Source organism: Martes martes (genome assembly GCF_963455335.1).
Source record: "Martes martes genome assembly, chromosome: 15".
Classification (NCBI taxonomy): domain Eukaryota; kingdom Metazoa; phylum Chordata; class Mammalia; order Carnivora; family Mustelidae; genus Martes; species Martes martes.
This window is the reverse complement of record NC_137903.1, coordinates 4,148,967-4,220,825: the sequence shown is the minus strand read 5'-3', so window position 1 is coordinate 4,220,825 and position 71,859 is coordinate 4,148,967. Positions and strand designations below refer to the sequence as shown.

At 44.3% G+C, this 71,859-nt stretch overlaps 4 protein-coding genes across 4 annotated transcripts; 2 read left to right on the top strand and 2 right to left on the bottom strand.

Moving 5' to 3' along the window:
• Positions 1 to 3,782: 3,782 nt before the first annotated feature.
• On the bottom strand, positions 3,783 to 4,709 carry LOC308355594 (olfactory receptor 10J1-like; the record flags this gene model as incomplete). The annotated part of the gene is made up of 1 exon (XM_080823912.1): positions 3,783 to 4,709. One exon carries the CDS (start codon positions 4,707 to 4,709, stop codon positions 3,783 to 3,785), a length of 927 nt encoding a protein of 308 aa, XP_080680038.1.
• A 21,849-nt stretch (positions 4,710 to 26,558) lies between these two features.
• LOC308355726 (olfactory receptor 10J3-like) lies at positions 26,559 to 27,500 on the top strand (the record flags this gene model as incomplete). The annotated part of the gene is made up of 1 exon (XM_080824167.1): positions 26,559 to 27,500. One exon carries the CDS (start codon positions 26,559 to 26,561, stop codon positions 27,498 to 27,500), a length of 942 nt encoding a protein of 313 aa, XP_080680293.1.
• A 5,196-nt stretch (positions 27,501 to 32,696) lies between these two features.
• FCER1A (Fc epsilon receptor Ia) lies at positions 32,697 to 38,335 on the bottom strand (the record flags this gene model as incomplete). Its single annotated transcript, XM_080824173.1, has 5 exons — positions 32,697 to 33,079; positions 34,467 to 34,724; positions 36,428 to 36,682; positions 37,722 to 37,742; positions 38,185 to 38,335. The coding sequence occupies 5 exons, from the start codon at positions 38,333 to 38,335 to the stop codon at positions 32,895 to 32,897; spliced, it is 870 nt and encodes a 289-aa protein (XP_080680299.1). The 3' UTR covers positions 32,697 to 32,894.
• Positions 38,336 to 58,930: 20,595 nt separating this feature from the next.
• LOC308355729 (olfactory receptor 10J1-like) lies at positions 58,931 to 59,863 on the top strand (the record flags this gene model as incomplete). Its single annotated transcript, XM_080824170.1, has 1 exon — positions 58,931 to 59,863. One exon carries the CDS (start codon positions 58,931 to 58,933, stop codon positions 59,861 to 59,863), a length of 933 nt encoding a protein of 310 aa, XP_080680296.1.
• Positions 59,864 to 71,859: the final 11,996 nt, after the last annotated feature.

The following is a 71,859-nucleotide window of genomic DNA, read 5'->3' as shown; positions in this document are numbered from 1 at the left end:
CAAAGAAAAATGAAATGTTTAGGTATAGAGTGTAAGATTTGCATGCTGGAAATTACAAAATGCTGATAAAAGAAATCAAAGAAGACTTAAATGGCTAGAGACCTATTATGTTCATGGATTAGAAGACGCCACATCGTAAAGATGTCAGTTCTCCTTAAATTGATCTATAAATTTGATGCAATTCCTATGAAATCCCAGCAAGTTTTCTATAAACATAGATAAGCTTATTCTAAAATTGGTATGGAAATATACAGGACTTAGAATAACTAAAACAATCTTGACAAAGAATAAAGTAGGAAGACTCACGTGACTCAATATTGAGGCTTGCTGTATGGCTGCATTAATCAGGGTGGTGCAGGACTGGAGCAGTAGACGTCGATCACAGGACCAGAAAGACACCCAGAAATTGATCCCCAGAAATCGGCTCAGTGGGCTTTTGATGAATGTGCAAATTCAATTCAGTGGAGGATGATCGCCTTTAAAGAAGACAGGGCTGGAGTAATTGGCTATCTGAAAGCAAAAATTAAAACTTTGACCTCAACATCACACTTTAAAAACTTTAAAACTTTGACCGTAACATCACACAGCAAACTGACTCAAAATAGATCACTTAAATGTAAAACATAAAACTATGTAACTTTTAGAAATGGTTATAGGAAAATGTAAAGTTTCCTGATTCAAAAGCTGACTTGAGACAATAGAAAATAACACTCTGTTTTTGAATACGGAGATTCAAGATCATTAAGACATCAATTTTCTATAAATAAAAAAGGCAGTAGGAGTCTAGTAAAATGGTACCAGAGTGTAGTCTGCTTATATGTGTTTAACTGTGTTGAGAATGCTGTGTGTGTGTTTTTTGGGGGGGGGTGGAGGAGGGGGAGGTTGTAATTTGAACAAGCTGCTTCTAAAACTTATGTGAAACATTGAAACAAGCAACCCCCCCAAATTCTAAAGAATAATGGCAGATAACTAGCTCTAGCAAATAAAACATTAAAAAAATTCATGATAATTAATGTTTTGATACATAGAATAAATATACAAATGCAACAGAATAAAAATTCTACATTGTTTTCACAATCCACATTCCTCATTCTTTCACAGGACTTTCCTTTGCCCCAGGGTAAACCTAAAAGAACCCAGAAAAAAAGTCCATTGAATTTCAAAAAGATTTTTTAAAACTCATAACTAAAACATTTGTCTTAAAAGCGGGAATGGTTCTTAACGTTAGCAAACTTTTCCAGAGAGGAAAGTCTCTTTTAGCTTACCAATAATTTTGAATATCAGAAGGGCTGAAGTACTTTATATGTGGAATGTATGATGCAAATCGTAGAGTTAGGAATTATTCAGGTTTTTCTGTCAAAACAAAAGGAAGGCATCCAGCTTGGTGGAGCCCACAACATTAGTGTTAGCTGGCTATTAGGTAAGGGCAAGTCTTGCAACCACCAGCCAAGCCCTGCTGTGGGGGTAGAAGGTGACGTATCCGATAAAAGCAGAAAGGGTGTGCTCTCACTTCACCGAGAAGCAGACTCTTAGAAAAAGCTGGAATCCTGGTGGAGGAGACGTGAATGAGTGATGAATCCAGGTGGGTGGCATGGTGACACCCCACGGAGTCCTATTCATCACACCATCAGGGGCACAACTAAATGTCTAGACGCCTTCAAGAAGTGGCTGAGGGTGGGTCAGTGGCCCTAGGAAAGTCACGAGGAAGAAGAGGTGCCACGACCACATTGGTTAAAGAACATTATGACACCAGCGTCCTCCTGATAGATGCCACACAAGATGGCCTCTGGGGGTCATATTTCTCCATAGAATCCATCATGGGGCAGTTGGAACCTACTGTAGACCAGGGAGGTTCCTTCTCCTCTATGCCAATAAGACTAGAAGACTTTTTTTTTTTTAAATGATTTTATTCATCTGTTTGTCAGAGAGAGAGAGCGAGAGAGCACAGACAGAGCAGAGGAAGCAGCAGCAGAGGGAGAAGCAGGCCCCCCCCCGAGGAAGGAGCCCGATGTGGGACTTGATCCCAGGACTCTGGGATCGTGATCTGAGCTGAAGGCAGATGCTTAACCCACTGAGGCCCCCAGGCTTCCCTAGAAGACTTGACCAGAACTTAATTGATTCACCCCAAGTAGAATGGGGAATATGGGGAAGGAGCAGGACCTTGAATTTAATGATTTCTCATCAAGTGACTTATTCACTGAATTGCCCAAGTTTGCATGGAAAGGACCAGGTAACTTCCACCATCCATCAGGTTGGGAGCTCAGAATGACAACATGAATTAAACTGCAGAACCTTCTAAAAGTTTGGTTTTTATGTATCTGCATACTTAGGCTATACAATGCGTAATCACTTTACACATTTTGATATTTCTGCATTTCGGAAGTGTTCCGCAGTGAGAACGCAGTGTGTGCACTCACACACTGACTGTGTATCTTTTTACAAACAGTTCAGTACATGAACTTTGATTTGCTCAGCCAGTACACCTGCTAATCGTCATTGTGCTATTCAACACCTATTTTGTCTCACAAATTGAGTCCAAAGTTCACCCTGATTCATTCTTATATTTTTGAGGCGAAGAACAGGAAACAGTCTTTTATTATTCTATTTCTTACTCAGTTGCTTTAACCTCATGAAAGCTTTCATGTCAAAAATCCTCTCCTGTTGACTTTTTTATCTTTTTGTCATTCATTCATCAGAAAGGAATGTCTTCTAATTCATCAGAAAGGAATTTTGTTGGTGCTTTTTCATATTTTCACTGAACTCTCTTTCCTTGCCTTTGTGACTTCACTTAGGAAGGGCAGGAGAAGAGCCCATCCAAAGGACGCGATCTGAATTCTCGCCCCACCAACTGTCCCCTTGTCCTTCTGCCTTCTCCTGCTCTCCTCTCACTGGAAGCTCCCATTTGGATCTGCCTCTAATTTTTCTTTTTTTGTTAGTCAATTTCACAGGTTCCTTTTCGGCAATCTGTTCCCCGAGCCATCTGTCTGCTCCTCTTCTGAGCCCACTGGTCATCCTGTCCAGGGAGAGCCACTGCTTTCAGCCCCGCTAGGACTCCGTCGTGTGGCTTATGCTCAGCTTGAAGAAGCAAAGGATCAGACCAGGTCTGTGCGCTCTGTTCACGTGGCCAGAGCTGCGTGGCGGTCACGTGTGGCTCGGGGTCCTCTGTACTACTTTTCTCCTCCACCCCAGTTCCTCTTCCTTTGTCACCCCACATGTGAAACTTGCATGAACAGGAAACTCGCGAGGGGTCCCTAGAAAATCTTCTCTCTAGAAAGTTCTTAGCTCATCCCAAACCCATTTCCTAAAAGATATCTCTATTTTTGCTCTGCTTACCTTATTGAAACCAATGTGATTAGTTTTTGGCATAAATTGTTTCTAGTAACCACTTGTTCAAACATCCAACTTACGTTAAAAGAAGATTCAGTCACCTATGACTTTAATGTGGTTTGTACTTCAGCAAAGTGGACCGGTCACTTTAAATTTAAGCTTGAGATGAGCACTAGATCACACTCTGACCCTGTAATTACCTCCTGGAATAGAGCCAGTAGGTGTCTGTTTACAAGTCTGCAGGGTAATTTATGTTTTTATTATGTTAACAAAGAGGTTGGGGAAGTGAGAATCAGTGATTAGAAGCCGGCCCTCAGCCTCACGTCACTTCTGCTCTGGCCCTGGCTGTGATGTAGGAGATTTCACCAGTCACTGGAAACCCTGACTCTATAGCTTTACCTGTAAGCTTCCATTGGGAAAACATGCATGCCTATGTATAGAGTAGAGATTTCATCTTAGGGAAGGGATTTCCTACCCACCAACCTCCTCAGAGCATCCTGGACTTCTTTGTTTCTCAGACTGTACACCACAGGGTTCAGTAGAGGTGTTATGACCGTGTAGGTCACTGAGATTAACAGATCCTGATCCCTGTTGTCCTCAGACTTGGGCTTGAAGTGGGCAATGGAGGCACAGCCATAGTGGACAATGACCACTGTGAGGTGGGAGGCGCAGGTGGCGAAGGCCTTCTTCCTGCCCTCAGCTGAGGCGATCTTGAGGATGGTGGCGATGATGAGGATGTAGGAGATGAAGATGAAGGTGGAAGGGGCTGTGAGGGCCAACAGGGTGATAATTAAGGTCAGGATATCATTAAGGATTGGAGCAGCACAGGCGAGGTCCAATACAGGTGGAACATCGCAGAAGAAATGCTCAATCAGTGAGTGGCAAAAAGACAGTCTGAAGATGGCCACTGCCTGAGTCAGAGAGAGCAAGAACCCCGAGGCACAGACCGAGGAGGCCAGGATGGTACAGACCCTCCAATTCATGATGACTGAGTAGCGAAGCGGGTTGCAGATGGCCACGTAGCGATCAAACCCCATGACTGCTAGCAAGAAGCAGTTGGTGATGGCAAAACCAAGGAAGAAAAAGAGCTGAGTCCCACAGCCCACCAGGGAGATGGATTGGCTCAGACCTACAAGGCCAGAAAGCATGCGTGGGATAATGACCAGGGAATAGAAAGTCTCCGACGTAGAAAGAACACTTAGAAAGAAGTACATGGGGGTGTGGAGGTGGTGGTCGATACGGATCACAGTCACAATGATGCCATTGCCAGCCAGAGTTAGGATGTACACGATCAGAAACACAATGAAGAGTGTGAGTTGATGTTCATGGAAGTTGGAGAAACCTTGGAAAACAAATTCTCTCACCTCTGTGTGGTTGGCCATCTTTACTGAGGATCTCAAATCAGAAAGGTAAAGAGAAGGTCAACACCATCCCTTCATAAGAGAGACCACCCGTCCCTTTGTGAGCACACTGTCAAGAGCAAACTTTCAGTATCGCAAAGACCCGGTTCAGAACTTCTCACATCAACTGTCTTTTCCAGGGACACGGCAGACTCTGTCCCAGAACTGATGTATATAAGACAGCGAAAATCCGAGCAACGTTATTTGAAAGTTTGAGGTAAGGCATTCTTTTCAAGGACAACTGACCCTACGTGTGGCCCATGAAGTTGATCTCAAAAATTTCTTAAAACTAGATTTTCCTAAAATATTACCCACATTCTCAGACCACAATGTGATTAAGTTAGAAACTATCACAAAAAAACTTGAAAAATTGGAAATGTTTGAAAATCTAACCTATGGTTCGAAGAGGAACTTATAATGGAAATTAGAAATCTTTGGAACAGAGCGGTGACAGGAGAATCACGTACCACGACACGTACCTTGCATTCAGAACATTACTGAAAGGAAATTTATCACTGAAAGTGGCTTGTTTGTTTTTTAAAACTGAAAATGAATGAGAATCCATTCTAAGAACTTATAAAAAAACATAAAGTAGAAGGAAAAAAACAGCAACAATGAAACAGATGTGAATGATAAAATACAGAAAATCCATAAAGGTTCAAGTTTATAAACTATAGGTAAACTCATGAAAATCTGACCAAGAAAAACAAGTGAAGACATAAACTCGATTATGGATTAATAAAGGGACAGAAGCTTCAGACTCAGAAAGATGGGAAGTAACATTATGAACAACTCCACCTCCACATGTTTTTAAACTTCAATGAAATGGATATATTTCTAGAAAAAAAATATCAATATTGAATCAAGAAGTAGAAAACCTAAAAAAAAAAATTAAGATATAAAGACAGTAGTGAAGAATCTACAAATAAATCTCTCGGCCAAGAGAAATTTACCACTACATGCTATGAAACATTCAAGGATAAGTCGATTTCAATGTAATACAAATTACTATTTTAAGTAATAAAGAGGAAATCCTCTCACCTCATTTTATGAAGCTGGAATTATCTTGACAACAAATTAAACTGGCCAATCTCATAGATCTAGAGGTAAAATTCTTGATGAAATACCATCAAACCACATCCAACAATGTATAAAATGGGTACATGACCAAGTTGGTTTTATTTCAGGATGTGAAATTTGTTTAACATTTAAACAATTCAATTGTATATTTCCTCCAGTAAACTGTTCAAAGGGAAAAAGTGACATGATTATTTCAATAGCTGCCTCCCAAAAAAGCATTTTTAAAATTCAGTGTCTACTTATAAGAACCCTTAAAAAACTAAGGCTCAAAGATTTTCTTTAAGCTGATAAAGCATGTGTACAGTTCTGCAGTCAATATATACTTAGTGGTGAGATACTGAAGGGTTCTCTTCAATATTAGGAACAAGATAAGGGTGACCGCTTCACCCACTTCTCTTCGACATTGCACTGAACATTCTGGCCAATCCAATAAGCCAAGAGAAAGAAATTAAAAATATAAGGATTGAGAAGGAAGGAATTCTCTGCAGATGATGCGATTGTGTACATAGAAAATCCAAAAGAAACTGCTGATAAATTATTAACATTATTAATAAAGTTAGCAGGCTTTCTGGTACAAAATTTAGGTATAAAAATCTATCAAATTTCTATACTTCAACAAACTGATAGCAAATTAAATTTAAAAGGACTGTCATTTATAATAGCTTGAAAGTATAAAGTACCTGGGAATACAGATGTTTATGAAGAAAATCACAAAACCTTAGTGAAAGACACCAAAGACTGAAGTAAGGGAGTAACAGACCCTGCTTATGAATTGAAAGATCTGAGATGGTGAAGATTCCAATTAATCAAAAATCTATGAATTCCTAGATCTATGATTTATGAATTCTCTGCAGTTCAATCAGAATCTCGAATGGATTGTTTTTGGTTGGTTAGTTGCTAGATTGGTAACTGATACTAAAATTTATATGAAAGTACAGAGATCTGAGAAAAGCTAGAACGCAAACACAGGAAGAGAAGATTTGCCCTTCAAACATCGTTACTTATTATTAGGCTGTAGTAATTAAGAAGGTGCGGTGTTGGCACAGAGATAGAGTCACACCAATGGGAGCAAACACAGTCTGAAATATGGGGACTCTTCACACCAGAGCTGGCATTGGAGGCTGGTGGGAAGCACAGAGTGGTCAATTAAGGATGAAATTGTTGGTTATCTGTATGGGAAAAAATGAAATCAGATGGTGCCATAAAAACATTAATTTCAATTTTATTAAAAACCTAAGAAGAAACAAAACACTTCATGAAATGTTTAGAAGATAAGCTTGGGGTAGCAAAAGATACAGAATATAAAATAATGATATATTCTGGTACATAAATATTAACTTCCATTTTTTTAAAACAAATTCCAAAAAAGGGAACAAGTCAAGATATTTACAACAAAACCAGGTAAAACACTAGTGTCTAGGGTATCTAGAGCTTTAACCATAAAGAGAAAAAAAAAAGATCAGCTTAATATAATGATAGATTTTAAAAGTGTATAAAAATGTCCTATTAGGGGAAGCACAGATGGCGCGTGAACAGACGTTTAACATCATTAGGAGCCGGAGGAAAATAAGACCATGGACCACAATTTCACACCCATCAGACTGCGGGAAATCAAAGCTGTTACAGATAAAGAGGAGGGGAAGCTCCTGAAGAGAGTGAATTGATAGGATCATCTTGGAAGACAGTTCGGCATTACCTGTCCGAGTTGAAAACGAACGGGTTGTGGGAGCCACTGATTCCACCGTCAGAATTTAATCCGGAACAGCTACAGAGACACACAAAGTTAAAACAGCTTTGTTTATAATAGGGGGGAAAAAGCGCTGAAATGAACCAAATGTTCTTCAAAAGCAGAAAGGATAAATTGAATAAACCCACAATATATTACAGAGCATCGAGTGAATTAATTATAGAGCACGGGGTGGCGGGGGGGCAAACTACACCCCAGGGACCAGCAGTCTGCTTTGTAAATAAAGCTTTATTGGGACACGGTCACACCCACTTGTGAACGTGTTGTGTGGATTGCGTTCACCCTGCGACAGTGAAGCGGAGGAGTCCAGCAGAGACCGTAGGGCCTGCGAGACTAACACGTTTAGTCCCCGGTCCTTTACAGGAAAGTCTACAGACTCCTGCTAAAGATGGCAGAGGGCACGGCTTACATTTTCACACTTCAGCTTTCTTGACCCTCAGAATCATAACGTTGCACAGTAGAAGCCAACCACAGGTGTGTGTGTGTGTGTGTGTGTGTGTGTGTGTGTGTCTGTCTGTCTTCCATTTACTTAATGTTCAAAAGAAGGCAGGGCTAGTAATATTTAGGGATAATCTGTTTCTTTATAAATATGCAAGTGCTTTAACCTAAAATTGATGATCATGACTGTTTGGTGAGGATTTGAAGCATTTGAAAGGAACATCTACGAGGCCCTGGATTTATAGTGACCTTCTGTTTCTTAGCCTGGGTAGAAGGTAGCTAGGTGTTTGTTTTGTTATTTTTCTTAAAATGCACATTTATTTTTTAAACTAATGCACACCCTATGTTACGAAAAACATTAACATTATACATCAAGAAGAACGTTCATGCTCCTATTAAATAGGAGAGATACCACAAAACAGTAAGGATCGTATGAACCCAATATGGTAAAGGAAGTAAAAATCTATATCAGTGTATTTATGAACAGGTCTGTATACAAAAAAAGACTATGAATTTACAAATGGGGGCACCTGGGTGGCTCAGTGGGTTAAGCCTCTGCCTTCAGCTCAGGTCATGATCTCAGGGTCCTGGGATCGAGTCCCGTATCCGGCTCCCTGCTCAGCGGGGAGTCTGATCCTTCCTCTGCCACTCCCTCCTCTCGTGCGCTCTCTCTCTCAAATAAACAAATAAAAATCTTTTTAAAAAAAGAATATATAAATGAATATATGGGACATTTGTAAACAGAAACTAACACAATATTTTAAAACTTTTTTGTGTAGCTTTTAATTGATGCATATGAAAATTATGTAATTCAAAGGAAAATAAATTATAAAACAGGATGTGAGATATACAAAATTACCTAATTACATGAAAATGTGCATAGGAAAAAGCTGAAGGGAAATCATCAAAATGTTAGTAGTACATGATTCTGCATGGTAAAATTATGGGTGGATTTTTGCTGTCTCCTGGATTTTCCAAAGTGTCCACAGTAAATATATGTTACTTATGCAGTGGGTTGGAGGGTAGCTTCAGTTTCTTTCAAGTGTCCCTCGGGGTTGTTCTCCTCACCACTCTTCCACTGAGGCATCCCTCCCACCTTGGTTCTCTCAGCATCTCTCATTCTTACATGATAACACTTGTCACGTTCAATTGAAATGATTTATTATCTGGCTTTTCAACTAGATAGTACCTTTTTGGATGACAGATCATACTTAGTCGTTTCTGTATCCCCAGAACTTAGCTCGATTCTTGGCATATGTCAAGCCTTTGATCACTGTGTCAACAGAACTGATAAGTGAAGGAAAACTCGGCAGGTGCTTCACACACCTGTGCCAGATTCACCCAGCAGTACGGACGCGGACAGGTGGAGACAGAGCCAGTACTGAAGGATTTCCGAGCTGGAGGGAGTGAGAGGTGGAGGGCATAGACCCTCCCATCAGGGGCAATTCAGACACAGGGAGCTTGTGAATCACTCACGCAAAGGACAGAAATGCGGCATCCACGCAGACAGGAAGGGATAGAGTCTGCAGGCTCACCAAGTGGCAGAAGGTGAGAGACGCCCAGAGAAAAAGACGTGGAAGAACAATATTGGAAAACATGGCTGGATGAACTGAATGTTGGCAAACCATCATCATCCGCACAGACCATTCACCTTGGGCTAGTTCTCCAATCCTCAAACTTTTGGAGGATAGCCCGTTTCGTAAAAGATTATAGGAATTTATGGGAGTTTTTCTTTTACATTTTGCAGTTTCCTTTTTTCTTCAGTTTCCTTTTCTACAACGTGGTAGAAATGTGGGGGAACTTAGTCCCAGAAAAGATAAAGGACACCTGATAACACATTTAGTTCACGGCAAGGGGGTGGGGGCAGCTCTGCTTGCCCTGTACTGAGTCTTTTGGTCTTAAGAGACCTTAATCCTGGAGGAGAGACTTTCTGCCCCTGCTGAGCTACTGATAGTGTAACTGACACAAGCAAGTGGGTGAGCCTTCTTTAGGAAGACATTAAGAAACAGAAGAAATCACTGTATCTTGTTCTGAGTTTTTGATGCCTCTGTAAAAGAACAGGGACTGGATAAGTATTACCCAGTTTCCTTTTAGTTCCTGACATACCGGCCAGTGTCTGGAGCGGAGGGCAAGGCTCAGAGGAATTGGTGTTCCCTTTCTTTTTTTTCTACTGCAAGTGCAGCATCTCTTTCTCTAGAGTCTCCAGCTCCAGCCCAATTCACATCCACATGTCTCTCTCTCTCTCTTTCATACACACACACACACACACACACACAGATTCTGCTATGTCTATTTTTCTGGAAGTAGTGATCTGGATGTCCCTGTGTTACATTGCTAAATGAGAGCAGGGCAAAGAGCCTGACCTAGGATTAAGCATTAAGTAAAGGGAGTCAAAGCAGCATATAGATTAAGAGACTGATAGAAAATTGTCTCAGGTCATTAGAAATGATAATGTAGAAACTAGCATTTGTTTAAAATATATACCAGTCTATTTTTTCTTTAGGAAGAGACTATGTACATGCAAGAGAGAAAAAGAGAAAGGGGGGTGGTGGAGGGGCAGAGAGAGGGAGAGAGAACCTCAAGCAGACTGAATGCCCAGTGCGGATCTCCATGCGGGTTTTGATCTCACGACCCTGAGGTCATGACCCAAGCCAAAATCGAGAGTCTGAATTAACCAACTGAGCCATCCTGGTGCCCCAAAATACATGCCAGCCTATTAAGACAGGCTCCATACTTGAAAGCTTAGTAATTACCCCACAAGGTAATAAAATGCTCTGGTTTTATATATGGAGAGTGTGAGGCTCTGGAAGGCAAATGACTCTCATCATATTAGCATATGTAGTGATAGAGAAGACCAGGTGTGAAACACAAGTGTGCCTCCAAATCCATACCCTTGCATGGAATCCAGACCCTGCTGAATGGACGTTCAGACATGAGGGTCAGGTTATAGGGAAGGATGCAACAGCTGTATGAACCTGCTTGACCCTCAGCCTCATTTACTGAAGACACAAGGGACATCAGTGGTAGATGACAACTCTGGGATTAGCAAGGCTGTCTTATTTTCTCTCCTCCCTCTATGACTTTGAATGGATTCCCCCATCATTTACTTATGCACATGAGAATATTCAATGGCACGTTATAGGCACCAGGGCTCAATCAGCCAACAGGCGAGACACAGGGAAAGTGTGAAACCCTAATGTTCAAGAAAATAGTTAGAAAGCCAGAACAGGAAAAGGAAGAAGCTTAGAAAATTTAAAATCAATTCTTCTCTCTTGTTTTTTTTTTTTTTTGTACTAACAACTACTTACTTCTTGCAAAGCTGGCAAAGGACATGAGAGAAATTCTTTTACTTGCAGATACATCTGGACTTTTTAAAAAAAGAACTCAGAATGGGAATCTTCACGAAGCCTGTGAGGGAGAGATTGAACCCCAGGCCTAGGAGTGCAGCATTTCCTGAGGGTCTAGAGGAAGCTCGGGTGTGGTGACCCACTCAAGGCCTGGAGCACTGATTCATCTGGCTTTAGCAGATCCTCCAAGCCTCTTAAAACCCTGTTCAGAGACTGATTACGAATCCGTCGGATGCAGGACTCCGGGGACTTCCCCTTGAGGACCATTCCAGGGCACAAGGGGCAGCAGAGAAAGAGTTTGAGGCTCCATCCCAGGGGCCTGATTAGGATCTTGGGCAATTAGTAAAACAAAACTACCTTTGTTTACTGGTTCACAAGAAGTGTTTGCATTGTAGAAACAAATAGGTTTTGTCAAAAATCTAAGGAAACATGCAAAATAAAATACATGCCTATTATTCTATGTCTGAGGATCCTGCCTTAATTTATTGAAGTAGCAAAAATTAATGCAAATCTACTTATGTTGCAGGCACTATGCTAAGTATTGGCAGTAGAAGTATGCCAAGAACAGTCATGGTATTTGCTTTCATGGAGCTCATCAAGGAGGGAAGCCTGTAGATCTATCACTCTCTAATCCATTGGGTGTCTTTCTGCAGATTAGTAAAAGGAGCCTCTCTTCTGGGCAGGTGCAGCCTGTGTTTGCACCTCTTGGTGAGGAGACAATGCATTTTTGTGGCTAGGAAAAGAGCATCCCTTCATATGGACAGAGGGAGCTCTATACCAAAGTGTGTGACTTGTTGAGTGGACGGTGGGCTGCCGTTATCTCACTCACTTGATTAGGCATCCTTGTGTAGTGTACAAGGTCCACTCCAGGCGGGTTTCAAACATATAATCTTACCAGTAAATTATTACAAAATGAAAATAAACAGGGTTTCATGGGAGCGTCTAACAAAGGGGTCAAGTCTTGGTAGTCTAAATGAGCAATTCTCTGAGCAATGATTCTGAGCTGGGGTGTCTAGATGAATGAGGGTCAACCCGATGAAGTTAGGGAAGAGAATTTAATACAGAGAAAAACCATGAATGAGGGACTAGATAGATTATTGATAGTAATTCACTTTAAGAACTGAAACAAAGCCAAATTGTACCAGAGAGCTTGAGGGAGAGATGAATTCAGAAGGCACTAGAGGATGTGAGCGGGAAAGGGGGTCTTGTAGCACTTCAAGCTTGTAGGATGATGTGGAGCCAGCAGAGCTTTTAAGGAGGTGAATAGCACAGTCAGATGTGGATTTCAAAGTGTCTGGTGGAGAAGTAGAAAATGAACTGCAGGAGAGCAAGTTTGGAACCACGTGAGGAGGCGGCCACAGTTGTCCCGTGCAAACATGGTGGGACCTGGGACCAGGTCCCGGGACCACCCGCTCGCTGGGACAAGTGAGACCAGCTCATAACAGGCATCTGAGGGTATGTGGTCAAGTGACCTGCCTTTTCCAGGACTCAGAGTGATTCAGGAGGCATTTCTCAGAACAATGTCTACCTAGAGAAAGAATGTATGGTTCCAAGGATATTGCGCCGTGATCCTCCTCCTAGGGCCTGATAGAATCCTGATTTAATTCCTTATAATGGAGAATCACAGTCTCTCACCCAATTCCCAGACTGGAGCCAGTTCACAGAATTCAAGTCAGGGCTCTGTTCGCCAGCCCCAGATAATTTTAAAATGTATTGATACTATTATATAGATTCTACAATGTATTGTAACTAGTACAGATACAATTTATATTATAAATGTTATATGGCTATCATATTGTTACTATTATATAGATCTATATCATGTAGATTACTGTTTTATAGTTTCCCTTCCATTTCAGGCTTCGGAACACCATGATCAGTTAGATACACCAAGGAGCTCTGTAAGCAAGCAGGTCCTGTTACTACGCTACCTCTTTCCATACCCATACATAGTCTTTACGTCTGATAGATTTGTGATACCACTTGACCTTTGACTCATCGGGCCCCATTCTCCCTGTTGAAATCAGGGAAACGTCCACTGGTAATATCTCATGACTTCTACCACAGGCTGCAGGGACCAGACACTATTAGGTTTTTGCTCTCAAGTCCATATTTTAGTTCAGCAGTTGAGAGAACTGTAAGAGCTACTCCTATCTTCTTGGGAAGATACATTGCGTACAAAATCTCTAGTTAAGGGCACACATCAATACGTGCTGCCTGTCTGAACATTATGTTTCTTTCTCCTCTAACATACGTAGAGTAAATCCCTGCACAGATTTCTCTGGTTCTCAATGTTATGAATCTGGAATCTATCACTAGTTACGGGTCAGGAGGCAGTGAGAGAATGTGAGGCAGACAGAACTTGTAGCACTGTTGGCAAGTTAGGCCAACAACTCTGTTCTGGAAAAAAAAAAAAAAAAGAAAAAAGAAAATGGAATCATATAAGCAATGATTTAAGAGCACTGGAAATTAACCAAAGGCAGATAACACATTAAGAAACATTAATGTTCCAAACATTGCTCCAGCTTTAGGTAAAAATGCAAGAGTATGTGCTATTTTTGCTTTGGGTTGTTCCCACCACTGTCCCCCACCTCACCCCCGCCACTCCTCTTTCCGCGCAGAGGTAGGAACTATAGTCTTATCTGCTTGGGGTTGGCAGGAAAACCCAGTGGCGTGGGGGTCAGAAAGCTCAGTCTATAATGTGCACTGGAGGTTGGGCAAAACCTGCAGCTTTTATGGCTTAATGCAGACTCATTTGGGAGAAAAACCCACAGCTCTCCTACTCTGATATTGTGATCTTGGTTCTGAGCAAGGAACAAATAAGCCATAAATTTAACTGAGAGATCCTGGAAATAAGAGAGTTACAGAAAGGCTGAATAAGTTCTACATCTCTAGCTTCAGAGGAATGATGGATGCCCAAGGGAGACCTGAGAACTGGCTGGAAATCTGAATGCATCCAGCATCCTGCCCACAGGTTAATCAGCGGAGGGTAAACAGTGTGGTTCTAGGTGTTTACATACAATCTCTGAGCAAATCATCGGATAACCACTAAGCTATGTATTCACAGGGAAACCCCTGGGAAGCCATGCTGCAAAGATAAACGTAATCGAGAAACGGAGCAGACATCAGCATCCATACACAGCAGTCTCTGCACTCGAGTTGAAAAGAGTAACTGAAAATGGAAAAGAACAAGGATTGACATTTAAAAATATAAATTTTTCAGAGTTGCTATGATATACCCAGTTACCAACCAAATATCACAAGTTGTGTAAAGAAACAGAAAAATGTGACCCAAATTCAGTGGAGAAAGTAGTCAATAGAAGTTAGTTCTGAATGGGCCCATTACAGCAGAGTCGTGATGAGCAGATTTTATAAATATAGTCGAAGAATCAAAGGAAACTGTGTTCAAAAAATTATATATAGAGAATGGCAGCGATCACACACATAGGGAACCTCAAATAGAGGCCATAGAAAAGAAGGGAATGCAAGTTCTAGAGTTGAAAACTATAACTGAAATGCTAAGAACAGTAGAAGTGAGATTGCGGAAGAAAAACCAGGGAGCCCGAAAATCAGTAATAGAAACCATGCAGTCTTGGGGCGCCTGGTTGGTTCAGTCGGTTAAGCATCTGACTTTTGGTTTCAGCTCAGGTCTTGATCTCAGGGTACTAGATTGAGCCCCACACTCGGTGTGGAGACATTTAACGAAAAAATGTTAAAAAAATAAAAAATTAGAAAATTAAAAAAAAAATCATCCAGTCTGAAGAACAACAAAAGAATGAAAACAAAGTACTCTCACAGACCCATAGGACAAAGTAAACACTCCAACAAAGGTGTAATGGGATTCCCCCAAAACGAGGCAGAAAAAGTATTTCAATAAATAATGGTTGAAAACTTCCCAAACTTGATGAAAAACATTAACGGCTTCAAGAAACTCAACAAATCCCGAGTTGGGTAAATGCAGAGAGAGCCGTATGTAAGACATCAGGCTGCAGACAGCCAAATGCAGAGACAAAAATCTTGGTAACCAAGGAAAAGTGACTCACCATGTACAGAGAAGAAACTCTGATTGATAGCTGACGTCTAACAGGAAACACAACTGAGACCAGAGGGTAGTGCTGCGGCATTCAAATTGCCAAAGGAAAACTTTAACAACCACAGAAAAATCTATCTAGCAACAACATCCTTAAAAAATGAGGGGAAAATTAAAGTGTATCTAGATAGACAAAGACTGAGAGAATTGGCTGTTAGCAGACCTACCATCCAAGAAATACTAGAAGTTCTTTAGAGTGAAAGGACATGACAGTTGACAAGAACTTGTTTCCATGGGAAAGAGAGAAGAAAACCAGAAATGCTACTTCTGTAACATATATAAGTCATCATAGAGGAGTGTGTATATGTAGGTTTTACATCTGCCTTTTTATTTTCTTCCTGTAGTAATTTCTTTTTAAAAATACCATTATTTAAAAACAGTTATATTGTTATAATACTGTATGGATGTATAAATTGGGTTTATAAAAAATAAAGATGTTATATGACAATAATAGTGCAAAGGAGTAAGAGAGGGGGAAATGGAGCCATATTTCCATATTGCTGTATTTCATTGAAATCAACTCTGTGTTAACCTGAAGTACATTGTGATAATTTAAATATGCATAGAAGAAACACTAAAAAAAATATCTAGTTTTAAGATCAACAGAAGAATCAATATGGTACAATAAAAAAGTTGTTTAACAGAAAAGAAGGCAGTAAAAGCAGAACAGAGAAAGACATGAAAAAGACATGAAAATCGGGAAACAACGAGTGAAAGGAAAAGCATTAATCCGTTCACAGCCTTAACTACATTAGAAGCGAATGCATGGGATCCTTAGGTCAGAAGGGAAGGTTGTCAGATTTTGAACAGCAAGATATACTTGGTCGTCTGTTCATGGGACGTAGCTTTAGAATCTGAGACTGGTACTTTGAAGGTAAAGGTTGTAAGTGGATACGCCATGCAAACTAACCATAGGAGAGCAGGAATGGCTGTTAGTATCGGACAGAATAGACTTTCAGACAAGGACTATTACAAGAGACACATATATATGTTTCTGATGAGAGAGTCAGTATGTTAGGGAGATACAAAATCGTAAATGTATATGCATCTGAGAACAGAGCCCCCCAAATCCGTAAAGCAAAAAGAACAGACTTGAAAGGAGAAATAGTGCAACAGGTAGAGTTGGGGAGTTCAACAATTCGATTTTAGTAATTTATAGAACAACCGGACGGAGAATCCATAAGGATGAAGAGAATCTGAACAGCCCTGTCAGCCACCTTGACCTGACATTGATGGAAAACTACACGTAGAAGGAGCAGAATACCTAGTCTTCTGGTGTACGTGTGGCACCCTCTCCAAGCTCCACCAGGTCACAAAATCACCCTCAGATTCTTAATATGTGAAATCTTCTTTTCTGATATTTTGTAAAATAGTAACTTTCTTTTGATTAGTGTTTACGTGACATTTCCCCCATTCTTTTATATTTAATCTTTCTGTATGCTGATAATTAAGGTATGTCTGTTGTAAACAAAATTTTGTTTTCCTGTCCAGTGTCACAATTTTGTCTCCTAATTGGATTATTAGTACACATTTAATGAAATTTACATTTTATTATATATAGTGAAATTTATAACTCATAATTATACATGTAATGAAATTTACATTTCATTATATACATGAAACTACTGATATCTTTGGGTTTAAATATACCATGTCAGGATTTGTTTTCTACTTTTCCCTATTTTTATGTACATTTCTATCTTTTTATCTTATTTTAGAATAGTCAAGTGTTTCTATTTTTAGTTTATTTATATTTATTTTCATTTTTTTATTATGTTATTCACCATGGATAAGACTGGAGGAGGTTATGCTAATAAGTCAATAATAAGTGAAATAAGTCAATCAAGTATTTTTATTATTCCTTTTCCTCTTATTTGTCACTTATATATCATTTTACTTATATATCATTTTAATGGTTATTTTGGAGATTATATTTCAGGGACCAAGCAAAGATTTTGTGAAACCTGTATTTGATTATCCCCATTTTAATGTTATTGTATGGTTTAACTCTACAATATTTAGATACCCATAAGACATGAATTTTATGGATAATATTAAGCATCATATTAATTGATAATTGCCCATACACTTGTCTTCTCTGTTATTTTTTTTAAAGATTTTATTTATTCATTTGACAGAGAGAGATCACAAGTAGGCAGAGAGGCAGGCAGAGAGAGAGAGACAGAGAAGCAGGCTCCGTGGGGAGCAGAGAGCCCGATGCGGGGCTCGATCCCAGGACCCTGAGATCATGACCTGAGCCAAAGGCAGAGGCTTAACCCACTGAGCCACCCAGGCGCCCCCTTCTCTGTTATTTTAAATTTATTTTGGTTGTTTTTCATTTGGTTTGCATCTGGGCTGGATATTCCTTCTATCTGAAGAACTCTGTATTTCTTTAGTGGAAGTCTGCTGGTGAGGAATTCCCTCATTTTTTTTTTTCCATTTCTGAAGCTGTTTTTGTTTTGCTTGTTTTTCCTCCATGGAGGGTATTTTCCTGGAGTGCAGACTTCTCATGTGGCATCCATTCCCTTCCAGCACTTTGAAGACGGCATTCCATTGACTTCTGTTTCTCATTATTGCTATTAAGAAGCCAGTTCATAGTCTTACTGGTATTCCTTGAAAACAATGTATTTTTTTTTCTTCTAGCTCCTTTCTAAAGCTTTTTCTTTTAATCTTCATCTTTCAGCCGTCTCACACAACATGTCTACACCCATTTTGTTGGGGTGGGGAGGTGTGTGTAGATATCTTACATGCAGTTCAGGGTGAATCTGTATGTGATGCTTTCCTCATGTTTGGAAAGCTTGTGGCCATGTTTCTTCATCTCTTGCTTCTGACAGATTCTATCTTTCCTGTCCACCTGTGACTCCAGTGACACCCATGTTGGACCGGGGTTCTGTTTGGTTTCCCTCTTTGATATACACTACATTTTTCCCCTCTCTGTGTTCCAGCTTGGGTATCTTCTACTGACAGACTTCTCATTCACTGATTTTTATCTCTACTTTTTTTCTAGTGGGCTTCTTCAACTATTCTATTAAGTTCTTAGTTTCAGTTATTATATTTTTTAATTTTGGATGTTTTCACTTTATTTAAAAAAAAAAAAAGATTTTCCAGTTCTCTGTGTGGTTCCACAATCTGTCACCTATTTTCTTTAACACAATAAAAATTAGTTTTTTATTGCTTCACAACAAATCACAATTTTTTTACATGTGACATATTTACATTGATTTTCTCATTATTTCTCAAATAAACACAAATGAAATAGCTTAAAACAATCCACATGTATCATATCATGGTTCCCACAGGTCAGGTGTTCTGGGTTTAGTTTGACTGGGTCCTCTGCTCAGTGTCTCACAAAATGGAAATCAAAGTGTTAGCTGGGCCGTATTCTCCTCTGGACCTCGGTATTCTTTTCCAACCTCATGTGGTTGTTGGCAGTTGGATTCCTCGTGGTTCTAGGATGGAGGCTGTGTTTCTCGCTGGCTGTCTGCTGAGTTTGCTGTCTCCCTCCAGGTGCCATATGACCTCCTGGGAGTCCTCCTAAAACCTGGCAGCTTACTTCTGTAGAGTCCGCAAGAGAGGGTCTCTTGCTCCTGTCTGCTAAGACAGATTTTTATAGGATGTAATGTGAGCATGGGGGTGACATCCCTTCACCTGTGCTGTACTCTGTTGCAGAGGGGCAAGTCCCAGCTCTGCCCATGCTCACGAGCAGAGGATTATCCATGGATGTGACGGATGGTGGGTTGCCTTAGGACACGTCTCCCACAATCTATTTATCTCAGAGTTGTATCTATAACTTTAACACAGTGACTTTTTTATGAGTCTGTTTTGGTTGAGTGGTTTTTCCCCCCTTCTTGATTCTTAGCCCTTTGGTCTTTCGTCCTGGTATGGGTGGTGCATTTTTATTGCATCCTGGACACTTTACATCAGAAGTCCTCAAACTTTTCCTGAAGGGGGCCAGATAGTAAATAATTCAGGATTTGTGGACCAAATGTCTCTGTCACATGTATTAAATGCTGCCATTGAATGTCAGTCCAGAAGCAGCCAGAGGTTGTACATAAGTGGATGAGTGAGGCCATGGTTTAAAAAAGAAAAAAAAAAACACCTTTGATTATGGTGACTGAAATTTGAATTTCACACAATTTTTATTTGACGAAATAGTATCCTTTTTAAACTTTTTTCCAATCATTACAAAAATGTAAAGACCATCATAACAGCTTGTAGGCTATGAGAAAACCAGTGGTGGGTTCCTGGGTCAGCAGGCAGTGGTTTGCTTACTGCTCCATGTGAAAAAGTTGTAAAGCTAAGTTGAGTCTCTGCATCGTATGATCTCCCTCTGTTTTACTTCCTAGCAGATACTTAGACTAGGGGGGAGAGCGATCGGTAAGTAGGGGTTGAGTGGGATTGAAGCTGGTTTCAGTCTTTGTGAGGATTCATTTCCACTCTACCCTCTCACCTAGAGGGTAGCCCTAAAGTCAGAGCCTCTGCTCATCTTGTTTTAGTGCTTTGATCAAAGCCTGTAAACAAGAAATTACAGTTCCTTGAAGAAGCTGCAAATCGTGGGTGTTAGGCTAACATCCCTACGTGTGCTTTCTTCATGGAGTCTTGGCTCCTCAATCATTCACTGATGTGGAAGCTACACCACCTCTTAGAGTCATTCTAACATCACTGCAGAGATGAAAGTGGGAGAATTCGGTCCTTTTGATTGCGCACGTGAAGAGGAGCCGGGGTGGGCGAACCCTGGAAAGCCCCACTTACTCCACTTCTCCTGTTTAACCTTAGAGTCTTCGTTTGTGAAATGCGGATAGTGAGACTCAGTATACGTCTACGGCATCGTATTACTGTGCGTCACTCGGAGCCGCATGAAGGACGCAGAGGGAAGGCAGCATCTGGCGCGGCATCCCTGTCCTCACCTGTTCTCACCATCGTCACGTTGTGACATCCTCACTCACAGAAGAAGGAGGAGGACCAGAGCAGAGACGTGTCCATCCAAATGCCAACCAGATTTGTGGCAGATGTGGCCACTGGACGTTATGGTAAACAAACACTAGTCTGCTGCTTTTCCACCGTCTCCACGCTGCCTCCCTGGCCCCATGTCCCCGGCAGTACCACCACTGAGCACAATTTCAGTTATGTTTCATCCAACCAGTGGTTATGGAGAATTAATCCTGCGTCCAGACTTGTGCTAGTATTTCTTCTGAAGCCGGGTTTCCAGCTTACGTCATGGTTTCTCCTTTGTCAGCTCTGTGTCCTAGAGAAAGCTCCATAACATCTCTGTGCCTGTTTTCTCTTCCGAAGACGCATACGGTAATGCCACCCCACAGAGTCATCGTTAGTCTTCAGTGAATTAACATGTACACTGCATAGTTTCGTACCTAGCGGATAAGAAGTGTGTATCAGAAATGCTAGCAATTACTTTGGTTAGTAACAGCTGTAAGTACCCCATGAGAGGAGGTGAATGAGAGTCTCCAAAGGTGAGTTATAGGAATATAAGATCAATGCAACAAATATGACGAAAGAGTTTAAAATATGTGGCAGCCGAGTGCCAACTTTCACCTAGTTCAAAGCTACGTTTGTCTGGGCTGCAGGGAGTTAGGTGGATGTGTTCTCTGGAAGATGGCCTGGCCAGGGGCTTCAGAATGATGCGAGGTGTGAGGCGATCGGAGGAGAGATGAGAGAGAGTGGTTAAAAGAAGAGTAAGTCACGGAGAGGAGAGCTACAGCATAGAGGACACAGTCCGTGATCTTGTACCGGTGTTGCGTGCCAACAGATGGTGGCTGCCCTCGTGGTGAGCACAGCATAGCACACCGTTATGTTGCACATCTGAAGCTAGTGTAGTGTCACGTGTGAACTATACTTCAATTTTAAAAAAAGGTATAAAAGTGAGAAAGAGAAACCCCATACAATTTCACTGATCTGTGGAATTTAAGAAAGAAAACCAACAAGCTTCATCACTGGCCATCAGGGAGATTCAAATTAAAACTGCATTGAGATACCACCTTACACCAGTTAGAATGGCCAAAATTAGCAAGACAGGAAACAACATGTGTTGGAGAGGATGTGGAGAAAGGGGAACCCTCTTCCACTGTTGGTGGGAATGCAAGTTGGTGCAGCCACTCTGGAGAACAGTGTGGAGATTTCTTAAGAAATTAAAAATAGAGCTACCCTATGACCCTGCAATTGCACTACTGGGTATTTACCCCAAAGATACAGATGTAGTGAAAAGAAGGGCCATCTCTACCCCAATGTTCATAGCAGCAATGGCCACAGTCGCCAAACTGTGGAAAGAACCAAGATGCCCTTCAACGGACGAATGGATAAGGAAGATGTGGTCCATATACACTATGGAGTATTATGCCTCCATCAGAAAGGACGAATACCCAACTTTTGTAGCAACATGGACGGGACTGGAAGAGATTATGCTGAGTGAAATAAGTCAAGCAGAGAGAGTCAATTATCATATGGTTTCACTTATTTGTGGAGCATAACAAATAACATGGAGGACATGGGGAGATGGAGAGGAGAAGGGAGTTGAGGGAAACTGGAAGGGGAGGAGAACCATGAGAGACTGTGGACTCTGAAAAACAACCTGAGGGTTTTGAAGGGGTGGAGGGTGGGAGGTTGGGGGAGCCAGGTGGAGGATATAGGGGAGGGCACGGATTGCATGGAGCACTGGGTGTGGTGCAAAAGCAATGAATACTGTTACACTGAAAATAAAAATAAAAAATAAAAAAAAAAAAAAGAACTCCTTCCATACTTGAACTTAAAAAAAAAGAAGAAGAAGAAAGAAAACCAGCAAGCAAAGGGGGTAAAAACCAAGAAACAGACTCTTAAACATAAAGACAAACTGATGGTCATGGATGGGGGGTGAAACGGGACAGGGAGGAAGGCCTGCACTTAGGATGAGCACCAGGTGTTTTAGGAAGTGTTGAATCACTGTGTTGTGCACCTGAAACTCATGTTAACACTGTGCGTTCACTCGCTGGGATTTAAATAAAACTTTTTTTAAAAGTCTCAAGTTCTTACAACAGAAGTCAGAGACTGGACTGGGACTTTCAACTGGCTTGAAGCGGGCTTGCTGAAGGCTCAGCCCTCTGTGCACCCGGCCGCAGGGGTCCATGCTTACATCCTGCCTGACCGTCGCCACGTCCCTTGAACCATATGTAAAAAGTCATTTCCATAAGGTCTTAAGATTCTCTCCTTTGGCACCAGAGAAGTATGACACATACCTTAGCAGGACCATGGCCCGAACTAATACATTTTGAAATCAGCCTTTTCACCCCAGACATTTCTCCTAAGAGCCAAGCCAACTCTCTCTCTCAAAACATTAATCCCAGGATTAGGAAATGAGCTTCCTGAGTAATGAGGTCTCTAGACACCGTGCTGTTTGGATTGTGCCCTCCTCTATCGGTCACTTGGGAGGACTCGGTGCTGTTGTGGGAGGAGGAAACCCAGGAGTCTGGGACAAGCAATCTGCACCTTGTTAAGAAACCTCAAGCTGGAGTTACTGCTTTGTGACCCAAAGAGGAGCTTGTGTCAGAGGAGGCAGTGAGAGTCTAGAGGAATTTAATGGGACTTGTTCTGCCCCTCACTTGCAGGCTCAGGCGCTAGAAGATGGGGTGATGCATTGTTTCCTTCCTTTCTAGTTTCCTTTTGGTATCACAATCTGGGTGTTATCTCAAGATTAGCCAGTGAAGGAGGAGTTCTTGTAAACCACAGCTTGGCTTAGTAAGATGTCAGCAACCCTCAGATAAGAAAACGTGTAGGCTTTTAGTAGGATAGCAATATTTTACAGTGATCTAAACTCAGGTAACTGATGGATTTTAAATAATTTCAGGAAAGGTCTTGACAAAAACTGGGAAATGCTTTATAACTATTAGTTAAAAAAAAAAAAAAAGTATCTGTGATTGCAGACAGATTTCCCGCGTGGAGGGCTGTGACTCTCAGAAGAGTGAGGAGCCGACTGCTGGTGAGTTTCACTTCCTTATGGGCCGGGATGGAGCGTGTTGACTGTAGCGGAGTCGTCCGGGCCAGCGATGGTCTGCAGAAGGGGGAATGGGATCTCTCATACCGAGCCTTGTGATGTTTATCACGTTGAATATGTGTGTATGTGAGCTAATGGAGGGAGGAGGGTCGTAAGACTTGAGGGACCTTCAACTGCGTCCAAGCTCCGTGAGGGCAAGGACCGTTGCTTGGTTTCTTTGTGTTCCTGATACCAGCGCGGCACTCACAGTTCATGATGTACTCAACACAGTGAACCCCGGAAGAAGTGGTTTTGTTTGGATTTGAAGCAAAATTTTATTATTCACAGTAGATGTAGAAAAAAAAAAATCAGAGATCAATGAGATAAGTAAGTTTTCCCTGGAGAAAAAAATGTGAGTAGTATATTCATCCAAGACTGGGTCGGGGACAGGCTTAGTTTCACTTTTTTTGATCATTTATTTGAAAAGAAGAAACGGTAATAACCTCAATGCCAAAGATATGGTCTGAATTTTGAGGTTGCTGTGCGTCTGTACCCTCCCTCCCTTTTGGTCTCTCTCCTCCTTCATCTCCATTTCTTACACCCTGGATGAGTAAGCCTGCTCGTGCCCGTGTTTCTCATTTCCCCCGTCCCACTCTGTGTACCTTTACTGGTCGTTCTGCTAAGTCTACCCACATAATGGTGCTGGCTGGGATAGAGTTGTTTCAGGTGCTGCTAATTTAGAGCTGACTAACGGTCTGGAGGAGGAAAGAAAAAGAAATATTCTAGGCTATAGGCATGAGTAAAATCTTTTGCCAGGAAAGTGAATTTAAGTTACAAGAATAACCTGGATGAATTTCAATGTAAGTGTGCAAGTATAATGAAGACGGTGGTATTGAGCGATGGGTTCCAAACTATCCATTATAACATGCGTACGCGATCTGGATGTCACTACAGATTTTTCCTAGATGTATCAACTGGATGGGCTACTGTGATCTAAGAAAATGTTGGGTACCTTTAAGAGTTGGATTAAAAGCAAAACTAAAAATCTTGTTCTACCAGACCCATGCCTCTGCTGGGATAGTACATAGAACAATACACGGATCTGGCCAGTGCCCTTCAAGAAAGATTTTTAAAGCACATAAAAAAGTCCGTATAAGCAATTGGAAGGGAAATGATGAAAATTATAAATCAAGGCTGGATGTGATCAAAGGCTTGTTTAAAAATCCTTCGAGCCTGGGCTGAACACCCCTCCCCATACCCAGTGTTGTGTCAAACTCTTCAAATACACTAACCCCTCTAATACTCACGGTGACTCCAAAGAGGTATTACTATACTCAATTTAGAAATGATTTTAAATATCATGCTTCAAATTTCAGGTGGCTACTGAAGGAATTTATGCAGGCAAGCTCCATAATCAGATTTTTAAAATTTTTATCTTAATTCCAGTGGAGTTAACCTACAGCGTTGCATTAATTCCAGGTGTGTGATATAGAGGATTCGGCACTCCCATACACTACTCCGGGCTCATCACCATAATTATACAGTTAATCTCCTTCGCCCGTTCACCCCTTCCCGAGCCACCTCCCCTCTGGTCACCATCAGTTTGTTCTCTATAATAAAGAGCCTGGTTTTGGGGTTTTCTCTTTCTTTTTCTTTGTTGTATTCGTTTCTTAAGTTCCATGTGTAAGTGAGATGGGATGGTATTTGTCTTTCTCTGACTTATTTCGCTGAGCATTAGGCTCTCTTGTCCATCCACGTTCTTGCAGATGGTAGGCTTCCATCCTCCTTTGTGGATGAGTAATGTTCCATTGTGTGTATATACCACAGCTTTATCCATTCATCTACTGATGGACACTGGGGCCGCTGGTGTAATTGGGACATTGTAAATAATGCTGCAGTACACATAAGGGTGCGTAAATCTTTTTGAGTTTGCGTTTTCGTATTCTTTGGGTGAATCCCATTAGCAGATTTCCTTCTTTTCTTTCTTTTCTTTTCTTTTTTTTTTTTAAGAATGTTATGACAACATTCAGGAGGCAGGCTTGGACTTGGACCAAGGTCACTGCAATGAGGGAGCTTGGCTGGGAGACCATTGCAGACCCTGCAGAGAATGATTGTGTGTGCTCAGAAGTTGGGTGTTGGTGGAAAGCACAGGGAGGAGGGGACAGAGATGACAGAATTTCAGGATGTTTTCTGGATGGAAAAGGATGATTCTCAGCTATCTGGTTGGAGATGATGGTTAAACATGGTATGTTCTACCAGGAGTAGATACGGGTTTAAAGGGCAAGGCTAAACCTGCCACTGTAGTCTCCAATTCTGAGCTCACATGAGAGGAGCTCCTTTCTATTCCTATCTCAACTTGGAATGTGCAAAGTTGGAGGAAAAAGTAGACCTGGTCTTCTCCAATTAGGTGAATTTCATCTTTGCTCTCACACTAGGAAAACCCATTCCCTACTCGAAGGGATATCCTTGGATTTGTTCCATCCTGTTTTCTGCTCGAATTCAAGGAGTTAAGCTGCATACCTGCTGGGCCTTATCAAACCATTGTCCATGGAGGATACTTGGTGCGGGGTTTTCAGGAGGAACTTTTTATTGAAATGCTCCCATTTCTAGTCTTTCATGATCACTGGGGATTTTTAGGTTCAGGGCTTAGGGAAGTGAAGCTAGGACATAGGTAGGGTTCTGGGAGAGCAGAAATCCTTGCAGGCTGGGGCTGGAGCACTGGGCGGTGACAGTGTGTTCTGACCAGTGTCGGAAGACTGTCAGCCTCAGCTCTCTTCTGTCTTCCACTTTACTTATTATTCCTCACCAGATCCTTCCCAGCTAATTCAAGAGCATTTGAGGAGGAACTACAGTGCTGAGCTTCTTCCTTGACCTGGACTCACCTTGCCAGTGTCTGGGTAATTACTTCTACTCATCTTTCCTTTACTCTGTCTCTACTGTTCCTCCCAGATCTCTCTCTGCCATCATTCTCAGGGTCCTGGGGTAACGCTGCTGTAGAGCCGAAGAAGAGGGTGGGCAAAGGTGATGATAGCAGCAGATACTGATGACTCTTGAGGTCTCGGGCATTGCTCAGCTGATGGACACACTTTTTACTGAAGGCCTTGGGTTAGCCTACTCTCTTTTGTGGTTGGCTCATCATACCTGTCCTTTGCCCAGACCTAGACCTCTCTCAATGTCAATGCCAAACTCCACTGCTGTGACCCAGTTCCTCTTGGAAGGGTTCTCCGGCTTTGGGTGGCATCACAGGCTTGTCTTCTTTGTTGTCTTTCTAACTCTGTACCTGCTGACTCTCTCTGGCAATGTTGTCATCGTGACTATTATTCGCCTGGACCGTCACCTCCACACCCCCATGTACTTCTTCCTGAGCATGCTATCCCTCTCTGAGACCTGCTACACTGTGGCCATCATTCCCCGTATGCTTTCTGGCCTCCTAAGCCCCCAACAGCCCATTGCTATCCAAGACTGTGCCACTCAGCTCTTCTTCTATCTCACCTTTGGCATCAACAACTGCTTCCTGCTCACGGCCATGGGCTACGACCGCTACGTGGCCATCTGCAACCCCCTACGGTACTCGGTCATCATGAGTAAAGAGGTCTGTGTCCAGTTAGCATCCGGATCACTGGGAATTGGTCTGGGCATGGCCGTTGTCCAGGTAACATCTGTGTTTGGCCTTCCCTTCTGTGACGCCTTTGTCATTTCTCACTTCTTCTGTGACGTGAGGCCCCTGCTGAAGCTGGCCTGCACGAACACCACTGTCAATGAGATCATCAACTTTGTTGTCAGCGTCTGTGTCCTGGTTCTACCCATGGGCCTGGTCTTCATCTCCTACGTCCTCATCATTTCCGCCATCCTTAAGATCGCTTCGGCCGAGGGTCGGAAGAAGGCCTTCGCCACCTGCGCCTCCCACCTCACCGTGGTCATTGTCCACTATGGCTGCGCCTCCATCATCTACCTCAAGCCCAAGTCCCAGAGTTCCCTGGGGCAGGACAGACTCATCTCTGTGACCTACACGGTCATCACTCCCCTGTTGAACCCTGTCGTGTACAGCCTGAGGAACAAGGAGGTCAAGGATGCTCTGCACAGAGCTGTGGGGCGGAGGCCCCTTTCCTCGTAGCAAGGTGAGATTGTTGAAAGCCTTTCATTTGATTTTGTAAATATATGTTGATTTTAATGCTGTTTCAATAACGCTTTTAAGTATGAGATCAAGAAGAACAGACCAAAGTATGGGGACCAAAACTGTGGGCTTCCATTTGAGTTTGTCATGGTTTCCTATGCCCTTCTTCAGAGAGGATAAAAAGTGGCCTGGCACAGGTAGATAGATAGGTGAGGCACCTGCATGGCTCAGTCTGTGAAGCATCTGCCTTCAGCTCAGGTCATGATCCCAGAGTCCTGGGATTGAGTCCCATGTCCAGCTCTGCACTCAGCAGGGGTCTGCCTGGCCCTCTCCCTTTACCTCTTGCCCCTCCCCCTACTCATTCTCTCTCTCTCTCTGACAAATAAATAAATGAATAAACCTTTTAAAAAAATGGCTTGGCAAATGCTCAAGACTAGAGGGGAAAGATTTACCTGCCTAGGTCACTCCCACCTGTGTTCTATCCCATATGCGTGCATACAGCTACACAACTCCATCGAGACATAAAACCAGCAGCGTCTAGAAAGCCCATGAACAAAATATTTGGAAGCTACCTCTGAAAGACTTTCACTGTTGTTGGTGGGGATGTAGGAGTAGTTTGTGCAAACTTTTTAACAAGTGAAGAGACATATATGTATTCTTGTCTGTGGACATGGAGAACTTTCTCGTAATCTGTTTTTGCTAATGCTGATATCTCAGAACAGCCAGAGGCATCTTCAGAAGGCTGAGTACACATTTTCCAAGTGGTGGAACTGTCCTACCTGGCCATTCCTGGGAGTGCGGGATGCAAATGCGGGGAAGCAAAAGTCATCAGCTCCCGAGAGCACCGAAGTGGGTTGTCCACCGTCAGAAGATGGCTAGGTGAGAAAACACCAGATGTAAAGGGGGACATGTTGAAAAGTTCAACACCTTCCATGTTTCCAACCCAGGAGTAAAAAGCACAGGGGTTGGAAGGAGCCAAGAAAAGCATAGTTCTTTCACAGGGTAGACCTAAACTGTTTGATAGGGTGTTAGAAATGTAAGCACTTTAACTACAACTCCTGAAAACACTTATTAATGAGCAGAAGTCTGAAGCTTGACTTAAATAAAAAACCTTCTGGTAAGCTCCTAAGCCTGCAAAGGTTAATCTTCAGAAGTTTCTTCTGAGATAACTCCCAACTTAAAAATGGACTTTAAAACAGCATTCCTGTCTGAGCGTCACAGAAGGTGAACACGTGTGCTCCAGTGGGTCCTTTTTCCCTCGTCCTTCGGCTCCACTCTGGCCTCTGCGCTGAGGAATGAGCATACGTACTCTGAGTTCCAGACACGGCTCCCATGTCCCCGCAACTCAGTTGACTCCACGGGGTGACCCTGCAGAGGCAAGATAGCACTTGTGAGAGTGTCCTGAGGTCTGCTGGTTGTGGGGGATGGGACAAGGTAGTGGAAATTAACAAATTCTCTGAATCCAGTTAATATGTCTGACTTTTCAAAAACATTAGCATGTGAAGGTAACCTGGAGACCAAGATACCTTTGCTTTCATGTCCGGATTTCTAGAAATAACCCGTGCATTGCTGTGAGAATAGTAGAAATTATTAAAATTTCTGGGCTTAGTGATTCTTCTTAATCCAGATAAAAAGCTATGAGGTAGAGTCTGATGTCCAGGGCCTCACTCTCTTCTAGCACAGTTGTACTCAGTGGGTGCTGTGCGACCCTCCCCAGGTGGCACACCTTTGGGACCCACACTTTCATTCCCGCAGGCTGCCGGGAGGGTGTTGGGCCAGCAGCGGTCAGTCGAGTGGCTCTTTGGACATTGTTCTTGCTGAAGAGCTACTTTCCCCAGAGTCACACAGCTCCCCAGGGCACCCTGCCTCCAAAGACTTGCCTACCTCAGGCTGTAAAGATGGGCCCCCGGACCTCTGTCTAAGAGGATTACAAGGGGCTGTCCCAGCTCCAGGGCTCTTGTCTGTGAGACGGTTTGAGGTTTGCTGTGACTACGTCACACTTCAGCTTCTCCCTCTGCGGGGGTCCACCGCCTTCCCTCTCACACAGGTGTTGGTGCTGAGGGCACTCCCTGAGAAACCTGTCACATTTCAATCTGTTTCAGAATCTGTTTCTGAGGATCCTAATCCGCAACGTTTTAGGATCCCATTTCTAGAACTCCACTTGGCAAGCAGAGGGTCCAGATTTTTCACCTTGATATATTCTAGTGAGGGCTGAAGGCCGGTGGCTCCTGTATTTTAATTTTTTTAAAGATCACCCTATTAATTGAAAGATATTTTCTGGGGCTCAATTTAGTTGGTATAGTAGTACAGTATTATCCTCTTGGAAACTGAGGGGGAAAAAAATAACAGTTGGAACTTCTCTCAAAATCCACAAGAAGTCATTCCTTTATCTTCAGAGTTTTTTCTACAAGCAATTTTCAGTTGCATTGCAGCCCTGGATTTCCATTCCATTACCTCGCAGGGAGATTGCTGACCACTCTTGGTGATATTTTTAAAATTTCAAATACAGGAAAGGCTAAATGTGAGGATATGTCATTCCAGTTTTCAGGAAGGGGAAGAGTGTGGGTGCTACAAGTGATGTGCACAAGCTGACTTGATAGCCTTCCTGGGCACCATCGTAGGTAAATGTTTGGGGTGGGAACTGGAATGCTCTGGGGGTTGATGAAGCAACTTGAGCTCGGTGAGTAACTGTCCAGAGCTGGGCAGACAGTTTAAGGCAGGAAGGCAGGACCACTCTGTGAGGTTATCTAGCGACCCAGGCTGGCAGGTGTCTCTGCCATTCTCAACATAAGGCTCCCATCTCTGGGGTCAGGGAGATGATCCTGTTGTCCCACTTCCCGATTCATGAGAAGAGAGAAAGAGCCAAGCCTTTCTCCAAGCCCTCGATTTCCTGACATACGGACAAGGTGGATCTTTTGTCCAAGTTCAAGGTGACCAAGGGAATTTGTCTTTCCCTGGCCACCAGTAGGGCGTTAACTGAGTTGATTTTCAAAAAAATACAGTCTCTACTATTGGGAATTCACGATGACGTGTGGCAGCCATTTTGGAACAGCGGCTGTGGAAGAGAAAATGGGCCTCGTAAGCTGGACTAGACCGATGCGGTGAGAGTCGGGCAGCAGAGGAGACCCGAGAGTGAAGCGGGGTGGGTTATCTCTATTTCAATCACGGATATGACATACGTACACCCTCTCTGGCATAGACAAAGTAGTTTACATATATATAAATGAAAACACATCTTTTTAAATGTCATATTTTAGAGCTCCACAAAATTTTTAAGCCCCGATTCTGTTGCACATTCCCTATGAACAAGTGATGTACGGGAAGGAAGAAAACAGGAAGAAATGAGCACGGCCAAGACAATATGTGGAGGACGAAGGGAGAATTCCCACCAGAGCTGCTTGGGGATGCGTTCTGAGCCTGTGAGCCTGTGTAGTCACTGCATGAAAAGTAGGCTCCACCAAGGATGGGGCGTCGGGGTTCAAGGAAGCTTAGAGTCTGCCTAGTCCAAAACCCTCTTTTTACAAAGAAATGGCATCTCAGACACTGGCAAGTGACTTTCTCCAGTCACACAGCTAGTTCACAGTGGCCTGAAGATCCAGGTTCGTGCTCTCTGCAGAGCCCTTGCAAGCGTGGGTGGGGAGACAGGGGAGGTGGAGGTGAACTGTGATACTCCAGAACCTAAAAAAAAAACCCTCAGAAGTTGTAGCTCGAGCTGATCGAGACTGGGCTTTCTTTTTTTCTTTCTTTCTTTTTTTAAAGATTTTATTTATTTATTTATTTGACAGAGAGAGAGAGAGAGGTCACAAGTAGGCAGAGCAACAGGCAGAGAGAGAGAGAGAGAGAGAGAGAGAGAGAAGCAGGCTCCTTGCTGAGCAGAGAGCCTGACGTGGGGTTCGATCCCAGGACCCCGAGACCATGACCTGAGCTGAAGACAGAGGCTTAACCCACTGAGCCACCCAGGCGCCCCAAGCTTAGACTTTCTATCCATGTTAAATACTTCTTAACTCTTCACTCTGGATCATTTGGGCTCAGACCCAACAAAGGAGTAAGTCGCTTGCTCTCTGGTCTGATGTGTATGATGCCGTGTCTGGGACGCTGTGAAGCAAAATGTTGTTAGTGAAGGTGGCGGCAAGACCATGGTCTCGAGGTCTCACGGATCTCCCGTCTTCCCTTAAAGTCAGGGGAAGTGTCCAGAACAACACCAAGGAGCCTTCTGTGGGGACCTTTCCTGACTTCTTGTTGCAAGAAAAATCTTTTCTCTGCTCACCAGGCGTGAAGCCTGTGAAGTCAAGTGACCTGGCTATTCACTGGGAATCTGGTCATTTCTTACCTCTCTGAAATGATTGGGGTGGGGAAGGGAGTAGAATGTTAAGGAGACACATACCAGATACCTATATTAAGAAAGGAAAAAAAAAAAAAAGCTCCAATATTTCTCTCTGCTTTGTGGTCCAAAAACACCTTTTGGAAAAAAATGGGACTTCTCAGTTTCGTGGGTATTTACAAATTTCTCCCTAGATTCACTTCCTCTTTATGTTAGTAATTGTTCTAAAACATAGTGAAGCTATGGATACTCTGATATCTCGTTGGCTTGTGAACTCATGGTCAGCACTGACAATAGGTTGCCTCTCTTCCCTAACCCTTTCCCCAGGCCCCCGTCCAACTGTCTCCATGGGCATAGGTGGGGTGGGGGATGGGAGAATGAAGACTGCGTCTTTGCCCGAGATCTTTCTGTTTTCAGAGCTGAGAATCTTGGTGATAATTATTTGCTGGGGTTTCCCCAAGATGCTTAGTTCAGTTGCTATAAGAGGGTATTCAAGATACAAGTTTGGGAGATGTTAGGAGGAAAAACAATCAAAGGGAAAATCTTAGACTGAGCCCCATCCCCAGAGTCCTAGGGATCAAGATTGCCCCAGATCCAGCAGGAGCTAGAAGCTCATGAGTGGTATGTTGAAGTGAGAGCAAAAAAATGGTCAATCTCACCAGCATCTCCCCATGTCTTTATAGTCCCAGTCCAGATCTAGAGTGGTTAAGAGAAGACATCTCTAGTCTAGAACTTCATGGTTCTTGCCTCTAGAAATAAAAAAGAAACTAGCAAGGCTCAAATACACAGAAGCATCATGTTACCTGGTTTCATACCTCTTTATTCAGGCTGTACTTTTCTCTGACAGATGCTAATAAATGAATCTACTCATTTTTCAACTTATTTAACTGACATTTATTGAGCAGTTACAATTACATGTCACTTAATCAGTTTGAGTTGGTTTAATGAAGCAGTTCTGTAAAGCCTTGAGTGCAGACCTTCCTGTGTGCATTGGGAGCTGTGTTTGATGATGGAGAAGCGATTGCTGATGCTGGAAAGAAGTTGCTGTTGCTAACGGTTCTTAAGCAGGGACATCATTTCTTTTCAGGGTCTGGCTTTTTACTCTTTCTGGTCCTCTGAATCTTCAAGATCAGTGTCAGCTGCTGCTGGGTCAAGACAAATAGTCCTGTGTCCACAGCAAACAGAATCACCACCAACAATGGGATCAGAAATTGTAGCCAGGAGGTTTTCCTTTGGTGACCACTCTGGTCGAGGTAATCTAGATGCAACAAGAAACATAAGTCATATGAAGAATTGATCAATGAGGCCCAGGATGTCATCCCCCCTAAGAGAAGGACCTAGCACGGTGCTTTGTCTTCTAGCACCAGCATGACATGGCATCTAGGACCAGAGAGCAACACCCATGGATTTAGGTACCTCTGTCCATGTTTCCTGGAGCCCGGGGACTCCTGAGATCTCCTTCGTAGCCCCTGCCTACAGCTCTTCTAGCCAGTCTGTCCGAGGAGGAAGGTCATAGGAAAGGTGACCCCTTTCTTGGGGCTCACAGGACCAGTGCCCCCATGTGAGTTGGGGGTGGACAGGAGAAGTGAGGGCTGGGGTGGGGGTGACCACTGCCTCATCTCTGAATCGTTCATCGTTTACCACCTGCCTATCAGGTGAAACAAAGACCGGGGACCACAGCTTCTTTAAAATAATCCTCTCCCCTGTGAGTCTGTTATTCTGTTAGCAAGGCATTGATTTTTGTGATTATCCTAGATGGTAGAGCCCCAGAATATTATAACCAGAACACCCCTGCCCGAGGTCACCTAGACCAACAGCTTTCAGCACAGGCTGCATATGACCGTTCCCTGAAAGGGCTTTTAAAAATACCAATGCCCAGTCCTCCAAACCAAGTAAGTCAGAATCTCAGGAGGTGAGAGGCAGACACCAGTATTTCCAAAGGTCCCCACGGGGCATCTGGGCCAGATCCTTTACTTTGCAGATAAGGGTCCCAGAAGGCCAACAACAATTAAATAGCACTTGGGTCTCAGACTAGTTAACAGAAAGTTGGCATTAAAACTTAATCCTGGCTTCCAGTCTCATGCTTTTTTAGGCATTAGAATGAGCCAAATCTGCCAAGCAAAAAAAAAAAAAAATCTAATCTCCTCCTTGCAAGGCAGATATTCCAAAGGCTCCCTGCTCTCCTCAGGCACCCAGGCTGCTGGCCGTGGGTCTCCTTCCCCAGCCCTCCTCCGCCGGTGTGGCGTCTCCAAGCTCCTCACAGCCTTCGTTCCTTTAACGTGGAGACTCCCGTTCAGTTTGACAAATGCAAGTGTGCGGCCCAGGAGCAGCAGAGGGTTTTGAGGGCAAACCAGGAATTGTGATCGTTATGGTTGGGTAACGCTTAACAGGCTACACGTCCGTTTCCCAATATTCGCATTTAGTCTTCATAGAAACCCCACATCGTGAGCCGGTGTCACTACTGCCAGCAAACCAATAAGGGCTCCAAGACTGGGCGTGTGTCACAGCCTGGGCCCCTGCCCGCAGGCCGGCAGACTCGGCAAGGCGCACCCACTGTCCCCTGCTGGACACTGCAGCCATTTCAGGCTGGGGGTCTCTCTCTCCCCCTCCCCTGCCATGGGCCCCCCTTTCCTTTACCAACTCACTTTTTTTCACAATGATGTTGATGGTGTCGGAGGTATGATTTTGCCTCTTAATCCAGCCCGTGCAGTAATAGCTGCCGTTATCCTTTATTGTGGCCTTGGGAATGGGCATTTCGAAGTTTTCGTACCCGTACTTGAGGGCTTTGCCGTTCCTGTAGTAGGTCACCTTGGTGACGTTCCAATTCCTCCAGCCATGGCACCTGATGTGCAAGGACTCACCCTCCATCAGCTCCTCAGGAGCGGCTTGAAGGAGCAGCCACTCTGAAGACCATTCATTAGGTTGTGTAGCAGCAAATGGGTAGATGGACCCAGGGAGAGAGACGAGATAAAAGTGGTCACTCACAGAGCATGTCGCGGGAACCATGGTTTATCATGAACCTATTTCTTGGCTCATAAGGTCAATAAAAAAGGAAACACAAAATAATGCTTAGAATCTGTCCTCTATATGGATCAATCCTCTCTCCTCCTGAAAAGTGAGTCTGGGGCCGTCAAACCACTCTGATGTTTCTGCCGGGCCTGTCCATGGGCGGCCTGAAAGCCGGTGCTCCCTTCAGCTCCGTCGGTGCCGGTTGTGGTTACTAAAGGGGAATAAAAGTGTCCTGTCCAGGGAGTCCTCGTCTAGAGGCAGGTCTGTTTTGTCCTCTTGCCCTTAGTGGCTCCCTAGCTCTACCATGAGTCGTAGTTGGCTCCAAAACTTCCCCAGAACATGAACGCCAATTTTAACGATGTGTGCATAGTCACTCACTTGATGTCCTCTTCCTCATTTGTCTCCAAACTTCAGGAGGCCGGGGGTCATATCTCATCCTTGCATTATATCCCTAATGCCTAACGCCATTACCTTGGAGTGGGTAGGTACTCAGCAAATACTTGATAACAATGATTCTGTCTAATACAAGAGTTGGGTTCTCTGGCTAATGTCATTGTAAGCACTGAAAGACACTCAGGGTGCCTGGGTGGCTCAGTGGGTTAAAGCCTCTGCCTTCAGCTCAGGTCATGATCTCAGGGTCCTGGGATGGAGCCTCACATCAGGCTCTCTGCTCAGCGGGGAGCCTGCTTCTCCCTCTCCCTCTGCCTGCCCCTCCCCCTGCTTGTGCTCTCTATCTCTCTCTGTCAAATAAATAAAATCTTTAAAAAAATTGAAACACACTCACTGAAGGAGTCACTTTGAACTAAAATCTGTCTGGGTTGTGCAGTCAGTTTATTTCAGAGCAATCCTGGAGTTTTCCAGAATCTCCTCCGAGGAAATGAATAAGGTACTGCACGCTGCTCTACTTTGTACTTGGGATTTGCCTCTGGATGCTGCCACACCTCTTTTCACTCAAAAGGAAAATACAAAGGGTATTTATCCTTTAAAATATATTTACATTAGAAAAATAAAGCAAAATATATCCATGACCTCGCCATTTCAGTGAAATCCTTCCTTTGTCCGTCTGGCATTTACTAACTAACCATGTAAGTCTGAGCGTGTGGTGCTGATTGTTGGCAGCAGAGGAGTCACAAAGTGGAAACACACGTAGGGTTTGCTCTTTAGTAAAAGTGAAGATCAGGAGGAGTCTACACGATGTCTTTCAAAACCAAGAGTGCAACCTGATATCCGGGTTGTGGTGCGTGGAAATTGTGAACAAATTTCACAATCAGACATTTCGATCCTATGATGTTCAGCTCTTTGCAAACTTCACACACCCAACCTGCCACTGGCACGTATCATACACATCTGCCCCGGGCAGAGGAGAGATGAGGTGGAGTAGAGGGATAATGCTGGGAGGTGGGGGATGGCCAGAGCATAGAAAGAAGGCAAGGCTTGGCTGGAGTAAGTAAGGGCAGAAGAGTGAGGGGCAGGTCTTGAGTGAGAGACCAGAGTCCCACCCCAGTGCATAACCCTGGAATGACTTGATCTCTCCCCATCTTTGGGTGGGCCATTCCTCACATGGAGGAATCTATCTTTCCATAGTGCTGGAACTTACCTGACAAGACTTCTAGGTACACAGGATCGCTCACGTTGGATCCTTTGTCCCGACACCTGTATTCCCCACTGTCCTGCGGGCGCGCTTTCACAATGTTGAAGCGTGAAGTGTTATTTTCCAAATGATTGTCGTTGTGGATCCACACAGCGGACTTGACTTCAAGGGAGTTGTTCTCATAGCATGTAAGAGTCACACTGTCATCTTTCAATATTCTATTCCATGGTGGGCTCAAGGACACCATAGGTTTCGAGATATCTTGGAGGAGATCAAATTGTGGAAAGGGATGTAAGGGGGGTGGGGAGAGAAAACTGTCCAGGCTCTAGAGTACAGACATGGCAATAGTCCATGAGTCAGCGGTCTGTCTACCCCTGAACAACCACTAATAAGAAACTGTCCTGATTCCTAGGGTCACAGAAGGAGGGAATAGTGCTGTGGCTCGAGGGAACTCCCAACCTAGGGAGAAAGACAGGACGCGAGTATGGGGTGTTAAAAAACAAACAAGCCAGTGAGGACTGCAGCCTCTGGTCAGGCAGAGGCGATGTCTGTCCTGTTCAGCCCTAGCTCAGCACAGTGGCTGGTACATAGTACGTGTTCATTAAATATTTACTGAGTGGATGAATGCGTGAATAATGGATGAATAAATGTGTTGGACTAGATGAAACATAGTCTCTCCCAGCTCTAAATTTTTATGACTATTTAACTGTGAATGCATATGGAGTGAAAAATACATGTCAATTCTGGAAGGAAGTGAGAAGCGCCTAGAGAATCAGCCTTAATAGGTTTTCAGGAACAAAGAGATACGGTACGGATTTAACCAAAGCCTAGGAAGGGGCAGGTGGTGAGGAGGAAGGGTACAGAAACAGAGTTCGACTTGGACCCTAAGGACGTGTGTCAGAAGCTGGCCCTTGGCTAGCTGTGAGACCTCCAGCAAGGCTCTCACTCGGACAGAAGCCTCCACTACAAGATGGCGACCGTACTGAGATGATGGTGTAGGGACTGACTGAGGTTGTGTGGTGGTGCCTGGGCAGCTCTTGGACGTCGAGATGTTCCACAGACACGGCTGTTGCCTGCAATGAGGTGGGTGCCTCAGGGGAATGAGGTGGTTCTTTTGAAGCCATCAAACGGGGGAAAGAAGGAAGACAGGCAGTGTGGAAGGGGGGCTCGGGTTGGACAGAGAGGAGCAGATGCTTAATCACTAGGAAGCCGAGGAGACGGGGTGGAGGGGAATAGTGAGGCGGGGAGCCGTGTCCAGCCATGCTGGGGCCGACAGAGCAAGGGCAGGGGACTCACTCACCTGCCAGCACACCGTGTGGGGCTGCAAAAGTCCAGAGAAGATAAGTTAGTGGCCGAGCCCCGCCTTCTGGGACTCTAGGACAGGGACTCTAGGATAGGGTCTGGTTACAGGGGTGAGGTCTGCATCTGTGGAGTTTTAAGGGCCAAGCGTCTTCTCAGGAACCTGACCCAGAGAGAGAAGGAACTTCTCTCTTTCCTCTGTCCTCCCTCCCTTGCCCTTTGGGAGATGCCCGAGAGATGGCGAGGACGGGGTTGGGGCCGGCTCCCCCTTAAGTCTTGCTCATCCCAATTTGCCCTCTGCTCTGCAGCTTGGGTCCTTTACAGAATCCCCAGGAAATGCACTGTGGTTTGCACGTAGCCTAGAACAAGCCACCACGAAAACTGTCAACGTTCCTAGCCCAGCTGCCACCCAGATCCATCTTGGCCCCTCCGGGGTGGGGCGGTGTCCCTGGACGTCTACTTACAGAAGAGAAGCAAAGCCGTCCACAGCAGGGCAGGGCCTCCCATGGGAACAGGCATCTCCTCCGCGGCCCCCAAGTGCGAACTGGACTGGAGACTTGAAGCCTTAAAATAGCCTTGAAGCCAAAAAGGAGAAGGAAATGTTTTCTGTATCATATCTGGTTAACTCATCAGCCGCGCCTCGGTTTGCCTTCTCTGGCAATAATAGTCAGAATGGTGCCAAATTGGGCAATTTCACATTCACCAGCTAGTGCCCTCCCATGCCGGGCCAGTGAGTGCTGAAATTCGGTTGTGGTTCTCCAGAGCTGCCATCCCTCTTGTTACCTAATTTCCTGCTGGCCCACCAACCCACCGATCTACATGTTTTCATCTTTCCCTGAAGATCCGTTATTGGAGCAGCCAAAATGGGGCCATTTTCAGACCCTTCTCTCCACTGGGTCTTGGTGGAGTTCCCAACACAGGACGACGGATGTTAGACCATAACATATATGGACCGGGGTCTATTCTATAATTTATTTCCTTTCCCAGCTGTTGCCCATTTTAACATTTCTAATCTTCTGGCATGGCCGTCCTTCCTCCTTTAAACCGACACCAGTTCAGAGCACCCCCAGGACCACTTTGACTATTGCTGGGCACCTTCCCCCAGGATTCGGTATTGATGACAATGGCCGGAGATGACAGCACCACAAATTCTGTAGTCGTTACCATTTACGAGGCTTTTTTTCACGGGCGTATTTATCCTGTTTGGTCCTTGCCAAAAATCTGAAGTAGACAGAGCAGGAGGAGGTAAGCAAGGCCCTATTCTGTGTCGCCATGCTTTTCCTCACAGACTGCGGGAGGAAGCCCACGGACCCAAACATAGCGTTCTCCCGCAGGAAGACCTAACCCAAGCTTCTAGCCTCCGGGGCATTAGAGAATTGGGGCTACAAGGATTCATAAATAAGAAGCTCCAGATGACTGGTTTCAGGCGCCTCAATGGTTTAGGGGCAGATCTTTAAAGGAAGCAGCAAGTTATTTTGAAAAATGCATGTTGTTTGAATTTAAAGATCTGAATTCAAATACTCCCCATATTTATGTCATTAAGGTTTACCTGTGACATAGGACCGTAATGGCATGGAGGTCACGGCTTTAGTAGGAAGGATAAGAAGTTAATACACACATGAAATGCATTGCACACATCTGGTATGTAGAAGAGGCTTGATGAATACACCTTTCCCTCCTGCATTTCCAGTTTATTGCAGACTCTGAGGAGATACAGGCATTTCAACTGGGTTAAGGCAGTGGGTCACCTACTTCCAGGTGATAACCAGTACAGTCTGGTTAACGTAAGTGGTCTCACTTGTCTCCGTTATCCTGATGAGAACGCATGATAATGGAAGAATTCACATAAGAAGTTGTTCAGTGGGGTGGGGAGCAGGAGAAAGAAGTGGGGGAGATGCCACTTTTGGGTGCTGTTGGAAGGCCGGGGTTGAGGACCAAGATCCTGGAAGAGATCTCGCCGTGTAAAAGCACAGAAGCTGTACCTCACCGCTTGGTTGAGACCTTGTCCAGGGCACTTAGGGGACTTTCCTTTCTCCCAGGACAGTGATCCTACAACGACAGACATAAACACCTTCCTGGGACTCATGTGGTCTCTTTGAGAGCTTCCTCCTAAGACTCCACGCTGTCCAAGTGCCTCCTACCTGAACGGGAGGCAAGGTGGGGCCCACTGAGAGGTCCTGTCCCCTGGGGGGTAGAACACAGGCGTTGGGGTGAGAGAGACCATTTTTGTTTGCCGCACCATCCCAAAGCTGTTGCTTCGGTGTCTGCCCTTGAAATGAGGTCGTGTTTTGGCAGTGGTGAGGGCCGAGATTTCGCCGATTCAACAAAAGCAGTTCATTAGGGGCGCCTGGGTGGCTCAGTGGGTTAAAGCCTCTGCCTTCGGCTCAGGTCATGATCCCAGGGTCCTGGGATCAGGCCCCGCATCGGGCTCTCTGCTCGGCAGGAAGCCTGCTTCCTCCTCTCTCTCTCTGCCTGCCTCTCTACCTACTTGTGATCTCTCTCTGTCAAATAAATAAATAAAATCTAAAAAAAAAAAAAAAGCAGTTCATTAAACCTCAAAAAGCACACCGAAGCACCCTGTGCTTCCACCCCTTAAGACAAAAGCAAAAACGACTACAAAACCAGCAGCATCAACATCAGGAAGAAGAAATCATCCCCACAGGACACAGCCATGGGTACCCTAAGGAACGAGTCGATACCCAGGAATAACGAACGGGTTGATGTGCCAGTGCAGTCCCACACATCCTTTATCTTGCACAAAAGACCAAGTCCTCTGAATTTTACATGCTCTCTGGGTGGAGCGTGCTGTTCATTCTGTGTAACCCGCCTGTCCATGTCAACAAGTGTCTCACTGAGCCAGGAGACTGGGTCTCCGTCTCACCTCTTTTCACATGCTTTACAGTTGGGGTAATCCTAAATAGAGTGTCTCATTCCCAAATTCTGACCTTTTGTTGGGTCTTGGAAAACTTAATTTGTATTTCTCGCAGTAGTAGTGGAGAAAGGAGACCCAAAGGGCCGTCCGTGGACTACACGGCCTGCAAGCTGTGGTTTGTCTGTGCAGCTGGATCCAGAGGAAAAAGGCTTTGGACGGGAGCTTTCACGACTTGGGACATGCTGGCCGAGGAGCGAGGGGTCCGCCCATTGGGCCTCGGGGCCTTCGTGCTCTTCTCCAAAATTGAAAGCAGACAGAAGGACCAGTGTACTGGCTCCTTCCTCTCCGTGTTCTCCAGCACAAGGCAAGGTCCCTATGAAACTGGATGTGAAAGATGAGAGAGCCAAGTGGCTGTCCGCTGCGGTGTGACTGCGCCTGACGAACACTGGTCACGCCGGGGGACGAGGTACAGGGCTGACTGTGCAGCATGACTAGTTTGCTTCGGTTCCACCAAATTTGTGTGGTTAAAGAACGAGGAAATCAAAACACAAGGAAGTTGGGTGACTTGTCTGGGCACGCACCTGCTAAGTGGAGGAATTAAGATTTGAAACTACGTGGTTTTGCTAAACGGCCTGTGCTCTACAGACGTCCATCCAGCCCATCTACACCATGTGCTCAAGTGCTCCTGGATTCGGAGGCTCCACACCAAGACCGCCTGCATTCCCAGGGATCTGTGACCCACAGGTGGGCAGTCACTGGTCTAGGCTCACCTCCTGTTCTAGCTACAGTTTCTTTTCTTGGGTTCACGAGATGATGTCTCAGTCCATAGTCACGCAGCACTGTTGGCACAGTTTCATATTCGTTATGTGTATTTCAGAGATGTGCCTGGAGAGAAAAGAGAGAGGTTCTTGCCTTTTAACCCAGATTCTCAAGGTCTTGGAAGTTGTCAGGTCTTCCGGCCACCAGGACAGGAGTCTGTCTGCTCAGGGAGGAGAGTCCTCAACGGTCGGTGCTGGTGGCCTGATGGCGTTTCACCATAAAGGCAGTGGCTTTGTGGCCACTTTTATTCTTTGTGGCTTTTATTCTTGCTTTGACGTGAACAGTTGCCTACTTTGGATGGGTCCGAAAGAAACAAATGGAAACTTCCAGGGCTCCCCAAATGGGTACCACCGACAAGGAGATGGGGCAAGGGATACGGAAGCCACAACTCTGTGTGTGGACAGAGATGCTTCCCCAAAAAAAGGAAAAATGGGGCTTCAGGAAGGAATCCCAACGATGATCTTTCCCTTCCATCTTTAGAGACTGACTTCTTTCTGACATGGGAGGGGCGCCAGTGGGATTTTTCACAGAAATAATGGATTTGAATGGAGACCAGACATAAAATGTATTTCTAGTACCTGATTTTAATACAACATACTATTGCTCAAATGCAAAGTTGACTCTAGTATTTGGATTTTATATAGGGATACAGCAAGAACTACTATCTGTTTATAGGTGAGTCCTGCCGGGTATCCTATTAAAGGTTGCCAGTGGCCAAAGGGTATAGGTCAGGTACAGAGTCACAAAAGTGCAGTACACTGGGGAAAAGATTTCCTAACCAGTGTTTCAATTCTTGGGTGTCCCCTGAAACTGTAAATTGCAGAGAAAGTCCTTGAATAGGTCTCCCAACATATCCTCGGGGCTGGTCCACTGACTGAGCTGCCTGTCTTTGAGACACATAACAGCCTCTCACTTTCCAGATGAGGTGTCTTTGTGGCCTCTTGTAGTTAGGGGCAGTCTGAGCCATGAGGTGAGCTCAAGCAAACTGACCGGGAGCTTCGCTTATAAATGTTGTCTTCCAGCCTGGAGACCCAGAGGACCTCAGACTGGCCTTCCTGCCTTCCAACAGACACAGATCAGTTGAAGTAAGCTGACTTTTCTTCAGAAAGGGGAGAACAGAATTAGAAGCCTGCTAAGGAAGGTTCTCAGAGAGAATGGTAGTGTTAAAGAAAAAAATTATAAAACGTCAGACTGTTGCATTAAATTTTAAAGCCTAAAGACTAAAACTAAGCCTTTAAGTTAACTAACTTTAAGTTAACTAAGTCTTTAAGTTAACTAAGTCTTTAAGACTAAAACTATTGTCCATACATATTTCACAGAGATTAAGTGTAACACTGACTACAAGTCCATGCCCTGAACAGGCTGGGGGCTGTCATTCTTAGCTCAGATCACTCACGCTGTGTGGCTCCTGGTAAGTTCCTTGCTGTCTCTGTGCCTGAGCCCCATCTCAGGAAAACAGATCTGGTGACAGTGCTGGTTGTTGTATTATTAAATGATTGATGTAGTTAAAGGGTTAGAGAGAAGCTGGCAGATAGTAGAGCTGCAAATGTGACTCACTGTGTCCTTGTTTTGTAAGGAGCGTTTGGCCTTGAGAGCAGCAGGGACAGACCCTCCCGCACATCTGTGGGGAAAAGCTGGAAACACCACTGGTGGACCTGGGGGTGCACAGCTGGGTCCGAGTCTGCAGCCTGCACCTACAGACAGGAGGCCGGGGAGCAGAGGGCAGCTTCCTCTCAGAGCGGGCTGGGGGTCTGGAGGATGGTTCCCAGGCCTGCTGTGAGACGGAGAAACCATCTTGCGGTCCAGCCCTCAAGTCAAATGTAGCGCTGGCCAGTTATTCTACGCTTCCTTACAGAATTACACAGTTAAAAAATGGAAACAGCCTTCTCTGAAAGGAATCCCTTTAGGCTGTTAGCAGATAAGGACAAGAGGTCTTAGCTCTGCCAAGGACATTTGCATTTTAATAGGTAACTTTTGAAGCCCTAATCCTTCAGGACCTGCCTAAACAGTGCTGTGACCAGTGTGTTCCTGGGGGTGACGATGGGCATGAGTCGGGGTTGAAAAATGAGGACAGAGGGAATCATCTGAACCTCTCAGATCATATTCCCGGAATGTCATCGCTGCCGAAGGCCGTCAGGAAATAGGAGAGCGAGCGAGCGAGTGCATGTGTGCGTGTGTGTGCGCGCGTGTCTCAGGCGGCGGAGTGGAGGGGTTACGTGTTGCTGTTGTAGCGATGGGCGTGCAGCCTACATATTTAGCGTCCGGCAGGCACTGAACAGCCTGCAGAACTGGGGGCAGCCTTGCATCAGAAGGAACCGTTCTGCTTCTGCACAACCTTTGAATGTCCAGCCAGATGTTCTGTCATTATTTGAGCCTTGAATCTGGCTGGTTAATAAACGCAAAGAATTTTCACATTTCCTAGATGCTGGATGTTCTAGGGGAAAAGTCCGCGTAATGCCCGTGTAAAGATTATTCTTTGCTGTTCCTGGAACAGCATCCTGGGATGGTTCACTGCTGGACCCAATCAGACCCCAGCAAGTGTGCGTGTCCTCATCTCTGTGTCAGTGTCTCGCCCTCCCCCCTGGGCTGTGCATGTAGCCAGCACATGCCTCCCGGATATGTTTTCTTACCATACAGTTATTCTGTTTTATTTCTTCTTTATCTTAACTGCATGTGTGTGGGAGAAGTGGATGCACAACTCCCACAGTTTGGACCCTCCTTAAAAAATTGAACAGAAAATTATGGCTGCAGTATTAGGTATTACTATGACTATTTAGAACAAGAAATTATACCACAACAGGTGATGAAATATATAAAAGCCAAAAAATGACACGAACATTATAAAAATCCAGAAAAAAATAACAGTTTGCTGCTGGACATCGCACCCTAGTCCTTTCCTTTGCCTCCGTATCTTTACCACGTCCTCTTTGATCCTCGTCATCAGACAGTGATACCGTATTATCATTTTTAGTAGAGAAACCAGAAGTACAACTCATCCTTTCCCCCTACCCCTGCTGATCAGCATTTTTTTTCTGAAACGGCCGTTTCTAGGAGATGCCCACAGTTTGCAGTGTTGTTACAGTTTGTGGCTTGCAAACATGGGAATCCTGATAAATTCTGCTTTGCTTTTATTTCCATGAACAAGAAGACAAAAGCATCACCGTGTGTTTATAATTCTGTATTTCACGTTACTGAGAATATTCCCGAAGGGAGAGAACTCCCATTTTCACTAGACACAGAAACGAACCAAATCCTCTGCTTACAATTTTACACACATCTGGTGCTCGGGAAAGTGTCTTGACAAGATTAGCTTCTGACTCCAGATACTTCAACCTCGGTTTTCCTTCGCGGCCCACCAACTTCCAGGGCCAAGTGCCAGAGGATACGGTCACCCTGCAGCCTGACCTCTGGCCCTCTGCCTCTGCCTTTGTGTCCTGAAGCCAAGACCGTTGGCTCTTTGGTGGCATTTTCTTGGAGGAGGTTCCTACCGCGAGGGTTCGAAGTGCCTCGCCATGACTTACCCTGTCTGGAAGGAACTGCGAACTCCACGCACCTGTTACCCTAAACCAGGACCGAACACCCTCAGCCCACGTCCTCCGTAGCTGGGTTCCAGAACTTTCCTGCAGCTACCCTCCTGTGCCAGTAGGAAAGGAAGCCTCATTCAAATGTGGCTAAAATATCTGACTTCTGGGGGTGCCTGGGTGGCTCAGTGGGTTAAAGCCTCTGCCTTCGGCTCAGGTCATGATCTCAGGGTCCTGGGATCGAGCCCCACATCAGGCTCTCTGCTTAGTGGGGAGCCTGCTTCCCCCTCTCTCTCTGCCTGCCTCTCTGCCTCCTTGTGATCTCTGCCTGTCAAATAAATAAATAAAATCTTTAAAAAAAAAATCTGACTTCTGTAAATTTTACAAAAACATATGACCTCCTCCAGGACTTCAGAGGGGCCCACGCCAGTGAGGGGTCATGAGGGCTAACTTCCTGTAGCCCCCCGCCTCCACCTCTGCTGGGTGAGTCCATGACGTGTAATTCTGAGTCACGAGAGCAAGGAGAGTGTTAGCACATACATAGAACAAGGTGGGGTCTGATAGGATTGAGAAGCGCTGGTCTGGGTTTTGAAGACGAGAGAAGGCCAGACGAAAGTGAGACAGGTAAGTTAAAACGGGGCAGTTTCCAGAGAAATTGTCCTTTCCTTCCAAAAAGACAACATTTTCACAGAGGTTCAAGAGAACACTGGAGGTCTGGCCTCCAGTGTGGGACCCAAAAGTAGACTGTCTGGTCTGAAAAGGGATAGGAACAGTGGACTGAATATTGGAAAGAGATTCGGTGTCAGGACATTCAGGATGGGGGCACCTGGGAGACTCAGTGAAGTGTCTGCCTTCGGCTCAGGCATGATCTCAGGGTCCCTGCCCGGTGGGAGTCTGCTTCTCCCTCTGCCCCTCGTTTCGCTCATGCCACTGAGCTACCCAGGTGCCCCATGAGTCTGTCTCTATCACAGCTCATGCCTCAGTCATGTTGCAGAGAGGTGCATGGAGAAAAGTCTCTCTTCACATGACCTGTGAGGCGATAGTTAGTTAGAAGGAAAATAAAATCACAAATAAGAAATAATTTTTTATATTCTCAATTCCTAAATTACATATACCAATGTACTATATATTTCAATAATCTCAAAATGTTCATTTTTTAAAAGTTTTATGTCTCTTTATTTCTTTTTTTAAAAAATTTATGTTAGTCACCATACAGTATATCATTAGTTTTTGGTGTAGTGTTCCATGACTATTATTTGTGTCTTTAAGAGAAAAAGAACGATGGACCAGGTATAATTATCAAGGGTCAGATTTTGAACATAGATTACTGGCAGAGTTTTGGTTATCATATGCCCCAATTTCCCAGAGTGAACAATGTCTTACAGTGTATTAATATCATTTTGCACAATATACTTTTCCAAACAGCGATCCCTGAATCTGCATTATTATAACCAAATACGGGAATGACTTAAAAAGAGATACAGAATTGATTCTTGATCATTCTGCCATGAAACCCAACACACACAGAATTTTGTTTTAGCACAAAAGCATTATTCATCATATGTATTCATTTCTTTATTTGTTCAGTGAACATTTATGTGTTAAGCATCCCGTAATATGCTGGTAACATGAATGAGAACTGGAGGCACCAGATTTCTTCCCCCACGGAGTGAAGCCTCCGTTGGAAAAGATAGACATTAAACAAGTAAACAAATAAAATAAGAACAGCTTGTAATTAAGGCTTGTAAAAAGTAAATAACATTGCTATACAGAATCACAATGGTAATTTAATTTAGATAGGATGGTTAAGGAAGGCCTTCAACAAAAATGACTTACAGCATGAGATAGAAGGGACCCAGCTAAAAGCTAGGGCAAGACTATTTCAAGCAATAGGAAGTTCAAAGTCCCCAAAACAAGAAGAAATTTAGAGAATTCCAGAAATTAAGAGAAGACAAGTAGGATGGAAGCACAGTACTGATTAAGGGGGACAGAGGCACAAAATGAGATCAGATGTGTGTTTAGCGAGAGCGGTGAGAGCCTGGTAGGACACGGAGAAGAACGAGGACTTTCTTTGAATGGTAACGAAAAGCTATCAATCAAACTTTGAGCAAGGGAACGCGCACACACACACACACACAGAGGCATTTGTGTGTGTATTCACCTTTAAATGGTTTGATGGCTTGTCATCAAATATATGTATGCACACGTCCCTATACACACGTTTGCACACACATGCATACATACACTACAGCTGAGTGTGATAAAGATTTTCCAAGTGGCAATTGGGAAATGGTGAGGATCCAATAAAACACGATGACAGATTGGCCTGGAGAGGTCGCAGAGCAGTTGAAAACAAGTCGATGGGGTTCAGGCATCTGTTGGGAGAGGTTATGACCAGGACTCACTGACAGATTGGAATGTGAGGGAAGCATAAAACAGGATTCCCAAGCTTCTGGCTTTAGTCACGGGGTAGCTGGTGATGCCATCCTTTCCATGGTGAAGACTGCAGAAGTGCCAGATTCAGGGAGCACAGTCGAGTGTGCCAGTTTGGAGCTGTTTCAGTTTGAAGGGCTTTTGTGATATCTAACGTGTTTATGCCAAACAGGCAGTTATAAGGGTCAGGACACCGGAAGAGATGTCTGGACCAAAGACATAAAGTTGAAAATCACTGGCGTACCTGTAGAGCCACTGAGTGGAACAAGATGAGATCAGCCAAGGAGAGAGAAAGAGAATGTCCCAGGACAGAGCCGTGAGCAATTCTGATATTTAGAGGATGGGAAGACGGGGAAGATCCAGAAAGAGACCAGAGGAAATGCCCAGTAAGGTGGGGCGACTCTCAGAGAACGTACCGCTAAAGCTGAGGACAGAGGGCCCTTCTAGAGGAAATGGTTGATTGCATTGAGTTTTATGGAGGAGTGAAGATAAGAGAATAAAATTTTTCTTTGGATCTAACAATATGGAAATTTCTAGAATCTTATCAGCGACAATTTTGGGGGACTGGTAGGTGTGGAAACCAGGCTGAAGTGGTTGGAAAGGGAATAGGAAGTAAGGAAGTACAATGAGTGTGCCTGTCTGAGTTTTGCTGTGGGATGATGCTGTGGGAAGGTGTGGGGTCCAGAAAGGGATTAGATTTTATGGGAGGTGCCGGGTCCTATTTGCTGCCTGATAGGAATATTCCAGTAAGCAGAGACACACAATGAGGGAAGACAGAGGCCCGTCGTGGAAAGAGTGAAGTCCTTGAATCACAAAATGAGAGAAATGGTTTTCATTCATTGAATTCAATTAAGAGTTCTTGAACATAACACAGGTGCTTCTGCTATAACGTCATATGTGTTTATTTTTAAAGGTCCTTGCAATCTGCAAAAACACACACTAAAAAAAGGCTTTTGGGAAAAAAAAATGTGGTAGATCCTGCAAAACCCATAACCAGAGCACTAATATAATCATAAGTGTTTCTGCTAAATAAATGAAACAGTTAAAAAAAAGTGAAGTCTCTAATAAATGAGTAAAATCATCAGGAGCCATAGGACTTGATTTTCTTCAAGGGCAAAGGAAGGTGGGTGGGAGGAGATGGCGAGGGGAAAGTGCACAGAAGCGGGAGAAACCAGGCAGTGGACACTCTCTGGACAGAAGATCTGGGTGCGGCCGCTCTTCCTTGGCTGGAAACATTCACGTGCCAGGGAAAATCTTGTGGCCACTCACTTCCACATCGTATTGACATTATTTCTGGGTTTACCAATTGTAAGTGGAACATTTGCGTTTCAGAAACACGTGCTCTGCCGCAGAACCTGTGGGGCGTTTCTCCTTCGCGGCGGCCGTGTGCCGAGCAGTGGGTTGAGCACTGTGTACGGTACAAGGGTGCAAGAAAGGGGGCTTCCCCTCACCGTGTTTGACTTGTCAAAAGCCTTGATTTCCACAGTAAGAAAGAATAAAGGGGAGACCGGAATGTGTTCCAGTTAAACATAATAAACACGGAATCGCCACAGCGCTCCACTTTTGGCAAACACGTACTCCACGTCGGATTGCTTTATCCCGTCGAACCCTCGCGGGAGCCCTACGGAGCGGTCCTGGTAGCACCCTTGTTCTTCCCGAAGTAGGGAGGTCGTTCAATCGGTGAACGGCGGAGCCAGGATCTGACACTCAGAGGTCTGAATAGCTACGTTCTTAAATATGGGGCGAGAAGGCGTTCGGCGAGGTGTCCCTGTACTTTTCCCACAACGTTTGGGACTCTCGAGCCTTTCCTTCCACCTCCAATAAGCTGAGAACAAAGGGCCGTCTTTTGCCTCACAGTTTGTGAAACAATTCCGGGCGAGCACCTGTAGCTGCTGGCGCTGCAGGAAAAGTCTGGAAAGAAGTGACTGGCCCTGGCACAGGGGGTGCAGGGAGTTAGCCGGCACTGTCACCATTTCATGTGGCCAGGCCAAGCCCCTCTCCACGGGTTCGACAGGTAAAACAGCGGGGAATGGGGGCTTCCACGATCTTGCCTGCTCCCCCAAAGGGCCACTCTGCAGGTGCGAGGGCCCCGGTGACATCAGGCCGTGGAGGCGGCTGCTTGCGATGGTAGCCAAGGGAGGGGGAGCCTCGGATGCGTGGGCTGGAGAGGCAGACGGCGGGACCCACATTGCCCTGAAAAGAGCACCAAGGCTCCCCTCTGAGAGCACCTACATTTGGACACCTGACCGAGGACAAAAGAACAGTCAATACCGTTGAAGAAATGGGGACAATTAACAAAAAGAGGACCTCACCCAACTGAGTGTCTTCTAACAAGGCGACGGCCGTGTGCCGGCCCAGCAGCTACAGCCAAGACGGGAGCGGCCGCGCCTGCACCGTGGGTGACTTCATCTCGTCTGTGCCCTCTCTCCTCTCCCCACAGCGCGAGGGGCCGATGCTGGGACAAGAAAGGGGCACAGGGGCGTGGTCCCCACCCCTCACCTCCCAACACCGACGGGACCACTGCGGCCGCAGACCCTGCTCTGTGCTCGGGGCGGGGGATGGGGCAGCAGGGGGGACGGACGCCGGAGAGCACTTCACATCAAAGATGAAATTAAAATGTGAAAGCAGGAGCGTGTTTAATAACCCCAGTGAGACGGTTTGAGCAACACGAAGTAATGAAAAGGTCACGCAGTTGGTCGGGGATGGCATTCAGGGAGCACGCTGCCCACCAGGCATGGAACCACCGTAAGAGTCCCTGAAAAAGTACGCGAGTGTCACGTATATGCCTCACAAGTGGAGACTCCTTTCAACACGGCTGCGTCTGTGAAATGGAAAGGTCGGGCCACGTCGGGTCCTCTGCGGGTCTAGCGTCCAAGCGTTTGCCGGAGATCGGGATTGGAGGAGTTCGGGCAGCTCAGTTAGGTGGACCGTGTGGCCCTGCGGTGGTTCCCAAAGAGCAGCGGCTCCCGCTGCCCGGCTGATGAGTCGTTGGCTCTCCTCTCCGGTCTGCCAAGTGACAGTTCGGGAGCTGCCGTGCCCTCGCTTTCTGTGATCCTCTCTCACACAGGGGGAAGTGAAAAGAAGAAGCGGGAGGTGGCAACAGATTGGAAAGTGGAAGTCAATGGAAGGACGGAGTTGAAAGCAGAATATGGGAAGGATGGAAGGATTGATGAGAACCGTGGGGCACCTGTCAGAAGTGACTTGGGGGACCGGTGGGATCTTCAGGTTCCTCATCCGTTTTTATCCTCAGTCCCAAAGTCGGGAAAAACATCATAAAACTTTAAAATAGGAAAGGACCTTAGAGAGGATCAATTTAAACTCCTTGTGTGGGAGCGAGAAGCCCGCGCCCCGGAGCATGCCTGTGCGAGTTTGCTAAGCCGTTCTTCGGTGGCCGACACAGAACTGAATTATGAGGTTCCTTTTGCTTGTTAGTTTGTTGGGACTGAAGATTCAGGCTGAGCAAAGGCTGAAAGAACCGGTGCCGCTGAGACGAACTATTCTAGTCCAGTGTGGGGAGAAAGATGGGGAAGAAATGAGAGAGTGAAGAGCTGAAACTTAGCGTAGGTAAGAGCAAGAGGGATAAGGCCGTCAGAGTGACGTGCGCAAGCGCGGGCGGGTGTCTCCTTCGTGTCCTCGGGTCCATCACATACTGAAATGATAACAGGGCTGTTGACCAGCTCAGTCTCATGTTCAGTGAGTCACCACATTCCGCGACGCTCGACATCCGGTCTGCAGAGCAGACGGGCAGGTGCGCCCCGTTGACTCCGCGACCAGCAAGCTTCTGTTTAGGAGAAACACCACAATCAAAGTGTCACAAAATCCAGGCTGAAGAACGTTTCAAGGCTGAGAGCGATTCGCAGTGCTGAGTGCACCTGAATTATCAAGCGGGGAACCGAGACCAGCCCAGGGAACTTGCTCATTCGGAAATCTTGGTGTAGCCCCGTTGTCCAGGCTTCGCATCTTGGCTGTGCAAGCCCCGCAGCTCAACGGCAAACTCACGGGAGCTGACCAGTCTCTGAGACACCATGCAAACTCACTAGCTAACTCCAAAGGCTAATTCATCCATGTTTCATGGTAAATAGACCAGACCAGGCGTACCTTCGTGGCTTTTGCTTCCTGGTGGATATAAGCAATTTAGTATATTAAAATGCATGTCGGAAGATTACTTACCAGTACCCTGTTACTCTGTTCTTACGCCATCAAAGAAAGCATCACAATCTATGAGAATCACATCTTTCTGTCTGGTTCCTCATCACATATGATGTGTGTGTGATTCGTTGTTTCTCCCGGCGCTCAGCACAGTGCAGGGTGCATGTAGACCTTCAATACATGTTTATTAGAGGATCAATTAACTCATGGATTATTTCTACCATGATATTGCCACCTAATAAATCATCCTTCTCTTCCTCAGAGGCAATTTTCTAAAATGAGAAAGAAAGCTCTTGAAGAGCATTTGGAGCACGCTAGACGACCCTGTCACCCGCGGTCAGTCTTTCGTGAGAACCAAGAATCTCGTTTCTGCATCCACCCTACGGAAAACCAGCACCTAAGACCACACTCTTCAGATCGTTCCTATGGTAATATCATCGAGTGTTTTCTTTTATGCCAGCCCTACTGAGCTGTACAGAATGTGGGCAAGATACAGGCTCTAATCCTCTTTCTACTACTATAACCCCGGGGTATTTAATTATACGTTTAATTTACTGGAAATTCAGTATAATGAAGTCAACAAATGAAAAGGAAGATGCAGTCCCTTGTGCCGCCTGGCTCCATGTGTAGATGCCCTTCACCCCGGGCACACGTCACCTCGCCGAGGAAGAGAGTCTCCTCTGCCCTGCCTTTCACGGTGTCTTTGTGGCAGCAACTCCTGTTCTTTCAGAAACCACAAGCAATTTGATTTTCTAGGGCACATCGCTGGCCGGGTACTGGCTGCATGGATTATTTTGAAGTGTGTCACTCAGACTTCGTGGCCAGAATGAGAGGAAAGCAGAGAAACACAGCACGCCCTTCAGCCCTGCCTCACCTTCTTCTTCTCTGGATGCCGTCATTGACCCCTTTTTTCTAGAGCTTTTGTTTCTTCTAATTACAAGATCGCTTGTGGGTTTGTTAATGTTGGCAGACACCACTCCTCCTGCCCCATGCTAGCCTCCTGCCACCTCAGGTCTCTGCTGATTGTAAGACACAGGCTTGCTGGAGTATGATGCCGTGTGGTCCCACATCATCAGCATGGGGAGAGTGAATGTTCCCCACTGGGTAGACGGGACTACACGCTCGACCCAGATCAGACAGACCAAGTTTGGATTCCAACTCTACTCAGTCCTACCTCACTCTCCTGCCCCAAAGGATGAAAAGAAACTTCTGCACACGAAGTGTTTCACAGAATAAATGTAAGAGAAAGGACATGATTAGGAAAGCATTCTTTGCAACTTCTAATAAAAAATTGATTTAGACAAAAGTCATCAAAAGATGAAATGATAAAATATTGATGGGATCAATTTGAATAGAGCACCAGGCTGTTGCTACCTGGAACGCTGATCAATTTTGCATTGCTTAGGGTGGGAAAACCAAACAGTGTGCATCTCCTGATTGGGCTTCCAGATAAGATAGAAAATGCCTCGCTAAACTTGAATTTCAGATAAATGATGAATAACTTTTAGTATGTATGTTTCATGTAATATTTGGGACATACCCTAAAAAATTATTTATTGTTCTTTTAAAATTCAAATTTAACAAGGTATCCCATATTTTTATTTGCTAAATCTGATAACTCTACTGATGTCATGCAAAGTTGTGTGTGTGTGTATGCATGTGTATAGCTTAGCACAGTTATACATATAATTTATATATAATATAATATAGTACAATGCAGTTTATAGTATATATATCTCAATATAGTTTATATAGTTCCACAAGTTTAACTCGCATCTAATTAAGCCTTTAGAACTGACTTCCAATTTACGGGAAATACAGGGCATAGAAAGAGAAATGGTACGATGCATGAATGATATCCTGAAAGTGAGGTTTTGACCTGGTTCTTAAACATGACCATGAAATGAAAAAACTGGGTAGAGGATGGTGGAATGTTCTAGACTACAGATGGCCAAAGGAGGAACATTTTGCCCTCCCAACGGGTATGGACAACACTTAGAAACATTTTTTGTTTCCCCTCATATGCTGCAGGGAGGGGAGAGGATGCTGGGGGCAGCTAGCGGGTGGAGGCCAGGGAAGCTCTGTCTTGTAACAGGCAGGACACCCTTCCCCCCACCACACCATAAAACGTATCAGGCCACCGAGGACAACAGTACCACTGTTGAAGGACCCTGATGTGAGCTCAAAGAGCTTTTGAAGATTCCACAACCGATTGCAACGCACAGTGTCCATCGGAATCCTGACACCACACTACACATACCAGAGGGAAGGCAAGGCGGCTATTTAAAAATGATAGGGTGGGAAAAAGCTTACATGGGAAAGGCTCACAATATGTGGCTAAGAGGACAAAGGAACAGGATGTAGGGAAGTTTGTATGGCATGACCTCATATTATTGGAAAGGAGAAAGAACCATGGAAACACGTCATTCCATGTTTGCTGTTAATGATTGGTTTTCTCTGCATTAATGTGTGTGTGTCCATTTACATACATACACACATTAATGCAGAGAAAACCAATTAGAGAATTAGTCACCAAAATACTAATAATATGGGTATTAATAGTGCGTGGTATTTCCAGGCTGGAGATCGTAAGTGATTTATGTGATATGATGAACACATTATTACTGTTTTCAGCCAAGAGGAAACAGAATGGTTTTAGGAAGAAAGTTCTTAGTCTGAATGGAAGACCCGTACGGCAATCTCCTTTTGCAGCGCAGAGCTGAGATGGTTCCTCAGACATCTCCCTTGCGCCCAGAGAACCTTGATGGAGATGGTCACACTGAGCCAGAAACTAAAGGAACTATAGCAGAGAGCTGCTGTGCCATTCTCTCTCCAGCAAGATCCAAGAACGAACGAGAGGGAGCATGAGGAAAGGGCCCGACAGCAGCCTCTGCCTTTCCAAGTGTGGGAGGCAGGTCTCCCTCAATGGGAGCTAGACTAAGCCTGAAGGAAACTGGCTATGGGCCAACCCTGGACAAGAGAAGTCCTGGCGGCCATACCCCTCTGTGTGCCCCGATTGGATTTGGATAAGTTGCAGGAAGTTTTCTGTTCTCTGATCCTTAAAGACTAGAATTTACGGTCTTCTCTTTATAAGCTTGTCCAGTGTTTCCATGGTTTTACTTGACTAAACCCAAGGCGGTACTGGTTTCTGAAACCCCAGAAGTCCCCAACAGTGAGGAAACAAACAAAAGTATCTCCCTCGTCTGCTACCCAAGTTCCTAACGAAGCTCATGAGACAAGCCCTAGGGTTCTCTCATCCTTAGCTCTTGGTACCCCAGAGGGATTTTCATAAGGATGGTCCCGGGAGACCTGGCATGAGGGATTTGCTTCTCTTGGGGAAAATAAATATCTAAAGCTCCTAAAATCTGGAGTTTAAGAGATTGCATTTTTTCCTGGGCTACTTCTCAAGCCAAAGGAACCAAGGAGCAATTTCAACTTCAAGAAATATAGCAATGATTTGAGGTTTTCTCTGATAGTGTAGAAAGCTGAATTTTCCTTACTTTGTAGGTTTTAGCTTCCCTTGTAAATGGCTCTTGAACACAAGGTGTTTTTACCAGCTTCCTCTGAATAGATTCAGCCCTCTCAGTGACTTTTAAAAATCACTATCTGGAAAGTGATTCCTTCTTCCTTTTGCCAAGGTCAGAAGCAGTGACTGGCTGTGGGCAGAAGTAAGTGAAAATGGGATACCATGTGTGTTTTCTAAATTCTTATTATTTTTCCTCCAAGTTTTTCATTATTTTTTGGTTGTATTGATTCTCATGCCATTAATATTATATTTCTTCATGCTCATCTTGTTGTGGTGACGGATTCAAGGACACGAAATTTAGCAGGGACAAGATAATAATCTTCCACTATCGAACTGAAAAGGAAATAGAAGGTAGGATAATATCGGGAGGTGGCAAGTCACAGGGAGACAGAGGTTGAGTCAATAGAAAGTGATGTTTTCTAAGAATTAAGGCTACTCAACAATAGAGTTGATGATAGTATATCTATATGAATCTGTATGGGGGACAGTGTGCACTGCTGGTAATAAGATAGCTCTATTGCACTGTTACGAGGATATTCAAGATATATTAGTAAGTGAAAAAAGTTAGTTGTGATTTGGTATGTGCAGTTTCATTTGTGTAACATTGAAATGATATGGAAATATGCACAATTGTACTTAGAAAATTTCTAGACAGAAAATTTAAAAAGACAAAAAGACATGAATCATATTTACCCCTGGACCAGAGAATGCAAAGTATAGGAAGAGAAAACTAACTTTTCTATTTATACCCTTTTGTACAGATGGCTGTTTTTCCCTGAAAGCATTTTTATAATATAAAATCCTCATTTTATTTTTTAAGTAAACTTGGTATCTTTAAAAAAAAAAAAAAAGAAGGGGATGCTAACTTGTAAGATAATGAATTTCCAATCATTGGAAGCACTGAAGCAGAATTTAGGGGACTATTTTTGAGAAATGTTTGCTTTTAAAATTACCTCCTAGTGCTAAGGTCCTGCACTTCTATTATATTAAAGGACTTAACACCACCAAGCACATGGGCTTTCCCAGCTTGCTTCCCATTGGAAAGACCTGAATAATGAAATGGATAAGATTGACCCCTTGGCCAGGATTGCTTGTCAGGTCTAAGCAGAACATCATTATCATTTCTCTAGAATGAAATATTTTTTTTTTTTCAGGGTAGAGGGATATTTTTGGCCAAAGATCCAGAATCCAAGAAAACAGCGAGTGGTGTAAAGTATTTTTCTTCTTGGTGACATGGATTCCATAGAAGTAGGCTGCCATTTTGTTTCTGTTGTCATGACCTTACTATCCTGGCGTTAACATTCATCAGATCTTTCGCCCTCTTGATGAGTCCTCGTTTTCCTGAGGGGGTGATGAGTGAGGAGAGGGAGGCACGAGCTCAATTCAATCTTTTTTCTTCGCTATCCTTGCTTATCTTCTCATCCCCCTTGGCGGAGGTAGGGATTGATTTTCCAGTTACATAAGATTGGGGTTTTATCTTGTTCAGTAACACATCATGAATCTCAGTTAAATAGCAGTTGTTTCAAGACTAGCCTATCACCACATATCAAAGGAAAATGAACACATATTTTGCTCTCCATTTCCCCCTATATTTTGAACATATTTTATATTTTTCAATTCTTCAAAATCCTTAGTAAGGAAATTCCAAAATCTGCCCTCATTTAGCTGCTTGCATCCCATTGTGGCAATAGGCAGAATTGAGGCTGTATCTATTTAAAATTTTAATATCTTATTCATCATGGATTTTTGCATTTTTTTAAAATATTGCATTAAAATCATGTTCGTCTTGATCACTGAGTTTCTTTGGGGCTCTCCTAAATGTTGAGTCCAAGATGAGTGTTTCACATGCCACACCACTACCAGCACTGTTCAGAAAGGTTTTCTTTTTCTAGTTACCATCCTTCTTTAAAAACTGACATTAATTTCCTCTGGATCTGGCTGTTGGGTGCTCAAACCCACTACGTTTACCTTTTCTCCTCGATCCTCTCTACAACCTTATTATTGAGTCTCATTGTAAGAAGAATTTAACAATTATTTTTCTCTATGTTTAGAAGAGAAATGATTAAGAAAATCTGGATTATATAGAGAGGACATAAGGAAAAGTCAGTTAAGATTCTCCATTCACTATCCAGAAAAGAATATTATTAGCGTTTCAGTGTATTTATTTCCAACCCGTTTCTAATGATGTGTGTACTATTCCATGGGTTTCCTTTCATTGTTTATTTCTTCCTTTATTTTTAATTTTGAAATATTATGACCTGTATGTCAATCATATTTTTCAATGTCAGAACGTTAGATGTTTAATAGCTCCATAGTTTGCATCATGTAGATACATTATAATTCATTATTCCCTTACTTACTTACTTACATTGTTTTTGGTATTCATTATTATAAATACCATAAAAGCTTCTTATACATATATCCTGATACGTCTCTCTGATTATTTCTTTAAAGTAAGTAATTGGAAGTAGAAGTATTAAGCCAAGGAGAATGGGCACTTATGGTTACTAATATGCTAATATTGCATTTACTTATCAAGGTCAACATGGTAAAATTTTTCTGGTTTCCCGAATGTTTTCCAGTTTTTCCAATATTTTTTCCCAATGTAATCTCATTCCCAGAGTGAGGAGAATCCTTTAATTCTCTTCAATAAAACCCAGGGGGAAAGTGTCTTCTTTTCCCTCCATTTCATAGCCACGATGCTTCTTCAGGCAATTGTGGCAAAGGCAATTCACACCAGCCTTAAAATGAGAAGATTGGTTGTATGACTTACTAATTTTGGGCAAACCACCAAACCCCAGGTGTCTTAGGGTGCAAGATGAAGATAGTTATCAAACAGATGGGATTGATGTGCTGTTAAATAACACATATAAACACTCTTCATAAACTAAAAAGTGCCACAAGGAACTATTCTTGTTCATTATTATTGTTATTGTTATTATTAAACTGTTTTTAAAATGAGAGCTTGTTGGTCTCTGAAATTCCCCAGATAGTGAGGGAGGGTGTGCAAACTTGTTTTCCCAAAGGTACCAGTTTATTATTATGAAGAAAGTAGAAAAGAGAGCTCAGAGTCTAGTCATGAGTCAGACCAACTGTGAAAATTCACTTCCAAGTACTGGCTGAAAACACAAAAATACACAAGGTGCAGGAGAACCAACACTTAGTAATTGATCTACATGCAGAGGACACACATCGACAGGGCCCTGCTGGTCCTGAGAGGGCCCTCTGAGCGAGGGGAGGCAATGCCAGTACCCAAGAAAGGGGAATATGTCTGGTTGAAAACTGCTGTCAGGAGGGCAGTCAGATTTGAAGCAGCTGAATGATTTGTGAAAAGGGTTCATGAAAAGATGTCGGCATGTAGAACAGGGACAAAGCAAACTCTCACGTCCCCTCAGAGCAGAGAGCATCGTCTCATTTGGCAACTTGGAAGGTAAGATCTATAAGAAGATGATCAAAATTGTGGTTTCAATGAAGTGGAAGAAGTTGGCCAGTTTGTTTTAGGTAAATAAAAATCTGAAACTTTAATTTATGAGAAAATTCTCAGACTAATACATTTTCTATTTCTTTAGCTCTAGTTGCCTCCAAACACCCATGTTCTGGCTCATGAGGAAGCCTTTTCAAAACTAGCCCAGGTGTCCTTCCTACTATCCTATCCCATCCCTGTTTCTTCTTCTGTGCCTTTATAGAAAACTTTCCATACATGCAATTGCTTCCTGATTATGTTTTTTGCCTTTTCTCGCCCAGGGCACAGGAGACCGCATGCACTGGGCATGTCTCCTGGAGCAGGTCCTTGTTGCCCCTTCTCCTGGTCCCGAGCCGGCGCGGGGTACAGGTGTGTTCTGACTCACTGACGGGCCTGAGTCTCCATTGTGTAGACCCAGCATTTACCCATGAAGAGCAAGAACCACACAGTAGTGAGTGAATTCATTCTCCAGGGGTTTTCCAGTTTCCGAGAACACAAGATCATTCTCTTTGTGGTATTTCTTACATTGTACCTTTTAACTCTGGCTGGCAATGTCCTCATTGTGACCGTTATCAGCTTCACTCGTCAACTCCACACACCCATGTACTTCTTCCTTAGTGTGCTCTCCATCTCTGAGACCGTGTACACCCTGGTCATTGTACCGCGGATGCTCTGCAGCCTTACAGGTCTTAGCCAACCCATCTCCTTGGCCGGCTGCGCCACCCAGATGTTCTTCTTCCTCACCTTGGCCATCAACAACTGCTTTCTGCTCACAGCCATGGGGTACGACCGCTATGTGGCCATCTGCAACCCCTTGAGGTACACGGTCCTCATGAACAAGAGGGTGTGTGCCCTGCTCGCATGGGGGGCTTTCAGCATTGGGCTGCTTGTGGCCATAGTTCAGATTTCCTCTGTATTTAGGGTGCCCTTTTGTGACAGAGAAGTGGCCCATTATTTCTGTGACATTCTCCCAGTTATGAAACTCTCCTGTGCAGATACCACTCTACATGACATAATTAATGTTATCATCAGCTCATTTGTTATTGTGGTCCCCATGGGGCTGGTCTTCATCTCCTACGTCCTCATCATCTCCACCATCCTCAAGATCGCCTCAGCCGAGGGCCGGAAGAAAGCCTTTGCCACCTGCGCCTCCCACCTCACAGTGGTCATTGTCCACTATGGCTGTGCCTCCATTGCCTACCTCAAGCCCAAGTCTGAGGATACCAGGGATCAGGATCAGCTGATCTCTGTGACCTACACGGTCATCACTCCCCTGTTGAACCCTGTGGTGTACACCCTGAGGAACAAGGAGGTCAAGGATGCTCTTCGCCGTGCTATTAGTAAAAACCCTCTTGCCTAGTTTCTGTGGTAGTTGGATACGTGGCCTGTCATCTTCTGGGCATTTTGTAATCTCAAAAATTCTTGTGGATCCTGTTACTCATTCTTTCCCCAGGAAGAGGTGCGGAACGTGGTGGTAGGGGTGCAGCGAAGAGCCCAGAGTTTCCCTGACTTGAAGTTCATTTTCATCGTCATGCTCCCACGCCTTCTAGCCTCAGATGTGAGCCCCGGAGGAGGCGTCAGGTGTTGCTCGGAAGGGGAGAGTGAGCAGGGAATAACAAGCAAGAGGGTGGTCGATTACGGTCAGTTTGTTGATGGCAGGCACCTGGGCTATATGACACCTATTTAAAGGGAGGCGTTAAGAGAGCAACCTGAGTGTCAGGTAGATCCTGAGCTCTGAAACAGAGAACTTGGCTGGTGCTCACATGTGCTGGAAACACAGTCAGAACTACCTTCCTACTCATCATCGCTGTCTCCTTGGAGTAGTGACAAGAGTAACAGACCCTGACATTCCAGAAGAAAAATTCTCTGCTTTAACATTCTCACCTTGCCTTGGAGACCCATGAAATTCCTTCCAGTTTTATTGAAGCTCACATTAGAACCGTTTCCGTGGTGAGTCTCATATTCACATGTTAGTAAGTAACTTGTCACAACCGGCAGCGGCATTTCCCAGCAGTTAGAGATGCGCTCTGTGGGGTAACACACGCACTGGGTTACATTCACGAGTGTGGGGATACCTGAAGACCCTTCCTGAAATTAAATTTATTAGCCGCACCTCCCCCCTAACACTGGCTGTCTCGGATCTGGATAATTAGAGCATGTGGAGCCTGAGCAGAGACGCGTGTCTTACCTTCACACTCTTCATTTCTGCGTTGCTGAACTCATTTTCTGTCAACAGTTGGGTGCCTGCGTTCAGCTCTGAGTTTGAACACTTGTCTAAACACAGGCTGGGGTGTCTCCCAGTTCCCGTTGCTGTTGCCTTCTGCAGGGGGGATTGGATTGATGTGTGAGAAAGGTGTAAGGTTTTAGGGTTATTTGGCCTGGAGTGAGAAAGAGACAGAGCTTGCCAAAGGTCTTACAGCCCGTAAAAGGGTGATGTTAAAAAAGAATAATAATAATGATGATGATAATCCAAATTTCCCACTCACCATCCTCTTCCTGCTCAAGGATGGCCCAAGTGTCCCCACTGAAGGTGCGTTGAGAATGCGTGTTGGACAAGTGACTTGGGATCCCTAATGGCAGAGGGACCAAAAAGAGAACCGTTCACGTTTATGAAGCATTACCTGAAAGAGTACAAGCTTGGCCTCTTCACGGCAGCTGCCTTGGGGTTGCCCTTATCCAGGTTCCCTGAGAGCATGGAATCCTTTCTGGGCCTGGCTCATAGGCCTGCTTCTCAGAAAGCCCCACTGGAGACCCTCTCTTTGGGGGTCCCGCTCACAGTAGCAGCACATTCCCAAAAGCCGCTCCCAGCAGTCAATCCATTTTTTTAGATTGCAGAATTTTTGCACACAGAACCCCCATACGATTTCCCACAGTTGCCCAGGTCTTTATAGGATTGGCGCCCATGCTGAAAACTGTGTGTTCCCCTGAGTTCCTATAGTTGGATGCTGCAGAAAATTACGGTGTAATTTTCCCAAAGTAATATTTGCAACAGTAAAGAATGTGTATTAAAGGCCCCCCGTTCTTTGTCTTTTTAAAAATATAGTTTATACCATCATAACAGGGCCAGAAAAAATTAAACCAATACATTTAATTTCAAAGAGAATGTGTGACTAATTCTCACTCAACACAAATCATGTCTGAACAGAGTGATGCTTAAACCCACACCTTGGGCTTAGTCACCACATAGCCATCATCTTTCTAAGCCGGGGCTTGCCCGTTGAGGGACTTGCTACTGTGACTGGAGGCACACATCTCCCTTTGGGAGAACATGTGATCCCACAAAGACACATCCCATATCCCCCCCACAAAGGATTATTTTGCATCAAAACATCCCTCAAAGGAATCCTACTCTTGTCCCAGAATATTCTTTGTCTCTGTCCCCACACAGTACCCCTTGCTCACACCGTCCTCCCCATGGTCTTTCCATCCTCCCAGAGTTCAGCAATCCTGCAGCAGACCCGTTGCTGGTGCAGATGTGGACTTGGGCATAAGGAGACGGGGCTTTTGCAAGTGACCGTAGCATTCCCAATGGACCGCATGTGCTTGCCTGCTTTGCTGACATAGAGAAACTGCTCAGTGTCCTTGAACTGGCTGCCATTGGGGAGAGGCTGTAAGGGCCGGTGCGGCCCCTGGAATCCTTCAGTGGGATCTCTGCCCTGGGGATCAGGACTCCCCTTCACTAGGGACCAGAGGCTGCCTTGAACAGGGTACATAAAACACACTGGAGCTCACAGAGTGCCCGTGATCGAATTATCTCCGTCATCACATAGAGAATGTTGTGTTCAAGCACAGGCTTTGGTCCAGCTGTCCTGTTGGGAGAAGACAAAGATGCCCTACGTTGCCCTCCACTTCCATCTTCTCTGCAGATATCGTGGGGGCAGACAGCAAACACCAGTCCTGGAGCATGAGACACCGCTGACTCACCGGGATAACTGATAACACAGGGAGCGCCCCCGCTGCCCCCACCGCTGATCGTGCTCTGAGATGTCTCCCACGGGACCCTCGTGGCCGTGGTTCGAGGGCGTTATGATGACCTTTCTGGAAGCATGGCTTGGCTGTGCCGGACCAACGCTCAGAGCCAGTGATGCCTGAGGAGGGGGAGAGTGTGCAGGCTGCGCGGCCCCCTCCCCTGCCCTCCCTTTGTGCAGCTCTTGTGTGCAGGGCGGGGTGCCCTGCTCGCTTCCCCACGGCGGGGACGCTGGCATCCTGGTGTGACTTATCCTTGACTTATTTCCTCTTGAGATCCTTGAGAGAGGCGGGCTCAACCAGCCTAGAACCAACTGTTTTTCTCTTGCTTAGGAAAGCATATTAACAAATATTATGGTCTGGAAGTAAATTAGGGAATAATGAGCAACTTAATCATGGGAGACACAGCCTGGGAAACACTGTGAAGTCCTGGGCTCGGTAGGTTTTGCTTCATAGTAGGAAATGGGAAAACAGCACGAACTCTTCTTTCCTCAGATACAGGGTTTCTTAATATGCTCACCCCAGACAAAGCATAGGAACAGAGAATTTAGGGAAAGGGAGCTAAGGAGAGATTAGAGGGCGGGAGAGCACCTGTGTGGCGGGAGGAGGAGGGAGAGAGCCCACGCTTTAGTCAGTACTGCAGGACTTAGGAGGATGAGGAAGTCCCTCTGATCTCATTATCTCCCTGTGTGCGATTTGTGACCTTGTTAGTGTACAAACCTGGGGCAAAACAGCAGGGTTAGCTGAGAGCAGCGTTTTGAATATCCGATTACTGGTAGTGATAGGAGAGACAAGGGGAGTATCTGAACCCTGAGAAGAGGAGGCCGTGCTTCGTGGCAGGGGTAGGAAACAAAACAAAACAGAGGGCAACAGAGCATTAAAGTTTTGTTTTTGCTGCTAATAAAAACTAACTTTCTATAACATTTACAAATCACAAATCACCTTTAACAAATTAGCCTTTAACCGATCTCACCCAATCTTCAAAGTAACTCTTGCAAGATTGATGTCATTTGTATCCCTATTTCATAGATGAAAACTGAGGGTCAGGGTCCCGTGAGCTCACGAAGGTGATGCAATTTTTGGGAAGAAACCAGCCCTCGGATTAAAGTCCAAGATCCTTGTGAGGTTTTATATTCCCCTGCCCCATGACACAGACGGAAGGATTGGAAGGGTCAGAGAGGGGATGCTGCAACCCTCCAGGACCTTCTCTTTTCCTAGTGAAGGCTGCCCGCCCCTTCTTCTCCCCCCAAGGTTAGAGGGGATGGCGTTCCCATGTAGGAAGCAGGCCACCCCCCTTTCTCTGTCCTGGGCCTTTCTCATGTCAGGCATATCCTTACTCACCAGCATATGTGGTGGTTTTAAAAACATGTCCCCAAAATAACTCTACTCTCCTTGATTGTGGGTCAACTCACTTCTACTGAGTAGAATACAGCCAAACTGAGGTGTGTGGTTTCCAAAATTAGAGTAAGGGAAGACAGACTTCTGCGCTAGGCCCTTTCTCTCTAGGCGAGATCACTCTTGGAGAAGGCTGCCACACTGTGGGCTGCTCTATAGGAAGGTCCGCATGGCGAGGAACGAGGGGGAACTCTGCCAGTAGCCCGTGAGGATCCGTGGCCCCCAACCCAACAGCAGCCCCAGAACGGATTCCGACAGTGGCGACGCAGGCCGGCGTGGAAGCAGGTTCTGTCCTGGTCAAGGCTGAGATGAGACAAGAGTCCTGGTTATTTGCGGTTCAGTCATCCAGCTAAGCTCCTTCCTGATTTCTGACCCAAACAGAGGATGAGATAGGAAGTCTCTGTGTTTGAAGCTGCTGAGGTCTGAGGTGCTTGGCACACAGCAGTGGGTAACTTATACGGCATCCTTCATCTGCGTCTTCCTCAAAACCGCCACAACACAGAGCTGTGCACCTGCTCCCCCAGGGACATGGAGAAACATCTTCCCAGCAAGACTCAGGGCCCACTGGACTGTGTCCCACTGCCGGAGCTCCAGCCCGTTCTCCGTGGCTGTCGGGGGCAGGGGGAGGCACAGCAGCATCTGCAGCAGTGGGGAGATCTTGGCTGGCGGGCTTCTTAGGTTGGGCATTTAGGGGCACAGCCTTTGTTCCAGTAACAGAGGGCAACGTTTTTAATGGTTTTAATGACCCAAACCAGGATATGATTAGAAACAAATTTGTTCACTTCAGCATAGTGTTTCAATTGTAGGGCCTTTCCTTTCTCTTTTAACTGTTCCATTTCCTGCTGAGCTGTCCTGTCCATGCCTCCAAGCAAAGGGAAGCTACGTTCCTCCTAAAGGGACATTCTGTTGCCTAATGTGTATAAGGAGATTGTTGGTTCTATAAGACGAGCTTACTTGTGGAGCTGATGGAGGAAGCATTTCCTTCCAGGCTTGGGGGCTGGGATGTCACCCACAGACCAAGGACATTCACTGGTCCAGGTGGCTGTGGATTTCAGTACAGTGTGGGCTGGAGACTCTGTGGTCCATGGCAGGGTGGAGACGGTGGAGATCGAGCTCTCATGGTCTTGACAGTGAGGTTGCCAGGTTGTCTCTGAGGAGCTCCTGGGTGTTGGGTTTACCGATGGAGCCCTTCATCTGGAATCAGTGCATCAGCTAGGAAAGTAGGAGCTCAAGGAAGGTGTTTGTGATGGTGGATTGACAACCGATGTTGACCCCGGGAACCCAGGTAGCTACACTGGCTTAAGTCTGTGATTTATAAACTTCATAAGCATTTCATTCTGGTGCTTGTTTCTCTGTCTCCAGTAAAAACTGAATGAGTTTCCCGTTTTTTCAGTTATTATACATTATGAGTGAGACTTTAAAGTCCAAGAACATATGGGTCAGGTTTGGTTCCCCCCACAGCATAGTCTCCAGAGTCTACCTCTGTGATTAATTCATAGTAAGAACTGTACAGCTGCTTACGGCATGGACTAATCTGGGTGTTTCCAGGTTGGTGAGAAGAATGAAAGGAAGTTGTCTGAGTTAAGACTCCTGATTGCCAACCAAATCCATCGGATCTAGTTGTGGCTGTCCTCCTCTACTTAACCGTGCAGTGTGATAAACCGCTCAGAGCTCAGTTTGTGAAACAATAAGCATTTATTTAGTATGCAGATCTCTGAATAGGTGATTTGGGTTTGGGGATTTTTTTCCCTTTAATTTCAACTATATGATTAACAGCAACAATATCATCTGAGCCAGAAATGGGATGATGGGAATTAACACATTTTAAAATCTTTGTCTTGTTTGTGTAATTTTAGGTTGGTCTAAATCAGTCTTGATCTTTTGCTTTTAATTCTAAAACTCCTTTCATTGTAACTTATAACAAATAATTTCCTAAGTGATTTGTAAAATAATTTTCACATTATGTTTTTACATAATATTAAATAAACAAGTTATTTTCCATAAAATATGTGACTTTAGATCAATATTTTACAACTAAAGCTAACATTGTAAGTTCACTTTATCAGTCTTTAATAATATCCATTAATATATCTCTAAAAAGAGAAATTTGACTTATCCACATTAAATAAGTGCTCCGTATTATTGAATTAACTTTAACAATTAACTTTAACATTATAACTTTAACTTTAACTTTAACATTATTAACATTATTGAATTAACTTTAACTTTAACATATTAAGAACATAATTTATGGATAGACTCACAATGACATTTTACATACTACATTTCATTCAGGGATAAAAATAGATGCTCCGAAATGAAGATTGAAATTTAACTACTTTTTCCTACATCAGAAATACACAAAAAATCCTTTGATGATTTTGATTTTTGTTTCTGAGGCTGACAGCCTAAGGAAACCCCACATCTTGCATGTTAAATAATATTCATGCTTAGTTTCCAAGTACTTACATTCCAAGTGTTTATTTAACTGCTGAAGACATCTTGATGAGCTATAGAATAATTTATTAGTTTGGGATCTCTGGCAGTCAATATTGATAAATATCAAAAGTAGAATACAGGGGCACCTGGGTGGCTCAGTGGGTTAAAGCCTCTGCCTTCGGCTCAGGTCATGATCCCAGGGTCCTGGGATCGAGCCCTGCATCGGGCTCTCTGCTCAGCAGGGAGCCTGCTTCCCTTCCTCTCTCTCTGCATGCCTCTATGCCTACTTGTGATCTCTGTCTGTCAAATAAATAAATAAAATCTTAAAAAAAAAAAAAGTAGAATACATATGTGTATCTGGGATAAGACCTTATGTTTATTTATTTATTTATTTATTTTTTTAAGACCTTATATTTATACATACAGACACAGGTGCCAATATATGAATGTGCAGAGGAGTGGCAGGCACTCACTCAACACACTGGTTATCTCTGAGGAAGAAGAGGGTGGGGGGTAGGGACAGGGTGAGCTCCTGATTTTATCCTTAGATGTGTTTACCTAAAAAAAAAAAGAAAAAGAAACAATTATGACAAATATGGCATAGTGAATACTTCATATGTAATTTTATAACTTTTCTCCACTTTTTTGTAAATTTAAACTTTTCACAATTATTTTTATTTTTTAAGAATCTTTGGGTGAATTCTGAGTGATCACTTTTATGTTCTTCATTAACATGTTCTAGTCCAACGTGAATGTTCCTCGTGATCCATAACCTTAACCAATAACTCACTGTGGATATAAATGAAACAAATGTATGAGCAAGACAAAAAAAAGCCACATAAAATGGTATAACGGTCAAAACCACCAGCTTGTCTTGCAGTGATAAACTCAGAGTGGTTGAGTCACGAGCAGGCATTTCTGATCTCTACCAACCACCAGACCTGCTCACCTGATTCCCACTGGGAGGCGTCCAGCAGACTCCACGTCAAAGAAACAAGACCAAGAAATGGAGGGCCTCCCCCTTGGCTTCCATTTTGCAGCCCACAACTGACCTCTGTGGTGAATGATGTCGGTTGTCTGTAAGATACTGGTCTTTCACATTTCCGTGTTGAACCAAGACCTGGATTCACGGAGAGGTAACGTCAAACAGGATGTACCCTCATGAAGATGGACAGCCTGTCTCCCTGGGTGACATGCTCATGCCTCCTCGGGAGAAAACAGGAAAAGTGGAGTTATAGGAGGTGGGGCTGTCACACACCTGGAAGAAGCGACTGCGAAGTAAGAGAATATTGGCCTCCGCCTCTGTGCTTATTTCTCATCTGAATTTGACTCCTGTCAGCTAGAAAAAAAGACCCTGTCCTTGAAAAAAGAGGGTCAGAGGCCCAGTGGCATGTGTCTCCCCCTTGCTTGGACCCTGGCAGCCTTTGAATGTCCTCTTGGGCCTCAGTCTTCACAGAGGATGGAGGCGCAGTTAGGTAGGTACTGAGACCACTTGGGTGGAAGATTCCAAGCTAGAAAAGCAGGGAGAGATGAGAAGTTTTTTGTGTTTGTTTGTTGTTTGTCAGTGGGAGGAGTTGGGGTGGGATGGAGCCAGAAGAGGTGGTGGGAAAATGGGAGAACTGATTTTCAGAGCACCAGGCATCCTTAGGGCCAGAGAGAGGAGAGTCAGGGTGGCTTTCAGATGGGAACACCATTACCTTTGGTTCAGGAGAAGAAGAAATGGTCGGAGGCCTTGTTGGTTCACAAACCAGTTTCCTGTACATGGATGGGGGAAGGGGGCAGGGAGCCACGAAAGAAAAAGAGGCAGTCCACGCCAAATTGGTAGGTGGCAAGTTTATTAAGCAAGAGAACAAGGGAGCTCACCTAGGGGGCTTGTCCAGCAGCAAGATGAGTAGATCTCTGCACCAGCCCACCAGAATCTGAAAAATTTACATAGATTAACTGCATTCAGCCTCATGTACCCTCCAGATACTCTCAACGCCACATCTGTCTCAAGGTTGTTGTCCTTGGAACAGCACCCACTGGGCAAGTTACCCCATCCCCCCACCCACCCCCCCTTTTACCAACCCTCAGTTTGTTTCCCAGAGTCAAGAGTCTCATATGGTTTGTCTCCCTCTCTTAGTGCTTCCCCTTCAGTTTTTCCTCCCTTCCCCTATTGTCTTCTGCACTATTCCTTATGTTCTACATAAGAATGAACCCATATGGTAATTGTCTTTCTCTTCTTGACTTATTTCACTCAGCATAATCCCCTCCAGTTCCAACCATGTTGATGCAAATGGTGGGTATTCATCCTTTCTGATGGCTGAGTAATATTCTATTGTATATATGAAGGGCATCTTCTTTATCCATTCACCGGTTGAAGGATATCTTGGCTCCTTCCACAGTTTGGCTATTGTGGACATTGCTGCTATGACACTGGGGTGCAGGTGCCCCTTCTTTTCACTACATCTGTATCTTTGGGATAAATGCTTGGTAGTGCAATTGCTGGGTCATAGGGAAGCTCAATTTTTAATGTCTTGAGGAACCACCATACTATTTTCCAGCTTTCATTCCCACCAACAGTGTAGGAGGATTCCCCTTTCTCCACATCCTCGCCAACATTTGTTGTTCCTGGTCTAGTTAATTTTAGCCATTCTGACAGGTGTGAGGTGGTATCTCATTGTGATTTTGATTTGTATTTCCCTGATGGCAAGTGATGTGGAGCATTTTTTCATGTGTCTGTTAGACATTTGTTAAGACTTCTTTGGAGAAGTGTCTGTTGATATCTTCTGCTCATTTCTTGACTGGATTATTTGCTTTTTAGGTACAGAGTTTGAGAAGTTCTTTATAGATCTTGGACCCAACCCTTTATCTGACATGTCATTTGCAAATATCTTCTCCCATTCCTTAGGTTACCTTTTAGTTTTGTTGATTGTTTCGTTTGCTGTGCAAAAGCTTTTTATCTTGATGAAGTCCCAGTATTTCATTTTTGCTTTTGTTTCTCTTGCCTTTAGAGAACTGTCTTGCAGGCAGTTACTGTGTCCAAGGGTGAAGAGGTTAATGCCTATGTTCTCCTCTAGGATTTTGATGGATTCCTGTCTCACATTAGGACTTCCATCATTTTGAATTTAATTTTGTGTATGGTGTAAGAGAATGATCCAGTTTCATTCTTCTGCATGTGGTTGTCCAATGTTCCCAGCACCATATCTTGAAGAGATTGTCTTTTTTCCATTGGATATTCTTTCCTGCTTTGTCGAAGATTAGTTGGCCATAGAGTTGAGGGTCCATTTCTGGAGTCTATTTTGTTCCATTGATCTATGTGTCTGTTTTTATGCGAGTACCATGCTGTCTTGATGGATCACAGCTTTGTAATAGAGCTTAAAGTCTGGCATTGTGATGCCCCCAGCTTTGGTTTTCTTTTTCAACATTCCCCTGGTGATTCAGGGTCTTTTCTGGTTTCATACAAGTTTTAAGATTGTTTCTTCCAGCTCTGTGAAAAAAGTTGATGGTATTTTGATAGGGATTGCAATGAATGTGTAAATTTTTCTGGGCAGCATAGAGATTTTCACAATATTTGTTCTTCCAATCCGTGAGCATGGGACAGTTTTTCCATCTCTTTGTGTCTTCCTCAATTTCTTTCATGAGAGTCCTATAATTTTCTGAGTACAGAGCCTTTGCTTCTTTGGTTAGGTTCATTCCTAGGTATCTTGTGATTTTGGGTGCAATTCTAAATGGGATTGACCCCTTAATTTCTCTTTCTTCTGTCTCATTGTTAGTGTACAGGAATGCAACAGATTTCTCTGCATTGATTTTATATCCTGCCACTTTGCTTAATTCCTATATGAGTTCTGGCAATTTTGAGGTGGAGTCTTTTGGGTTTTCCACATAGGGTATCATGTCATTTGCAAAGAGTGAGAGTTTGACTTCTTCTTTGCTAAATTGGATGCCTTTTATTTCTTTTTGTTGTCTGATTGCTGAGTCTAGGACTTCTAGTACTATGTTGAACAATAGTGGTGAGAGTGGGCATCCCTGTCATGTTCCTGATCTTAAGGGAAAACTCTCAGTTTTTCCCCATTGAGAATGAGAATGATATTCACTGTGGGCTTTTCATGGATGGCTTTTATGATATTGAGGTATGTTCCCTCTATCCCTACAGTCTGAAGAGTTTTAATCAAGAAATGATGCTGTATTTTTTCAAATGTTTTTTCTGCATCAGTTGGGAGGATCAGATGATTCTTGTCTTTTTTTTTTTTAATTAATGTGCTCTATCATGCTGATTGATTTCCAAATGTTGAACTATCCTTGCATCCCAGGAATAAATCCCACCTGGTCATGGTGAATAATCCTTTTAATGTACTGTTGGATCCTATTGACTAGGATCTTGGTGAATATTTTGGTATCCATGTTCATCAGGGATATTGGTCTGTAATTCTCATTTTTGATGGGGTCTTTGTCTGGTTTTGGGATCAAGGTAATGCTAACCGCATAGAATGAGTTTGGAAGTTTTCCTTCCATTTCTATTTTTTGAAACAGCTTCAGTAAATTGGTATCATTTCTTCTTTAAATGTTTGGTAGAATTCCCCTGGCTAGCCATCTGGCTCTGGACTCTTATTTTTTGGGAGGTTTTTGATTACTGCTTCAATTTCCTTGCTGGTTATTGGTCTGTTCAAATTGTCTGTTTCTTCCTGCTTCAGTTTTGGTAGTTTATGAGTTTCCAGGAATGCATCCATTTCTTCCAGATTGCTTAATTTGTTGGCATATAGTTGCTGATAATAATTTCTAACAATTCTTTCTATTTCTTTGGTATTAGTCATGATTTCTTCCTTTTCATTCATGATTTTATTAATTCGGGTCCTTTCTCTTTTCTTTTGGATAAGTCTGGCCAGAGGTTTATTGACCTTATTAATTCTTTCAAAGAACCAGTTTCTAGTTTTCTACTTCTTACTCAAAGAGGAGCTGTAATAAAGACTTGGGAAAATCAAGGCATTGTCCAAAAGAAATAATTAATACCACATTTGTTTATCATCAACCAAATCCAAATCTACATGGAAAATTCTCAGATTCTGAGGGGGATGTTGAGGCCCAGGGACCGGGTATGAGGAAACGGGATAGATGGGGTAACACAACCTTTGTTCATTACTCTCAGTGCATCAACATGCTCCACCCCCCCACCCCAGAACTGAGTTGTTGGAACCAAACCAGTGAGTTAGGGGAACAACTGAACTTATTAATTAACAACTAACTAATTAACAACTGAACTTATGAATTCATCTATCAGATATAAATAATTTAAGCTATATTTGGAAGTCCCGTGTAAATTCCATCAAGATCTATGTGGAGATAGAACATGTCCACAGGGAGTTGGTAGGACAATTTTTATTTCATCTCTTATCTTGTTTACATGTCCTGATTCTAGAGAAATCCTCCACACCAACCTCACCTGTGGCTATGTTCTATTGACCTACAGTACCTGGACCAAGGCAATAAGCTCTTCTATATCCACATAAAATTGGGGAGCATAATCTATCAACTGGACAAAAAGAGGGTATTGTCAGACTACTCTGAGCCTCCCTGGCC